The sequence below is a fragment of the Solanum dulcamara genome, chromosome 10 (genome assembly GCF_947179165.1).
Source record: "Solanum dulcamara chromosome 10, daSolDulc1.2, whole genome shotgun sequence".
NCBI classification, from domain to species: domain Eukaryota; kingdom Viridiplantae; phylum Streptophyta; class Magnoliopsida; order Solanales; family Solanaceae; genus Solanum; species Solanum dulcamara.
Window position 1 is genome coordinate 66,028,095 of NC_077246.1, and position 58,145 is coordinate 66,086,239.

Here is a 58,145-nt window from a genome sequence, read left to right on the forward strand (position 1 = left end):
CCTATGAATTATAATTGCCCCAGAATTAGCTGCTATTCATCCCGTGTTTCACATCTCTATGTTTAAGAAGTGTTTGGGAGATCCTTCACTTGTTGTACCGACTGAGACCATTGGGGTGAAAGAGAGTTTGAGTTATGAAGAGATTCCAGTTCAGATTCTTAATCGTCAGGTTCGCAAATTAAGAACTAAGGAAGTGGCATCTGTTAAACTCCTATGGAGAAATCAATTTGTTAAAGAGGCTACATGGGAAGTTGAAGAAGATATGAAGGCTAAATATCCTCATCTATTTGTACCTTCTGATGATGATATTAAAGGTAATATTCCTTACTTCTACCTTTGAGTCGATGCGTATTCTTGAATTTGAGTCATTGACCATTTGAACATCGGAGTTTTGTTGACGTCTTAATGATATTCGTTCTTGATGTCTCCTAGTTTCATCTTAATTCGAGGACGAATAATCCCAAGGGGGGGATATTGTAACACCCCCTAAAATGTTATTGATTCATGGATTCTTTCATTCATGAAGTCCAAATGAATTATCAAAGTTTTCTATTTAATTCAAGCATGAAACTTTATGGGTTTTCATATCATGATTCCAATTGCATAGATTATTAAATATTTGAAGTTTAATCACCTATCTTATGTTAATTTATGTTGGCTCTTAAATGCATTGAATTGTTGATTTATTAAAGTCCTTATATGAAAACATAAAAAGGTTTTAAAGTATTTTTATCATATTATGATCTCTAATGCCTAAAGTATTTTGATCATAATTATATTCTCTAATGACTAAAGTATATTGATCATAATTATGTTCTCTAATGACTAAAGTATTTTGATCATAATTATGTTCTCTAATGACTAAAGTATTTTGATCATAATTATGTTCTCTAATGACTAAAGTATTTTGATTATATTAAGATCTCTCATGCCTAAAGTATTTTGATCATATTATTATCTCTCATGCCTAAAGTATTTTGATCATAATTATTTCTCTCATGACTAAAGTATTTTGATTATATTATGATCTCTCATGCATAAAGTATTTTTATCATATTATGATCTCTCATGCCTAAAGTATTTTGATCATAATTATGTTCTCCCGTGCCTAAAGTATTTTGATTATACAAATTGTGTTCATTTTCTTTAAGCTTTACTCTAAGGTATGCAAAACCTCAATGAGAGTATTCCTACCTATGACACCTCCTAAAACGTTGTATGTGGTATTTTAATTCTCGATGAAAATAATACTCTCTCTGTATTTTAGGCATAACTTTTCATAGGCTAGTTCAAATTAAGTGATTTAAATTTTTGAGTAACCACAACATCATTACCTACAACTTTCATGAGAATATATCTTAAGATGCGGAGCTTAGGTAGATCAAATAAATTAATCTTTGCAAGACATAGTGCTGTGACGGAATGGAGTGTTTATAGAATAAAATTCATATCTCGATGCAGCATGCTCCAAATTGGATATGATTCTTGAACTAACTGAAACTAGACTTCTATATCTACAATTCTTATAAAGACACCAAATTCTAATAAGAAATTTATCTCTTTCAAACGCAGCTTCGAAAACGGATACTCTGTTAAAAGAGATCTCATCTCACCTACCATAGAAAGATGTAGAACCATTTGACATCATCCATGACATCAAAATTCTCCATTGAATTTTCAAGATCATCCTTTATGATTATGTTTATTTATTGTTAGGTCCCTTATCCACACCTATAAATACCACCTTATTTTCTCATTTTATTCATCAAGCTTTCTTAAGCAACTCTCTTCTCTATATACTTCTTTACTCCTTCTCAAATATAGTTTTAGTTTTAGTAGTATAAAAATACTACTTCGGTGATTCTTATACTCTGAGTAGTACACAAAACGCTCCGGCGAGAAGAAAAGGCTAGGGGTCCAAGAGTGTTCCAATTCGGAGTAAAGCTTCGGATTTAAGGTATGTAAGGCTTTCATAGCATCAGATTGAGTTCGTCCATGCGACCAATATTTAAATTTATTATAATTGAGTTATAGTTGAGTTTTATCCAAATCTTGAATTCTAAATGAATTAATTCATTTTCTATTGAGTTAGATATATTTATGCATTAATATTATTATTATTGTTATCTCTCATATTATTGGAATTATTGTTCATGGCTACTTTCCCATTAATCCTAATTGATTTGATGTTCATGAATATTTTTACACATGTTTTGAGTAAAGATGTTGGCTTTTTAATATTTTCATTGATAAAAAGAGTGATATGAATTAATACTATATATGTATTTTATTGAGTTTTAAAAGAGCAAAATAGTTGAGTTTAAATGAATTTGAGTAAATGATGTTTTGAGCAAGATGTTTTGATGAGATGTAAATGATATTGTTTTTGAAGTATAATGATTGATGAAGAGGTAATGAGATGAGTTTGATTATTTAAATTAAAGTCCAATGAGACTAGATGATGAGATTAATATGAGCACATATTTTGGGAGTAGTATTGAGCACCGAGTTGGGTAAGAGTTTAATTGACTCAAACCCTAGAACTACGTAGCCAGCGTAGGATGGAGGCTATGCCTCTTAAGTCCCAAAAAGAGGACTTTGATGAGTGGATCCAAGATGGTGATGTCCTTTACCCTAGCAAGGTATTGGATGGATGTGACAACAACATCGCTTCGTTGTATCATCGCTAGCTCATAAGTGATGGTTGTCGATTAGAGAAACTCCCAACTGAGTAAGCATTGCTTATTATTATTATTATTATTATTATTATTATTATTATTATTATTATTATTATTATTATTATTATTATTATTATTATTATTATTATTAAACTTGCATTACATATTGATGTTGAGTTCTGAGCTGAGTTTTCTTGAGAGGAGTTTCTTGATATCTGTCCATACCTTCCTGCCATTTTATATACTCGTACATTCCACGTACTGACGTCATTCGACCTGCATCGTTTTATGATGCAGATACATGTGTTAGAGATCCTCAATAGGCGCATCGTTGAAGATCATTATTTTTCAGCTATTTGGTGAGTCCTTCTTGTATTCAGAGGAACTCTTTATCCTTTAATTATTGTTGAGTATTATGTTTCTTTTAAGGTAGCCATGGACATGTCATTGTCACCATCTAAGAGTATTAGAGGCTTCATAGACAGAGTTTAATGATGTAATTGGAGTAGTTCTCCTTTGAAACTACTTCTTCTAAAAAATTTCTTCTTTCATTAGATGTTGTTAATGGAGAGCCCATATAAGTATTTTTATTAAGTCTTCCGCTGATGAACGAATAAGTAATGAGACCAAGTAATTCTCTCTGAGGCCAGAGATGGTTTTTGAGTGTCGGCCACGCATAGGGTACCCTCTCGGGGCGTGACAATTATTTCATTGTGTTGTCACTTAATCTTGATGTTGTTGTTTGCCACCTGTTAAGAACTATAGTTGATTTTCTGTTATTACTTTATGCATATTGATTTCTATTTTGAGTCAGCCGATGTTACCTACTCAGTACATATTTTTCTGTATTGACTTCTACTTGTATTTTTTTGTTTTATTTTGTGGAGTGGAGCGAGTGTATCATTGACCTCGACTCGCCCTCAGCTCTAGCCAATCTTCGGTATATCAGATTCTAGGGTGAGCTATCCTTCGAGCTCGTGTTGCATTCTCTTAGTCATAACATGATGTTCTTAGTTTTCGTACATAAATTATTTTATTTATCTATTCTAGTGTTTGATACTCTTAGACTTGATATTTGAGATTAGATGTCCTTGATGTGATGAATTTCAGATTTTGAGGAACATATGTAATAGACTTTTAAAGTAATTTTTGTTATTTCTTACTTTTATAAGTTGAGCTTCCGCATTATTGCCGTATTTTATAAGTTGAATCGCTAATATAAGTTGGGGCTTGTATCATTGGTTCTCCCACTTAGAAGGTTAAGTGTGGGTGTCACTCATGGCCCATTTTGGGTCGTGACATTATTACTATAATTAAGGAATTTCAACTTACACATGTTTACCCATATTGTCTCTTTCAATAGTAATTTTTCTCTCACCACATCATTCTCCACATTCTTCTCCATCTCTCTCCATATTTCAAAGAAAATCATCTTTTATCTAACATTCAATAACAAATGTTCCATCTTTCTCGTTTCTTGAAGTAATATTTTTGTGTGTGCATTTTTTTTCGTTCGCTTTTCACAATATGCCTAAAAAATTAAAACTTGTTCTTACACCTAGAAAGAGTTGTATGTTAGTCGAAGATGAAAGACATGTGAAGATAGAGACACCAAGTTTTGAGATATTAACTCAAACACCGGTGAAGAAGAATAACACTCCAGTGAAAAAGAATCAAATAACATTGAAGAAGAAAGAAACAACAGTGAAGAAAAAAAATTCCACTTCTCCAGTTCAAAGGCAAGACTCAGGAAAACAGTTGTCAGATAGAGGAATATCTTTTTTTCTTTTAAAGATGTTGGATATTTTTTAATTTTGTTTTTGACATTGAACTACCTATATTTTGTTTTATTAGTGGTACTATGCATTATTAACTATGTTTTCGTATATTTTATCATGATTTATGAAATTTAAAATTATAATTTTTTGAGTATAATCTTAACATTTAATCTATATAATCTGAGTAATCAACTTATACCATTAAAATTCAATTACATGCCAACTATATACATAAAATATATTGTATGAGTTTGATATTAAATTTGCATTAATCTTTCATATTAGTTACACATTGAAATTCTTATTTATACACTAATTGAATACAAATTATACACACAAAATATATTGATATGAATACGGTATGCAATTTGTATTTTTATATCCATATTAGTTATGTCGTTATATTTTTTGTGCACAAAATCTTTAGTAGTCAACTCTAGATATCAATTTGTAATAATATTGATTTTTAAAAAATGTATAAAGTTGGTATCAATTAGTAAATTTAGTTTGGTATGTATAGAAAAATTACTGTGTGAAATAAGTATAAATTTGATGTCCCAATAAATTTGCCGTCTATTATATTGTTTTATCAGTGTTTAAAAAGTGTATAAAAATTGATATCAATAAGTAAATATAAGCATTTTACTGTTTATGAAATAGGTATGAAATTTGATGCTCCAATAAATTTGTGAACGATCATATTTTTAGTAAGTGTTTAGAAAGAGATCGGACCAAGCCTTTAGGTTGTTTAAGAAGGTTTGGACTAACGTCATTGCGCTCCTGCCACCTCTTGGCAAAGTAGGTGATAGGCTATGAGTGTTCTCTTATTAGCTCTCGTCGTTTGTTTCGAATTGACTTTCCTTTTAAAAGCTCAAGAAACAAGATGAACTAACACTTTACGATTGTAAATATCAATAACCAATGTTTCTGAATGTTTGTTTTTGTAAAATGTGAGAAAAGACTAGGATTATGTTCTCCATTATTTCATAACGATAGTAAGTCTATGTTGATAGTGATCCATTCCGTTGTTATACAATAAAAAATGACGATTATGATTCATCTAACGTCTATTCGACCTAAATAGATGAATATCACTCTAACGCCTTTTGGTCTATGAGTGTTCGCATATTGACCCTCGTCATTCATTTCATATTGACTTTTTTTGTAAAAGCTCAAGTCATAAGACCAGGGTTAGAAACTTCAAATCTCCATTGATAATTTCTTTTCCTAATCTATACTTTTTTTATTTAACAAACTATGATTTATGGCGAGTTCTAACGTTTGCAACCGCTAAAAAATAATCACTATAAAAGGATTAACAATACATGCATAATTACCATTTTAGAATCACTATTATCTTTGACCTATATTTTCTATATTAGTAAACGAGTCCGTAGACACCCATATTGCTATACTTCTATTTTGGATTAAAAAAAAGTCAACCCCGAGTCCACAAGGGAAAAAGCAAGAATTTTTAAAAAAAATCATGTTACCCATAATGTAAGAAACTTGAATATAAAATTTCATAAAAACGGAGTTCAAATCAACCGTCAAACCAACAAAATACAGTTTCTCAACCTTTAGGTCTGAAATCTCCAATTCTATGCTCAGACGTGGTTTAAACGGTGAAATAATCAACAAATTAAAAAATAAATACCAATCAGGGAGTTAAAATCTTACCCTTGCGACAAAAATCTCGAAAATTGCCTCCCCCATTGACAAAAGATCATACTTTATACACCTAAGGCTAAAAATCTGTATTCCCACATTCATAACCATGAATTTAAGTGTGAAAATAATGGGTATTATTGCAAAATGACTAAATTTGAATTCGAATCACGTACTAGTTGATCATAGGAGAAAAATACATCTAAAATCGCCTCTATTGGAGCTTCCCAAATGTTGAAAATACCCAATAGAACACGATCTGAGATTTTATCTCAGCGATTTTCATTTTCGCGATCATTTTTTTTTGCATCAACGGCATTGCACCTGCGCAAATAGCCTCTCTACCTCCATGAGATAGTGATAAGGTCTGCGTACACTTTACCCTCCTCAGACCCCACTAGTGGTATTTCACTTGATATGTTGTTGTTGTTGTTGTTGGCATTGCACTTGCGGTGCCAATTCCGCAGCTGCGGTTTCACGCATGCAGTCTGATTTCTGCACCTATGGCTTTGCGGATGTGTATCTATTTCTGTAGTCGCACCAGCACCAACAATCCTTCCTGACACTAAAATGAGCATATTTGTCTTATACGAACTCGAAATATGACGACTCTTTATGCAATAATTTTGAAAATTATGATACAGATATAATGGTTCAATCCAAATTTCATTTGGAGCTCATTTGCTTTAGGTAGTACCATTGAAACTCAACAACGTCAAAACACCAAACTCTGAACGAACACCCAAAACTCATTTGAGACCTTCCAGACGCAAATCAATCATAAAACACATTCCACACTAGTTGGAACCATAAAATCACCCATCTAGGGTCATCTTGACCAAATGTTGACTGAAGTCAACTCTTAACTTCTAAATTTCCAAACTTCCCATATAATGACTTGAAACCCATTCGAATACCTCAAGACCCTAACCAATAGTCCAACTAACTCAAAGATGATCCTTCGGGACTAACAAAACTAGTGGAATTCCATTCGAGCTCATCTTCCTCAAATATAGACTTTGTTCAACCATTTCAACTTTTCAAAATGAAAAACTTATCCAAATCTCGTCCAACCACTTTGGGAGCCATGTCGCCCACCCCTGCAAACCACAAATATCGTAATGAACCTATGAAAAGGGGTAAAATAGGCAAAACACGCACAAATCATAAAATGACTATGAGGGTCGTTACAAATACTTTCATTTGATACTTATCTCTATCATAACACACTTGCTAGTCTAATAGTAATGACTATAATTCTGAATTCTATATATTTATGACATTCACTGAGCGTTACTGTTATTTATGTCTCCTCCCAACACATTACTATGTGTTTCTTTCATATTAATCTTGTGGATCGTTTCTTAGCTAGGACTAACTTCTGAATTTGCTGTTACTAAGAGAATGATTCCATGGAGGCTGAATTTGAGGAAGAATTACTTTTGGAAGCCGAAAATGCCTGGGCTTAACGTGAGTGGTCAATTCAGCATGTTCTGTTTTCCTCCCTCAGGCTCTTCTTCAAGCCCCCTAATTCTATGGCTACAAATGGAACTTTTGTTCAAGTACCATATAAGTAAAACTTTTCTTCGTTGCCATCTCCTCCTTTACATTTTTTCCTATTAGGATTTAGTGTCACAATCTTTCTCATTCCTATATTTCCAAAGGGCACGAATAGGAAACCAAAAAATGAAAAGGAGAGAAAGCATAAATCTCCGGTGTGATCTTTTCCTAGCAGATATTTGGTCTCTCCTCACCCGCTCCTTCCCCGTCTTTCTACTCTTCTTTTTAAAGATGTTATCTTGAGTCTCACATGTTTATGCTATTGATCATCTACAGTCTTTTTCTAGGTTGCATCACTGAAAAAGCTCTACAGAAATTTTGAGAGATGTTAAACCTAGGAGAATTTTGATGTGGCTTTCCTTGAAGCAAAAGGATGTACAAATGTACAGTTTCTGATTTGAGAATGAAATTACCTGGCCCCTACTCCCAAAGAACCAAAGTATGAAGCAAGTACAAGTTCTTTTTTTTTTGCCTGGGAAAATAATCCCAAGGGAAGCTTCTTGCTAGTGCTGGCTGTGAAGATGGTCAGATTGGATATGGTACACCCCCACCCCTACAGCAAACGTTTTATTGTGCTTTTCTGCATGCATTCATTATGAAAAGAAGCAAAAATGGAAGGTATGTATTGTCTCTTTTTTACTTTATTCCACTAAACTAGTGATGAAGACATCATGCTATATGCAAGACAACAGTTAAGCAAATAGGAGTTCAAAAGAAGCCAAAAAATCGGAGGCTAAAATTTACTTTTCTTGATTACTCAATAAATCAAAGATGCCAAAAAACCTAATCTCAACTGAAAATCAAGAACATGGTAAAAATTGATAAAATATCGAAGCAAGATATTTCCTAACTGAGAGAATGTAATTCTCATTAGTATACACAAAAATGACTACTTCCTACTCCATGAAATTTTTGTAGGAATACAAGCACAAATAACGAAGCAATCAAGCAAATAACCAACATTACTTGCATATAATATATTTAACACATAATCACATATTTTAATCAAACATAAAGTGGATACTTATTTTTTAAAGTGTTATGGTGATTGTGAATTGAACCTTCAAGCTTGAGCAAAAATCAACCACATGATCACCTACCAATTTCAGGTTCTTTTGTTGTGTTGCTTGAATAGCATCAAATTTGCAAAATTCATTTGGCCAGATATCCCATGAAAAACGTGTAGAAACTTATGTAAAAGTTATAACAAATAATTTACGTGTTAACTTTAGGTCTTCCTCATATTGAAAAAAATTATTAAGGGTTGTTTCTGGGTATAATCGCTAGTTATTGGTTATAACTTGTATTAATTGTCCATCTGAATTTACATGTCAGATCAATGGTAGGGGTAGGCATAAATGACAAAAAATCTTACAAAGTCAAACTAATTCAGTTCTTCGGTTTTGTTTCAATTTTTTTCTTCAAAAGTTTGATTCTTCAATTTAAGGGTTTCGGTTCTACGAAAATAAAAACTAAAAAATATTTTAAATGACTAATACTTATATTTGAGGCCAAAACTTCTAAAGATCCAAGCTCATATCCCTAATTTATTTGGCATTTTTATTCTGAATCAGTCAACCCCATTATTGAAATAAGTCTAATATTCCTAATTTTGAGAATCGAAAATTGGACTTGGGCAATAGTCAATGTCCGTCTGCTGCTAGTGTTGGCTTCTTAGCTAGTTACTATGTGCAATTTTAGATGGTGCAAATATGTTTATTTTGATTCACATTTAAATATTTGAAGCTTTTTAGTGTTGATTTGGTCCTCATTTTATTTTACATTTACACCGAAAAATTATTTTAGAAATGTTGAATTAAATTGAATTGAAGTTCAAAAAGTCGAATCAAAATTTGATAAAAATGGATCGAAGAATCGAACATCCACACCTAATCAATGGAACTGAGTCTAATGATAATGATAATGATATTACTTTGGTTAAATTAATAGTATACTCTCCATTTGAGTTTGTTTTGATTTTAATCTATTTGAATGAATAGTTTGATATCACATGTGTGTTGCATTAGTAGTTCTTTTCTCTTAAATTTTCTTATTCAAAATGCATAAATATTGATAAGTGGTGAAATTACCAGTTGTTCATGATCTCCTTGCTTTAGTTTTTGCATCCTTTATAACTAATTTGAAGGCATGATGGTATCGTATGCATTTTCTTGATTTCAGGTAATTTTAAGGTAAAGGAAGCTTTGAAGCGAAAAGAAGTGGAATCGGACGAAAATAAGACAAAATTGATTTGACAGATGAATAAGGAAAAAAAAGAATAGTTTCTGATACCGCAAATGTGAAACCTACAAAAAAGGAGCAGAGATACAGAAGTTGATATCGCAAAAGCAACCTCTAGACATCGCAAATGTGATACATGTAGGCAAACTCAGCAACCAACATGCAAATGTAGCAAATGTGACCCTACCCTCGTAAATGCGAGGTCAGCGACCCAACTCTGGGAAGAATTATTATTTCGCTCAAATTTCATCTCAACCTTTATAAAAGGCGACCCAATCACTTGAAAAACATACCTAGACCATACAAAAATATATTCTTAATAGATCTTTGGTAGTTATCTATGTTTTTAGGATGTCAACCACCGGAAATGACAAAGAATACAAGTCTTGAAGAAGGGGTTCTACACAATAATAGAGATCAATTGTAAATCTTTCTCTCTTGCTTTGAACATTATTTATCCTTATTGTTGGTGTTGTATTCTAAACTTGGATCTTGTTTGTAAATTTTCTTGTTTTGACTTCAAATATCTATATTTTTAAATCTTCAAACCTTCAGTATTCAATTTATTATAATTTTGTATTATGTATTGTTTTAGTTATTGATGTACCAAACAAAAGTTAGATACAATTGTGAAACAAAATTAATATAATTTTAATACAATTCTAATACAACCGTGATACAATTTTAAGACTTCGTCTTATTCGAGCTTTACTCTAATATTTGTCCTAAAATGAACTTTAAATTTAACCAATCCCTCTCAAATTTGATATGTAAACTCCAAACAATATTTTCAATGATTTGTAAGTACAACCAATCCAAACTAATCACAAATTCGTAAAATCTGAACCATGAATTCAAAGATCAAAACTTTTTAATAACCATCAATGATGAATCATTTACTACTGTCATTTTAGAGATTTGAAATTTTCATTTGCATTTTTGGTCTTTGAAATCACAACGCCCAATTGAAGATTTTTCTACAATTATAAATTTTGATTGTAGAAAGAAACTTAGTTAGTTTGGTTGCAAATTCGTGAATTGTGGGAGAAATTCTTGGAAAAGAAATCATGTAGCACCCAAATATTGAATGTTTGTGAATTTTTAAATGGAAAAATTAGATAAATGTCCATTGAATCAAAATTCTTTATCCAAAATAGCTCAATTATTACTTATTACTCAAGATAGTCATGCGGTCACTATTATTTTATTAGAAGTGCATTTGTTCTTGTCTTATTGATCATTAATGATTGCTTTCCTTCTACTTCCTTTTTTCCTTCCTTCTTCTTCCTTATTTATTTGTTGCTTTCCTTCTTCCTTCCTCCTCCCTCATCCTCCTTTTCTTCTTCTTCTTGCATATTCAAATTTTATTCAAATCTTGACTTTAAAAATTGACGTACAAAAAATGTGAATGATTTCGAGTGATAATATAATAAAAATATTCAAAACAATAAGAGAATTTCATATCCAAATTTTGAAACTGTTTAAAGGAGATTTGAGTTGGTTTGGATTGAAAAATACTTATCTCCAATCTATAAATATTGTATAAATAATGTATATATCTCTCTAATACGTAGTTATATATCATCTATACATGATTATACACTATTTATACAATATTGATAAATTTTATATACTTATGATCATTTTGTTGAAAATAATTTTTGTTGCATGTAAATATTGGTAAGTAGCCTTTTTTAAATTGATAAATATTATAAAATTAAGTTCTAAACAACATAACCATAAATATAAGAAGATAAGATATAAGATAAATGGGGACTTTTTTTCTATTCAAGTATATATCACAATGATAAATAACCCCCGTTTATAGTTAAGAAACCACTCTAAAAGCAAGCATGTTAAATGTCCAACTTAATAAATACATACTTATTCAAATAATTCATATAACAGAAAATATATATATACATGAATGTACGTAGTTTATGTATTAAGTAAATAGACAATCTACTAATTCAATAGATTTATAATATTTTTCCAGAATGTCCGATAATGTGTCTCGTTAAATTTAGTATAAAAATTCAATAGAAAAAAATTTAATGAAGAAAAAAGACTCATAATATGGCTTGAGTGCACGGTTTCAAAACTGATCTGACTAATTTGAATATGAGATCAAATCAATAGTTGGAGTGAGGTTTATATTTTGTATTTTGTAAAAAATAAAGAAATTTTGAATATTATATTTCACATTCCATTTAACTTAATTACAATTTAAAGGCCGTTTGAATTGGCTTATAAGCTACTTACAAGCTGTTTTCAATTTTTTTTGAGTGTTTGACTGGCCAATTTAAAGTCATTTTGTGTTTAAAATAAACCCCTATAAATAGTTGTATTTATTTGAATGAACTTATTATTTTAAGCAGTTTATAAGTTGAAAATAGCTAATAAGTCAAAAAAAAGTTGACCTATCCTAATTTTTTTAAATTTATAAGCACTTTTCAATCATCTATAAGCTGAAAAGTAAATCCAAACACACTATTAAACTAGACTTTTGAGCTTGACTAATTTCAAAACTCTTTTCACACCCATACACCCTTGACTCAATTTTTCTCCGGCAAGTATTTTGCTAGTACAGCTGCAGCATGTCTGTGAAATTTTAATTTCCTTCTCCATGACTGCCCCTCCGCCACATTATTACATAGCAGAGCAGCGTGGCCATGGAAATTGAACAAGCTATTATTGAAGTGGAAATGGAAGATGAACCCATTCCAGCCTCGATTCCCCAGGAGCCACCGAAGATTCGGCGTCTGGAGGAATCTGTGGTTAACAGAATCGCGGCTGGGGAAGTCATCCAACGGCCAGTGTCTGCCGTCAAAGAGCTCATTGAGAACAGCCTGGATGCTGATTCCACCTCTATTTCCGTTGTTGTTAAGGATGGTGGTCTTAAACTTATCCAAGTTTCCGACGATGGCCATGGAATCCGTGTACGCTTCTCAGTTCTCATTCTAAACAACTTTTCCAGTTAAATTTATTTTCTTAAGTTTAATTTAAATATTCCGAAACTGCACATTTAAGTATTATTACTGAAATTGCCAAATATTTTGGGGCAGTGGAAGTACTAATACTCAACCACCGCTATATATATATTTTGACTCCTATGCTTCTCCACTGAAAGATTTTATTTTGATTCCTTTTTTATGTTTTTTTTTTTATAGTACGAAGATTTGCCAATTTTATGCGAGAGGCATACAACATCCAAGCTGAGTAAATTTGAAGATTTGCAGTCCATTAGATCGATGGGATTTAGAGGAGAAGCCTTGGCTAGCATGACATATGTGGGTCATGTCACTGTCACCACCATTACTATGGGCCAGTTGCATGGATACAGGTGATATAATGTGTACAAGAGTAGTTGTTTTTCCATCCTTGAAAATGAAATACCTCACAGGAATATATGTTGTATTGTGTTAGGGAATTACATCATGCATGATAAACATTTTCATTGCGTATGATATGCTTTCCCTTAAATTTTTTTTTGTTTGTATGTAGGTTGTGCTTTTAGTAATTTCATCTTTCTTTCTCAAAGTATTTTTTCCCCGTAATGTTTTCTTTCACAGCAACTTAGTTTGCCTCGGAGTTTTGAGAGTTATTCCCTAGCAGGCTTTTGTTGTTTTCTTTTTAGGTTTCTTCACGTTAGTGACGAATGTAGCTTATTAGCTGCAGGTTACCGAACCCACTATTGTCAACATGGAACATGGATATATATGTGAAAAGCCACTAATTTATATATTCTGGACCCATGAATCAAAAGTACAATAAGTTCTGTGCTAAGAACTTTAAAGATCGAAACCAACAAGCTTATATTCTGAATGTGCCTTTGCTTCATGTTCATTTTTATCTAAATAGTCATTATATGATTTAGAGAAAAAGTAAATTGTTGGTATAACTTTTTTTTTCTTCCTTGGGATCTTCCAGGGCAACATATAGAGATGGTTTGATGGTGGATGAGCCAAAAGCTTGTGCTGCTGTCAAGGGTACCCAGATAATGGTATGATGGCAACGTCTTGTTTCCTAGATTCTATGATCGTGTTTTGCTCTTTATCTTTAAGTCCTCATATATAATTTGATGGACATTGGGATGTGGGAACAATGAAGGCAATAGAACTTTTATTTTTTAAAATGGTATATAAGACCTAGCTCAGAAGCATTCTGGCTTCAAGTTTGATTAAGTCTTTATTTTTCTATGAAAAAGCTTAGTTCCACTAATTGAACTGTCCTTAATTCGGAAGTTCATTAATACTTTCTCTGTTTATGTGTGAAGCTATAATAATTGCTACAAGAACTTTTGCTTGGTTGTTTTTTCCCCAGATTGAGAATTTATTTTATAACATGGCTGCGCGAAGGAAAACCCTTCAGAATTCTGCCGATGACTATCCAAAAATTGTTGACCTTATTAGTAGGTTTGCAATTCATCACACACATGTGAGCTTCTCTTGTAGAAAGGTTAGTTGTTTGACAATGTTATGTTCCTTTATTGTTTTTATTACTTATTCTCTCGTGTTCAAGCACATGTTTAGAAATACATCACTTTAGAATTTCTTTGTACACAGCATGGAGCTGGTAGAGCAGATGTTCACACTCTCACTACTACTTCAAGGCTTGATGCAATTAGATCCGTTTATGGAGTTTCAGTTGCTCGAAATCTGATGAAAATCGAAGTTTCTGATACTGGTCCATTAAATTCAGTTTTTAAGATGGATGGTTTCATCTCCAACTCTAATTATATTGCGAAGAAGATAACAATGGTGCTTTTTATAAATGGTATGTAGTAGTATTGGTTTAAGAATATAACACGTGGTCAAGCTGAGACCAAAGGGTTGTTAATGTTATGTCTGTTGCAGCCTTAATAAACACAGCTTTACTAGTTACTTGAAACTGGGTCAACTATCCGCTACAGATATATTACTGTCATATGTAGGCCCATTAAATTTGCATGTATTCTCCATCCAATCTCAAATCTCGAGTTATTGTGATACTGGACTTGGGCGTTGCACCTTGTGCTTCCTTTAACATCTTTTCAACTTTATGATCTGATGACAACTGCTTCCCTCAACCTTAAAGAAAATTGATCTTTTATGTGTGGGGGGTGGGGGGGGTGGGGGAGGGATTTTCAGTACACATGTAGAGCTTCTAAGAAAATAAAGTTTAGAACTAGGTCATTCCCATATTTATAAACATGACTTAGATGTTTCAGATGCTTTCAACAAGTTTCCTTAATGTACAACTTCGTTACTACCATCAATTAGCTTACTGTCTTGATTTGGCAAATGTTCCTTTTCTTTCTTTTCCAGAAAGACTCGTTGATTGTGGTGCTTTGAAGAGGGCAATTGAAATAGTCTATACTGCAACATTGCCTAAAGCATCAAAACCTTTCATATACATGTCAATCATTTTGCCACCCGAGCATGTTGATGTGAATATACACCCAACAAAGAGAGAGGTATCTATGATTCTCTACTTGAAACTTTCATGAATCTCTAGCCTAACAGGTGGTATTGTTGGCAGAATTAGAACTATTACTTGTAGAAAGGAAAATTGAATATTGTTACTTAAGTGGATCTTCGGACATTTCACCTCCACTCAAAAACCTTCGTTGTATGGCAGCACCTCTAATCACTTTATCAGATACTTGTTGAACACTTAATGCTGCATATGGAAAACATTTCTGCATAGAGCTTGGAAAACCTATGATGGTTTGACCATGAGATTGCTGATTTGTATTTATTGAAACTTGATAGGAGAACTCTCATATTTCAAGTAATCTCTACTTGGTTCATCTATATTCACAAAGAAAATTCCTTCCGGGAAAAATATGTTGTAACCTTCATTTCTAGGGCCAAGGAATTGGTAATATACCTGTGGGGGTCGAGATAAACTTTTTATGTGTATTTCATTTTTTAGTTCCAACTACTCTCTACTTGGTTTCATGCAGTGTTATCAAAAACAAAAAACGCAAAAAAGCTCTAAGGTCCGTTGGAGATTTAAGCACAAAGCGCAAATAAAGCATGAACTTTAATGAAAAAGGCGGAAGGGAGAAAAAAATACAAATATATATGTTTAGTCCAAACAAAAAATTATAAGCATGAATGACAAATATATGAACAAATAACAACAACAACAACAACAACATACCCAGTGACATCCCACAAGTGGAGTCTTAGGAGGGTAGAGTGTACGCAGGCCTTCTCATTACCTCGTAGAGGTAGAGAGACTGTTTCCGAGAGACCCTCAGCTTGAGTATATGAACAAATAAGTTGAAAAAAACACACGATAAAGTGAAATATCAATTGTTTACCGTCGCCTCTTTAGAAGAGGCTCATTGGAAAGGAAAAGTATGTATTAGAACTTTGATGACGACACTGAAGCACACATTAAGCAAGGTGAAGCGCTCAACACGTTTTGAGCTTCGCTTCAAGGCTTTAGCACGCCTTTGATAATACTGGTTTCATGCAGAAAATGCAAAGTCAGAACAGAGTGGGTATCTTTCAGAATTAGAAAGGTTAAAGTGGTCTGGCTAATTTTGTATAATATTGACTTGAGATGAGTTTAGAAGTAACATGGTCAATGAGGATTCATATAGCCGACTCCAACTTGTTCAAGATTAAGACGTAATTGTTGTAGAAAGATTAAACAATAGAAAGGCCAAATGGTCCAGCCAACATGAAAATTCACACAGAAGGTCTAAGAATAACCCTCAGATGAAAACTCACCCGTAGAAGATATGATCATAAGGAAATGACATTGATTTCGTCAGCAAGGGTAAATTGTAAAATAAAATAGAGAAACACACTATAAGGGCCCAATTTTTTGAAAATAAAAACAAAAAGAAGAGAGAAATAGAACCTATGGAAAACTAAAAACACAGAGAAAATTGCCTGACAAAGAATGATGAGATCAGATAGGGTTTGAGTTCAACTCTGGCCAGGTGGAGACAGAGCTCAACTTTTGGTTCCTTTATGAGAACTTGGTTGTCTCAATTTCTTTCTTTGACAAAACCAACTTTGGATCCTTAAAAAATACTACCTTGTATATCTTTGTTCTGTGTTGAAATCACCATCAATGCCTTGTGATTCCTCATTAAATTTTTAAGAATTCTTAGTGTAGCCGAACATTCATGGTATATTGGTGTCCAAGAATTTATTGCATTGGGTTGTTATAAAATGGTACAGATACCAAGCATAAGTTTTCGTATTTCATTTGCAATATGGAAAAAATAAATATTCCATGAATTTACTCCTAGTTAGAAATGCAAAGAACACCACAGTTTCCTTAAGAATACCAAATACGTTGAACATTATATTTGATAAAAATAAGAGACATATTGCGGTTGATTCATTGTACAATATCAAATCTGATATTGTCTTTACATTTTTGTGAAATATTATAGTGGTAGTGTTTGATTTAAGGGTACAAAAGTCGTTTGCCTTTTGATAGGTATTTTTGCAATTCAACTTTGGACTTAGGGTTCTCCCACTTTTATATTTAATAAGAGTAGCAGATAGATGAGTAATAGATAGGGTAGCATTTGTTTTATGAGAAAGGTAACAAAATAGAATCTGCTTTGTAAGAGAAAGAATTGGATGATTGTTTAATGGTTCAATTCTTGAAAAGTTACTAGTGGTTCATATAGAATCATTTATTGATATGCAGGTAAGCCTTTTGAATCAAGAGTTCGTCATAGAGAAGATCCAGTCTGTAGTAGGGTCAAAATTGAGAAGCTCCAATGAGTCGAGAACATTCCATGAACAGGTAAGGACCACCGACCTGACAGTTGCTTAAAGATATGTAAGCATGTCATACTTATACACATAAAAAGCAGCAGTTCTCAACAATATGGCTCCATGTCCTTTTTTGTTTTTGATAAGTCAATTTGACTTATATTTATTATAGGAAAAAGAGCCAAATATACCCTTGAACAGTGGGCCAATTTTACCCTCCGTTATGTTTTTGGCTCAAAAATGCCCCCAACTAACAAAATAGCTCAAAAATACCCTTCTTACTAACGATTGCTAAATATGGAGGGATGTGATTGTTACTAAATATGGACTTCTCAATCCTTGGATTACTAAACAACCACTTCCTCACACATGGTCTGGAGACACATGAGTGCCCATTGGGTTTCTTTTCAATCAAAGACCTCAATAGTAATTGGAGATGGCAGGAAAGTAGGTTCTGGCTTGATACCTGGTCTGGAAAGTCTACACTAATGGATCTGTACCCAAACTTATTCAATCGGGCACAAAATTCTGATGCGATTAGATTATTAGACAATCGAGGTTGGAATATCATATTCAGCTGCAACATCAATACCTAGGAAATGGACAATTTATGTTCACTACTAATTCTCCTTCACAAGACCCCTGCCCTTCTTCCCGGAACGATTCTCGATGGTTAAAGTTTGACACTAAAGGAAGGTTTACTGTCAAATCATGGTACACAGTAGAGGGCTAATGCTGCTGAAAAGTTTCTCTGGAAATGCATTTGGAGAAACATAGCACCACTGAAAGTTGAGTGTTTTATTGGTGGCAAAAGTCTGTCTTACGCATGAGAACCTTCAAAAGAGGGAACTATGTGCGGTAGATGGTGCCTCCGCCTAAAGCAAAACGAAGAATACAATAGCCTATTTCTTCATTGCTCTTTCACCTCACAAATCTGGAGTTTCTTTCCTAACATACTGGGAGTTATTTGGACTATGTTGAAAACTGAGTTACTATAATGCTGGCATTTAAAAAGGTTTAGGAAAGACAAAGAGGAAAACTTCAAACACCATTCCATCAGTAATATGGTAGAGTTTTTGGAGGGAAAGGAATGCAATAATATTTGAAAGCAAATCTGAATGTGTAATTAGCATTAAGTGCAAATGTATGTGTGTATATATCATTTATGTATGTGGCAATTGAAAAATAGATACCATGGTTGACTTTTTAAGTTCATTACGCAATCTGTAATGAACCTCCCTGTATATTGATGAATTACATTTACCAATCCAAAAAAGAAGAGGATGATACTTAGAGATATACTTTGCCGAAATATCAATGTAACAATTAAGAAGAGTTATTGAACTTGTTGTTTTCATTTTGCTTCCTTAATGTTGTCATATCCAAATCCGACTGTGCACACTCTCAGTCCTTTAGGTGCTTTTCCAAACAAACTCCTTCCTTTTGCAGTCCTGAATGCAGATCCATAAGATTAGGATATGAAAATCCCATTGTATTGGTGAAATTTGAATTGTAGCCAAAATGAAGCTGTATGTTTGCCGGCAGAGACAGGTAGGGCCATGTACGAACTCATTCGACGGAAAATTACATTATTTATACATGGTTAAAAATATCTTTTTATGTATACATGGTAGATGTTGAACCTTCTTTAGCTTCTTCGTATGTTTACTTTTAATATTTTAAACTCTGGTGAAAATCTTGGCTCCCATTGAAGTTTGACCTGAACTTTTTTCCCGGACTGTTCACTAGATTTATCATGCTTCCTTGCCAGCCCACTGGTATGCTTTCTCTTGTTCACTATTCCTAATTATCCACCATATTTCAAATGTGAGACAGATTGTGGATTTTTCTTCATCCAGTCCAATGGCCACAATTAAAGATTCCATTAAAGAACTGTCTCCTTCTGGTATGTTGCTTACATTTACTGACTTTCTCTTCCTAGAAATAAGGTATAACTTATCTAGTTCTTTTAGAATCTGATAATTTGCAGATTCTGCCTCTTTAATATCCATTATGTTTCTTGTTTATTAAGGGATAAAGACACAAAAAGTGCCACATAAAATGGTACGAACAGATACTTTGGACCCTTCCGGAAGGTTGCACGCTTACATGCAGATGAAGCCTCCTGGTAATTCAGAAAGTAGTTCTTGCTTGAGCTCTGTGAGGTGGGTCTCATCTTTCCCTGCACATGATTTCTAATTGTTAAATGGTTTTAGATTTCTGTAGTATGACAGGCTGCTCGCCTGTCCTTCAATTTCTGTTAGAATATTGGTATGTAAATATTATGCATCATGCATTTGCACCGAGGGATTATTTAGAAACTCAAAATTGGATTTAAATCTATCGTTAGCTTTTCTTTCTTGTAGTGCTCAGTCAAGGGAGGGACATGTTGTCCAAATCATATTCCCTTAGCCAATTATTCTTCCTACTTTTATATATGTTTAAATATTATATAAATGACACATATTTATAAGGGCGAACCCCTTTGACCCAAGAAAATTCTACAGTGCATTGATGAAGGTGTTTCACTTAACGTTTGCTGAATTGTTGAGGCTCCATGCTCGAAACCTAGAAGACTTGACCTGTGGTTTTTTCCTTAAATAAAAGACCATAGGCAGCTTACCCTTGTTGTAATTTGTAAACAAGATTCTTCTGATAAATAGACTTTATATTGTCCAATGGCCCAAAGTCCAAAATAAGTTATTTTCTTTTGCAGCTGCCAAAGGTGACCACTACTTGCAAAATCATTAAATTGGCCAAAAGAAACTCAAAGTAGATTCATAAGCCACTTGTATATTTCCTGACTGTGCTACTTGGCAAAACACACCTTATTATCCTATTAATGGATAATACTCAAGTTAAATTGTTTTTCTTTTTGAGAAAGTTAACCGGTATTATCAACAGAGAAGTACACCAATAATGAACTCCTGTAGTAATTTACATCAAAAGTATAGGGGGACTGTCAAAAAGAATCTTTATCTATATCTATATATATTAATTGTAGAATGCAGACCTAGAATTGTTAAACATAGCTGTTTGTTAAAGCATCTATGGGTTTACAGTATATGTACATTTAACTAGATATTTTTAACTTGTAATCTTGTTTTGTTTTTAACGAAGAAGTTTAAAATTGGTAAGTAATGCTTTTTAACAAAGTGGTGTGTTTTTGACCAATTGTTTAAAAAGGTAAAAGCGCAACATCAAAACACTGTTGCTTTGAGGTTCCGTTATAAACAAAGAAAAAAAATAACATGAGTAGGGAAAAAACCCATTTTTTGTGTCTGGTGGGACCCTAATGTTGATTGTCTCCACGATCTACAGTTATCTCTGCCAAAACCCTTTGCAGGATATCATTTACATGTCACTTACTACATTAAGGGGTGGGTGTTGTGAAATGGAGTGGTCTAAGGATGGACAGTTCAATTATCTATTGAGAAGGAAGGAAATGGACCTTAAATAAGTGATTTAAGCTACAAATCTTTGATAAAGTGGTCTCCATTGTATGAACAGTAGCTTGGTGATAACACAAGGTTGGGCATCAAATTTTGCAGAATGAAACAGTATTTGAGAAAAAACAGAGAATGGAAGAAGCTAAGCTAAACTAGCTAACTGCGGTATATTTTCATTGATAAAAACCAACATCAAATGAGTTCATTACAATATATATCCCTTTTTAACCCTATATGACTCACCATCATGGCCCTCTAATGGATAAGGCAAGTACAGTAGTATAACATAATTCTTGTAGGGACGAGATAGGGAACCCTAAGTGAATTACTGGGTCTAATGTGTAAGTCAGATAAATTGTTATTTAGAAGATAAAGGACTTAACTGTCACCTCAACAACTGGTCTTATAAAAACTCAACGGCTAGGTACCACTATGCAAGCCCAGTGTACAACTCGACTAAGAACCTGCTCCTTCTTCAGTTGCAGCTTCAATATTGATCTGCATCATTTCCCTTCCCTTAAAACCATCCTTGTCCCCGACGAAGAATGTTGGAAACTTGGTTTCAATACATGATAATTTTCCCAAGTAGCTTGTTTTTAGGCATTTCCTTCCACTCTTGAGAAGCTGAGAAACAATTTTACTCCCCTTTTTAATCCTCCTCTTCTCTAATACAGCTTGGGGATCCACACAGTATGGACTTGCCAGGTCAACCACCAGAGGGTGATTGATATTAACTGGCATATCATGACATAGCTTCAGTTGAGAGACATGAAATGTGGGGTGGGTTGCAACTTGAGGGGGAATGGTAATTTTTATGCCACTGGTTCAACCTTCTGACTTATCTGATTAGGGCCATAGAACTTGGCCGATAACTTAGAGAAACTCTGATTGGATAGCGTTAGTTGCTTGTATGGCTGTTTATTGAGATTACCCAATCTCCTAGTTACAACTGTCTGTCACTCCTGCTCTTGTTGGCTAGAGATTGTATTCTCTGCTGAGTCCTATGTTGATGAAACCTGAGAAGTTGTAATTTGAATTCCCTTGCAATCATACAATGTTCCTTTTTTATCTTTACTTCAAGGCGTTGGAGCTTCTCTTAAAGTTTTCTTCTTTGTGACCTTGCCATTAGTCTTCTAGGAGCTTCAAGGACTGGTCCTTGTTTTCAAGTGTTGATTGGCTTCCTTGGATGCTACCTCTCGAAGTGCTCTCTTGACAGTAGACAACATGAAAAAAGAACATCATGTAAATGATAAATATTTAGGAAGGTCTGCTATTATATAATCATCCTTATTGTTTTGCACTATATGATGGCACCACTGTGGAAGAAGCTGAAGTGGATATTTCTTGTTTACTGCCTTTGCCAAAACTATTTTACGGTAAAGGTTCCTGGATGGAGGTATACATGTTCTAAAACTTGAAGGAGGATTATGTGGTTTGTAGATCTTGTTGGCTTGCTTTGGTTTCCCTGAACTAGAAGTTCCTTGGAAGTTAGCTATATTGAGTATAGTATATAGGCATGCACATTACCATACAAACATGATATTTCAATTAAGTTGTATATACCATAACTACTCAAACATCAGGTTGATAATTTAGTTAAACATGCTACCAACATACTTTTTCATGCAAAGAATAATGTTGCAGGTCTTCCATCAGACAAAGGAGGAATCCTAGTGAAACCGCAGACCTCACTAGCATCCAGGAGCTTGTTAATGAGATTGATAAGGACTGTCACCCTGGTATGTGCTGATGGATTACCAAAATTTTAGTTGATAGGAAAACAAATTAGCCTTTTACTCCTACTAATCTCGAGCTATTAATCTTTTAGGTCTATTGGATATTGTTAGGCATTGCACATATACTGGGATGGCGGATGAGATTTTTGCTTTGCTTCAACACAATACACACCTTTATCTTGTTAATGTGATTAACTTGAGGTAATCTACCACTTTATCTTTTTGATAGGATGTCAGTATTCTAAGGAAGATTTAAATTTTTTTTGTTGCATCTCTATGAAGGTTCATCGGTGATATTGATATCATCAACATAAACCACTACATAAATACACAAATTTGGAGTAGAATGTCGATAAAACATAGAGCGATCAACTTTGCTATGAGTCATGCCAAATTCTTGAATTATTGTGCTGAACTTTCCAAACCAGGCTCAAGGAGACAATTTTAGATAGAGTGATCGGCACAATCGACATACAAGGCTATTAGACTCCCTCGAGCAACAAAGTGGTTGCCGTATAAACTTCATCCTCAAGGTCACCGTGGAGAAACCAAAACAACAACAAACCCAGTTTAGTCTCATAGTGGGGTCTGGGAAGGTTGAGATGTACACAGACCTTAACGCTACCCTTGTGGGTTAGAACTTCTACTCGAAAAAACATTCTTAATGTCCAAATGATAAAGAGGCTAATGGCGGACAACAACATTGAATTGAAAAAGATAGACAAATGTTATTTTAGTCACGGGAGAGAAAATACAACTGTAAGCAAGCCCAAATATCTGAGTATAACCCCTTGGCAACTAGGCGAGCCTTAAGCTGGTCAACATGGCCTTCAGACCAATTTTGAGCTCATAAACCCAACAACAATCAACAGTTGATTTACCTGAAGAAAGAGGACCAAGCTCTTAAGTATCCCTCGCATGTGAAGCAAACATCTCATCTATTATAGCTTGTCGCCATCCTGGATTAGAAAGTGCTTCACTGTAGACTTAGGGATGGACATAGAGGACAAAAATCATATAAAGGCATAATGGGTGATGATAGACGATGATAACTTTAAAAAAGTGTATGGGGGTCAGTAGTACAACTGGATAATAGACCTCTTTTTATGTGCAATCAAGTTGACTAGGAGGAGACAACTTTGCAGTAGGTGGAGGGTCCAATGCAGGACATGAATCATCTTAGCATGATGCTCGACATGGATGGCGATGATAGGTTAGGTGTGATGGCATTGTGGCTGGAAATTTAGAAGTGACCATCGTTCCTCAAAGTCGATATAGGTAAGACCTTAGAAATATTAGGATGATGAGAAGAAAATGTAAAGTAAGGTCGAGACTAAAAAAATGTGACATCGACTGACATAAGGTACTGATGAAGATCAGGTGATTAGCAACGATACCCCTCGAATCAGAGAATAACCAAGAAAGACACATTTGAGAGCACAAGAGATTAATTTTTTTTTACCGGGCTAAGTTATGAAAAAAAATGTGATTCCAAAGATATGATGAAGAAAAGAGTATAGAGGTTACTTAGCAAACAATATTGAATAAGAAATTTGATTTTGAATCGAAGATGAGAGCACCTGAATAATTAAATAACAAGACGTGAGAACTATATCGCCCAAAAATGCAATGGAACATGGGATTGAATGAGAAGAGTGAGTGCACTAAGGGATCGTTTGATAGGGTGTTTAAGAATAGTACCGAATATGGTGTCTAGTTATGTTGACATTATGTCTACTCCACTGTATGGTTTATGTATTAAAAATAAGATGCATTGCATAATTTCTAAAAAAATCATTTGTTTACAATAGTACCCTCCACAATTTTTAGTTTGGTATCCTTTAAGGGACTTCAAAGGCAGTTCTGTTTTTAACCATGCTTATTCATTTACTAGTGACGATATCCCGTGTTGTGTACGTGCCTAATAATATTAATTTTTATAGCAATTGGTTATACCTTTTTACGATATGTGGAATAATATTCATATTTGAATGTACTATTATTTTAAAAGTAGCTATTAGTTGTTTTCCCAATTTGTACCATAACTTCAAATTAAATTTCAAATTTTCATGGCGAAACACTGATTTTCAAGCATTGTTTTTGTCTTTTTCCTGTCAACAAAAAGAACGCACAATTGTTCCAACTAAATTTCCTTTGTCCTTTGGATTTTTGGTTAAACCTTACCTCTGAAAATAGAAAAAAGATGTCAAATACTCCCTCTGTTCACTTTTGTTTGGCAACTATACTAAAAATATTTTTTTATTTTTACTTCTCACCTTTAGCATATCAACAACAACAACAACAACAAGCCTAGTATAATCCCACCATGTGGGGTCTGGGGAGGGTAGATTGTACGCAGACCTAACCCCCACCTTGAAAGGTAGGGCGGCTGTTTCCGAAAGACCCTCAGCTTAAGAGAGAAGAACAATCGAGGAAAAACAAGGAAACAAGACATAGGTCAGATAGAACCAAGCATATCGAAAACAATATAAAAATATGAATAATGAGAGCGAGAAAGTCAGGGTAGGACAGATCGGAAAGAAAGATCAAGAGATTGAAAAACGTCTCGTAATGTATTTAACCATAAAATAAATTATGCTCCTGTGGAAGTATCTACTCGCTACGGAACCTCGGGTGTAAAAGTGTGGATTTCATATAGTAAAAAAAGGGGGGACGTACTGTATTCGAAACAAGCGAAATATAGTAAATATCATAAAGACAAATGTAGTGGGGGTTGTAAACCGGACAATATACAACTTTGTTTTGAAAGATATGACACTAAAAGTTGTAGAGCTGGTCGTCTTTCATATCGAGGCATTGAAATAGCGCATTCTGTTATACACATTAATTACTTATTCTTCAAATCATTTTCTAATACCTAAGATTATATGTCAATTAATATGAATATTGTGACAAAATATTCATATTAATCATTAATTTAAAAAGTGTACAAAATTTAAAGTGGACAAATAAAAATGAGTACAAAATATAGATGGCGGAATAAGTTAATTTCATTTATAATTTATAAAGAAAAAAACTAAAGTTAATAAGTAATGAAAATTAGTAAGAAAATTAAAGTTAATAAGTAAGAAAATATAGCGTTAATTTCATTTAGAATTTATTAAGAAAATTAAAGTTAATAAGTAATAAAACCTAAAGTAAGACCCACATTTACATTTTCATTCAACAAGCAAGCAGCACAAGCGGGCATGTTGACCATTGGCTGCTTGCTTGTTCCCACTTACATATATATTCATTTATTTATAACCTTGATATTGTTAATGTCATGGTTTGCTATGTATAAGAATAGTATTGAATAGGGTGCATAACTGACACCTGTATTAGTTATACCTAAGTTGAAAACACTACCAAACAAGAAATTAAATGATACCAAAGCTAATACCAGCATTATCTCCTCTAATACATCCTACCAAACAAACCTTACCGCATTCTGCCGAGGGGTATGCAGACAAGATGTCTGACGAATGATTCTATGGTGAGTCAAAATTGCTGAAACGAGGAGGATAAGTATGCTAAGGCATTATCACTATGAAAAGTATGAATAGAAACACCAAATTGATTTTATATATCAGCTCAAAACTCCTTGCACATAGAAAATAACATAGAACGATCTTTCATTAAGCAATTCCAAGTAGTTCTGGAATAACCGTCATTGAAACTAACAAAATAATGAAATCCTAAGGTTGAACCGACTCTACTAGGACCCCAAATATCATAATGAACTAATGGAAAAATACTTTACATGACTCTCAACATTACATGGAAAGGTAGAGCGAGTGTGTTTCCCAGGTTAACATGACTCACAATCTAATATGGATGGCCTCTACAAACCAGGCACCATCTTCTGTAGCTTGAATAAACTCAGATGTCCCAAACTTCTGTGAATTACGTCTAGAGGATCTATAATGGGACACGTTGGGAAGGAATTAGGAGAGGTAAGGTAGTAGAGGCCTTGTGATTCATGCCCTGCACCAATTGTTTGTCCCGTATTGCGGTTCCACATAACAAAAGAATCATCAAGAGATATTATGGCATAATTTAGGGCATGAGTCAAACAACTGACATATGCAAGATTAAAAAGATAACTTGGACATAAAGAACAAAGTTTAAAGTGATAGAGGAAAGGGGATTATTTTACCCTTCATTAAAAAGGGCTGAGGTGCTCTCTGTCAACCTCGAATGGATGTGTTCTCTCTTAGTGCATTTTAGCGAGGCTTGCTAATGTGTGCGGTGTGCTTAGCCTGAAAATATGTGGTAGATCTGAAATCACAGGAGGAATATTGGAAGAACTCACATATTGGATTTTCATGGGCTACACACCGTACATTAAGAGTATGGAACTGTATGTTGCTAATGCCTGGAGGTTCGTCGCGAAACCCCAAATCTTAGCTCATGTTGAGGGCTACTTCATATTCCGATTCGAATTCCAGGAAGAGTATGACAGGGTCTTGATGGGTGGACCTTACACGTATCATAACAAGTAACAATTCCTCTATGGATAACACTACCTGACTTGCCGGTAGGGTACTGGTCGAGTGAAGCATTGAGCAAGATCGTGAGTGCCGTAGGGAAGCCTATGTGCACGGTAGGGCTGCCATGGAATGCATCTCCTATGCTCGAATACTGGTTGAGGTCGATGTATCTCAACCACTGATGAATACTATTGATACTGAAGCCCCATCTGGGTGCTTCCAACAAAGTATACACTATGAATAGAGGCCCACGTTTTGCCAGCATTGTATGCGTTTTGGCCATCTGGAAGGAGACTGCTGGGCAAAGAAAGAACAGATGGAAAAGGAACCTGCATTACAGGAAGCTCCTAGAAGGAGAAGACACAATAGAGGTCGAAGAGGGCAAACCAGAGGTGCAAAACAGAATTGGGTTGCAAGAACTGAAGAGGAAACTAATGCCACTGAGGACACTACCCACATGGTTGATACAAAAGAGGATGCTGGGGGGAAGGGCAAGGACCTGAGTCCTCACAAGAGTGCAGGTCCTTCTAAGAGGGGGGTCGAGACAGGGGAGAGGAGCAATGTTCAAACTAGCAACCATTTTGAATGTTTACAGGGTAATTCACAGCTCAATATTGATGGCCAAGCTGGGGATCCAGAAGTGGCCCAAATCCCCCATGATTATATCAACCTGGAACATAAGGGGCTTGAACCAGCCCCAAAAGAAAAAAGAGTTGAGACTCGTTTTGCAGAAGCATAAGGTGGATGCCTTTGGATGCACTGAAACTAGAGTAAAGGAAAATAAATCAAGTAACATTCTAAGGAAGGTGGCTCAGGGATGGCACACTTGGTGCAATTACCCCATGGCTCCTAATGGGAGGATCCGGCTTTTTGGAGGACCAGTGTTCAGCTGCAGATCCTCCAAACTAGTGAACAGTTCATACACTGTAGAGTTGAGAATGCCTCAATGTTCTTTTGCTGCCTATGTTACTATCGTATATGCAAGGAATGAAGCTCTGAACAGAGGATCACTGTGGGCTGATTTGATATTGCTAGGATGGAAAATCCTTGTCTATTGTGTGGTGACTTCAACACCATCCTCTCTTAAGAGGACAGAATTTGTTCCATTGTCACAGTTGCAGAAACACAGGAGTTCCAGGAGTGTGTGGATGACCTCCAAGTGACTCCATTGAAAGCTAAGGGTTTGCGCATCACTTTTTGTAACAGACAGGACCAGGATTCTAGAGTTTAATCCAAAATTAAGTGGTCATTTGAAATTTGCAGTGGCTACAGACTTATGGACAGGTTGATGCTGAGTTCCTCAACCCTGGGGTTTCTGATCATTCCCCCATTGTCATGGAGTATAGACCAAATGTGGTCCTTAGACCAACACCTTCCAAACTCTACATTACAGTAATGACTCATCCTGAATTTCATGGGATTCTTCAGACTGTTTGGGCAAAGCAGATTAAGGGCACTTTAGCTTCCAATGTGGCAGACAGTTAGGCCTCATTTTTTTTCATTAAGATTAAGACGTCTGAAGCTGAATACACATCTGAATGATTAAGATGTTGTCTCTAGGTTTGAACACTGAATGTTTAAGACGGTTTGTTTTTCAACATCTGAATGTGCATAATATAGTTATATTTAAACCTCACAAATATATAATTTAAATAAGAAAGTAATTAACAATTGATCTTTTCTCAAAGCATATTTAAAAAGAGGAGGTTGTTGGCTTTTGTAACTACAGGCTTTTGTCTGACTGAGTTCTCTTTCCTGGACATTTCTCATCAAAGCTTTGATACCACGTGAGTAATAAAAGCATGGGAAAAATGTTATTGAACCGTGTAAACTTCATTATTACACTGAGCCCTATCTATAGACTATACATTACAATCCTTTTTCATGTAGGACATTATATACAATCCTATCCTCACAATACTTAACAATAAAAGAAGTCCAAGTATTCTGAAAGATTGAAGGAAACTGATAGAAGCCTGGGCAAGGGATGGAAAACCAGCTTAACTAGGCGAATGTTATGGGTTCGAACCTTGCCACAACAAAAATACCTGGTATTAAGTGGATAAGGGTAGAAATCCTGACCTATTATCCACCGAGTTTCGAATCTTGTGCCACTAGCTCTCGAAGATTTCTCAGTTATTAAAAAGAAAAGAAATAACAAAAAAGAAACACATGCTTACAGATAAACAGGGAAGATTCTCAGTTGGTTCAGCTTACAGAAACTCACAGAGGACACACATTCGACCAAGCTACTGGCCATGGAAAATGATATGGAAAGTTAAGGTGCCCTTCAAGGTGGCCTGTTTTACTTGTCTTTTAGCAAAACATGTTGTTCTCACTCATGATAACCGTATGCAGAGGGGCCTCCAGCTGTGCTCCAGATGCTTTTTTTGTGAATGTTAGGCATAGACAATAAATCATCTCTTTTTACACTGTAAGGAGACATTGAACCTTTGGAAGATTTTCATTAATACAAGGGACATCAGTTGGCATCAGTTGGTCTACACCTAAAGGAAGTTTTGGCATGTTGGAATAGGGATGGAAATCAGTCAGGGTACAGGGAGAGATGGAAGATTGTTCCGTCTTGCATTTGGTGGACTATTTGGATGGAAAGGAATCAGAGATATTTTGAAAACAAGAGCTACTCTATGGAGAAGATGAAGCTGAATTGTTTGGCTCTTTTCTATTTTTGGTTTAAACATGAATACCCTCATGAAGATGAGGATATCCCTAGTATTTTAGATTACTTATGAGTTCATTGGAGGACAGCAACACTTTGTATTTTTGATTGTAAGTATTGCTGGAATACTTCCTGAGTATTCCTTTGTTTATAATACAAGTTACCTTTTCTCAAAAAAACCCTGCTAGAGCACTTGACAATGAAGATTCCAATATCTCTACAGCTTGCATCTCTCGCTTTACTTTCTGCCTTTTCTGATGCTGTGTAATTTTTCCATGGCTCTTTTAATTCCTTAAATTTTCCTTCAATAGATAACTCGTTTAACTATGTATTTGATGATCTTACCTACTTTTGGTGCTACAAAAGTAAAGAGCTTATGTATCAGCAAGTTTTACGTCGGTTTGCCCATTTCAATGCAATTCAACTGAGTGAACCAGCATCATTACCTGAGTTAGTAATGCTTGCTCTGAAAGAAGAGGGTACAGATCCAGAAGGCGATGAAAGCAATGAGCTAAGAAGAAAGATTGCTGAGGTAATTTCATCTTAAGTCAACTGTAACTGCGCTACAGTAATTTAATTCTATTTCTTGTCCATGTCTGCTCCTGGACACTGAAAGATATTGTTCCTTTTTGTCTATTCAATTCAGGTAATTCTGTCACCTATCATCATTATACCCTTCCTAATCAGCATTGGCATTTTCTATGTATGACTTCAGATGAATACAGAACTGCTCAAGCAAAAGGCTGGAATGCTAGAAGAGTATTTTAGTATTCATATCGATTCAAATGGCAATATGTCTAGACTTCCTGTTATACTGGATCAGTACACACCTGACATCGACCGCATCCCAGAATTTATGCTTTGTTTGGGAAATGATGTGAGTTCCTTGCTATTTCTTTGTGTTCATTCCTATTCCATGTAACAAAGATCTTCTCAATTCTATAATGTTCTTGCCCATGACTGTGGACCTGTGGGTGTTGCACAATGAAGTTGATCGACCACATATGAAGCAGCTTGATCTGCTTAGTATATTGGAAGTTATGAGCCTGTAAACTCATCTACATTGCCAAGTATCATCCTAAATTAATTTATGGAGCCCTTTAACATTGATTACTTTGGTACTCGATTTCCAATGTACATTATTTTTCTTCTTTCAATGAGTAGTCTCAATTTACGTTCTGACTTTTGTGCTTTCCAAGGTTTATTATATAGTAGCTACAATTTCCAGCCTCGGTTTTCCCTGTTTTTTCTTGCCCTCTTTTACTTGCCTTTCTCAAAGGAATTTATGCTACATTAGTTTTGTATGGCTTGCCTCTGAATGAATCTATCGTGTTTCAGAAATGAATCAACTTGGATTTCCATTGGCTGGCGAAATATATTTGTTAGAATAGTAATAGGCATATACAATCCTACTTAGAATAGGAATAGGATTAGTATATAGTATCCTACTTGGTAAGAGATTGTATGACTGTCTATAAATAGGGTCTTTGTGTAATAATCAGAGCATTGGTGAGAAACTAAACTTAGTCAGACATGTCACCGCGTGTCAATTTCCGGCGACTGGCAAGACTGATTTGTGTCATCATCTATTTCCATCAGTGGTGTGAAAACCAACACCACCACTGGTTCCCTCACTCTCCGGCACCAAAAGCCCAATCAGACCCATCGAAAAACACCACCTCATGCTCCCTCATGCGCCGATAAAAGGTGCAACTTTTTTGGAGAGATCTAACCACGCATCGGCGCGTGAGCTCCGTTCCAGCTACTTTTTGGCAGTTTTTCTTTTCCCAGTAGGATCACCGCTTCATTTCGAGGCTGGCCATATAGTTATTTCCTGATTCCGACAATTTTTTGGCAATCAAATCTAATTTTCCGTTGACCATTGTCTTTGTTTTTTCCAGATTCCGGCGATATTTGTTTTTGATATTGGCAACATATTTATTGATCTTTGGCTACAAATTCTAATTTCACAATGTCTTTTGGGGTTGATATTTTGGCTAAAAAATATAGGACTTGGAAGTCCAAGCCCTATAATCACTTCAAAACCATTAATGGAAAGCTCAAACTATTTAGCTTGTGCTTCCTCGGTTGAGTTGTGGTGCAAGGGTCAAGGTGTCCAAGACCACTTAACGAACAATGCTTGTGTAGTAGATGAAAGGCAAAGGCTAGTGAGGAAGATGCAAAAGCCAAAGCACAATGGGAGAAGGTTAATGCACAATTATGTAGTGTCCAATGGTGATCTATTGATTCCAAGTTGATGCCCTTGTTTCGCCTTTTCTAGACATGTTATTTGGTTTGGCAAATGGCGCGTGCTTTATTCACTAATGACATATCTCGATTCTATAATGTGGTATCTCAAATGACCAATTTAAAGAAACAAAAATCCGATATGTCTACTTACTTGGGACAGGTACGTGCAGTCATGGAGTAATTTGAAACATTGATGCCAGTAGCTACAAACGTGTAAAAACAACAACACAAGTAGATGTTTTTAGTTCTTGCACTTGCTAAACTTCCTACCGACCATGATTCAGTGTGATCAGATTTTAGCTAGTCCTGCAGTTCCTACAATCGATGAATTATTCTCTCATCTACTTTGTCCTGCTGCACCTCCCAATGACAAAGTAGTTTCAGCACCAACCATTGACTCCTCTGTTCTCGCATCTCAAACCATAGAAAAATGAACATATCAATCTATGGAAAATCGACGAAGAGGTTGTTTTGGGAAATCTCGATCCAAGTGTAGTTATTGTCATAAGCTTGGACACACTCGTGACATGTTATATTTTGCATGGTCCACCAACCAGTTATGATCTTATTGCTTGAAAGGAATATGTTGAGTTATTTCGTTATCGTGCAAATAAGTAGCCCATCTCCACCAGTAGCTTTTGTTGCTCATCCTGATCGACCATCCGATAATGCTCATATTGCTCAGACATAATATGATGAGTTCCTTCCATATAAGCAAACGTCTCCACAAATAGCTTCGGTTGCTCAACCTGATGTTTCTGTTGCGGGTAATTCTTTTGCATGTATTTCACAGTCTAGTACTCTTGAATCATGGGTCATGGACTCCAACGCTTCTGATCATATTTCTCGTAACAAATCACTTTTGTTTGATATTGTTTATTCACAATCTCTTCCTATTATTACTTTAGCCAATGAGATATAAACAAAACCTAAATGGGTTAGAAAAACCAAACTCCTATCTTCTGTCACTCTAGACTCTAGACTCTGTTCTTTATGTCCTTGGTTCTCCTTTTAATTTGGCATATGTTAGTTGTTTGGGGCTTGCCCTACATTGTAGCAAAACATTTTTGATGATTTTTTTCTCATATAGGACCGTAGTATGGGATAGATGATTGACACAGGACATGAGTCACAAGGCTTTACTATCTTATCTCTTCATATTCCTTCACAGCATGCTCTTTACAGATCCTCCAGACCTAATTCACAAACCCTTGGGACATCCGAGTTTATCCAAGATATAGAAGATGGTGCCTAGTTTGTCTAGTTTAACTTGGGAAACGGACCTGTGCTACATTTTCATGTAGTATTGAGGGTCGTTCAGAGTGTATTTTTTCATTAGTTCATTATGATATTTGGGGTCCTAGTAGCGTTAGTTCAATCTTACGATTTTGTTAGTTTCATTAATGATTATTCAAGATGCACTTGAGTTTATCTCAATGAAAGATCATTTTGAGTTATTTTCTATATTCAAAAGTTTTTTTGCTGAAATACAAAATCAGTTTGGTGTTTGTATTCGTACTTTTCGTAGTGACAATGCCTTAGAATACTTATCTTTCCAGTTTCAGGAGTTTATGACTCACCAAGGAATTATTCACTAGACATCTTGTATGTACACCCCTCAGCAGGATAGCATAGCAGAAAGGAAGAAACATTGAGACTGCTCGCATTCTTCTCATTGAATCCCATGTTCCGTTGCGTTTTTGGGGAGATGCAGTCCTTGCATCTTGTTATTTAATTAATAAAATGCCCTCATCTTCTATTCAGAATCAGGTTCCACATTCCATAATGTTTCCTCAGTCACATCTCTATTCTATCCCGCCTCGTGTCTTTCCGAGCACATGCTTTGTTAATAACATAGCCCCAGAAAAAGATAAATTAGCCCCTCGTGCTATCAAATGTGTCTTTCTTGGTTACTCTTGACTTTAAAAAGGGTAGTGTTGGTATTTGCCTGATCTTTGTCGATACCTTATGTCCGCCGATGTCTCATTCTTTGAATCTCAACCAAACTATACATCTTTTGATCATCTTGACTCTGCGAGGTCTCACCCATACCTCAGGTCTTACCTGTACCAACTTTTGAGAAATCTACGGTTTCTTTTACATCTTCAGTTGTAGTGCCACCACTCCTGACTTATCGTCGTCGTCTGCATCCAGCACTAATCCCGGATGATTCATGTCATGTGCTGGACCCTGCTCTTACTGCCAACTTGCCTCCTCCTAGCCAATCGATTGCACTTCAGAAAGGTATACGATCCACTCGTCATGCTAACCCACATTATACTTTCTTGAGTTATCATCGTCTATCATCACCCCATTATGCATTTGTATCAACTGTCCTCTATTTCTATTCCTAAGACTACAAGTGACGCACTTTCTCATTCTTGATGGAGGTAGGCTATGATTGATGTGATGCCTGCTTTACATAACAGTGGTACTTGGGAGCTTGTCTCCCTTCCAGCAACTAAATCTGCTGTTGGTTGTCGTTGGGTTTATGCAGTCAAAATTGGTCCAGACGACCAGGTTGATTGCTTTAAGGCTTGCCTTGTTGCCAAAGGGTATACTCAAATATTTGGGCTAGATTATATTGACGCTTTCACTCCCATAGCTAAAGTACCATTTGTCCGTCTTTTTCTATCTATGGTTGCCGTTTGTCATTGGCCTTCTCATCAGTTAGACATTGAGAATACTTTTCTACATGGTGATCTTGAGAAAGAAGTCTGTATGGAGCAACCACCTATGACTCAATCTAATTCTACATGGAACTGAAGTTCAAGATATGAAAATATTACCATAAATTGAACACATTGTATTAACTTTGAATTAAGAGAAAGAATCCCAACGCATGAAGAAGATTCAAACCAAGTCAAACTAGGATTAGATTGATGGAAATATTTGAATCAATTCCTATTTGGATTGGAATGCTACAAGGCAGCTATTTACTTCTATAACATCACAACACAAAGCTTTGGAATTTGACCACATCTAAAGAGAGAGGCATCACCGCGTCAGTGTGAAAGAGTCAGCACAAAGAGTCTTGAAGAAGTAATTGTTGCTACAATGAAAGAACCTGCTCATATCAAGTTTTATCTATGTTGTTCTTGAGTTGTAATAGTTAGTTTATTGGATTGGTACCAAAACAAGATCTTGATTACTTTCTTAGTTGATTGTAGTAAGTGTTGTTTTGTGTTTGTAAGGGACTTCATTGATAGGTTGAGTCATTGAAGAGAAGAGTTAAGGGCGTAGAGGTTGGGATTGTTCCATGGTTATGGTTTTTGCCTCTCTTGAGCAAAGAGTTTTTCTTGCTAAAATTCTTGTGTTGATTTACTTCATTCTTCAATTTACATTCTTGCATCATTGCTCAAAGAACCTGTTTCTTTGAGTACATAGGACAACCAAACTAACAGAGTTGTTTGGACATAGTTTTTCCTTTTTTGCATTTTTTTCCGAACATTTTTGGGTTATACATTGGACTGACTTTTTGGTTAGTTTTTCGGATTGGAGTTTTTCAAATTTGAAAACCTGGATTTGACTAGTTTTTCAAGTGAAAATTGTTTACCATTTTTCAACTTCAAAAATTCTTTTGTCCAAATTTCAACCAAATCTATGTCCATACGCCTAGTAAGAAAGTGCTCTGTAGGTATAAATAAGAAAATCCCCTGGGCAAAAACAAAAAGAGGGGTATCTTTCTATATGGAAATCTATTTCTGTAGTGACTTGATCAAATCTGACATTGTTTTATCCTTTACATCCTGTAAGTTGCACCAAAAAGCCAACAAACCAAATACATTTGTACTTTTAACATTTGTACAAAGATAACTTTCCCTTCAAAACACCTAGCATTTCTTTCAGTCCACAAAACCCTACAGATACAAGCTGACACTGTAACCCTCAAACTTCTTTCTGGTTTACTGATCCCAGTTTTGTCCCAAAGAGTCAACATGTCTTTCAAACTGAAAGGCTTGATAAAAGAGAAGTTGAAAATATTGAAAAACAGATTCCATAGTTGCTTCCACTGTGTAATGCAAAAAGAGATGGCTGCTGAATTCTTCCTCCTCCTTCTCTCACTACCAAGTCCCTCTTAACCAGATGAAAGGCTATTTTTCTTTATTACCAATCCATAGGAAGTATATGGAGGTATTAGGATTTGATGAATTTTAATCTAAGCATGTGATATTACAGTTGCCTTATTGGGGGATATATATTGCCTATTATTGTGGCTCTTATGGTTTCTATGTAGTTTGTGTGGATAATCAGAGTTGCTTTATGTGAATTGGCGGTAAAATTTGTTTTTTCACTGAACAAATTTATATTTTCATGAAATTTGAGGGCCATTGTTGACATCCCAAAGCTACAAATGTTGGTAGATAGGTCAAGACTAAATTGTTACTCCTTCTGTCCCATCTTGCTCAACTGTGTCGTTTTACTTCTGTTAATTTGTAGGTTGACTGGGAGGATGAGAAAATTTGTTTTCAGACAATTGCTGCTGCCCTAGGAAGTTTTTATGCCATGCATCCACCATTATTGCCTAATCCCTCAGGTGATGGCTTGAAATTCTACAGAAAGAGAGTGCTTTCAAGTGGTGGAGAAGGAACTTCTGTAGAAAACATAGGTAAGCAACTATTCTGAAAAACAAATTCCATTATGACTGGCATGTACTTATTGCAGGGTAGCAAGGGTTCCTGTTGGTCCTAGTGAAGGAGCTGCACTCCTAGTCTGCGTCATTGACAGCCAGATCCTACTGCAATTTGGCACTTTAAGAAATCATTATACTTTAGGATCGCTGGGCCCTTCTGTAAATTAACAGCTCTTTGTTTTACCTTGTTGAGATTGCCATATTCAGCATTGCCAGTGAGAGAATTAGGGATACCAATTAGGCATAAGCAGCGATAGCTGTGCTTTAAACTTCGCAACTTTCATTTTTTAAGATAGCAATTAGCTTTAATCAGCTAAATGCTATGAAACAGCTTGTATTGCAATCCAAAAGTAGAAGCCACAGGAAGATGGACCAACTTAACCAAGGATTAAAAAAAAAAGAAAGACCAACTTATAACATGCTAGCTATGTTGGGATAATATTGGAGATAGATATTCTTGTGACCTGGGCACTGTCACGATCCAAAATCGGGTAAGTGCACCGATAGGTCAGCCAACCCAAAGTAATAAAACGAAATATGAAGTAGGAACACTTGGAATAAACATTTAAGAATCAAGATAATTCATAAAACGATATTTTTCATAAAACTCATAAAATATGCGGAAAAATAGATACGACTCATCCCAAAACTTTGTGTCACTAGTACAAGCCTCTAGCGTATCACAGTTCGATAATAACTACTACATTGTCTTGAAATACAAAAGGCATGGACAAAATAAGCGGATGGGAGAGATCTAGGAAATGCGGATCAACTAAGCAGCTACCTCGGGATAGCATGCCACTTCGTTTCATACATGATTTTGGGAATGCTTGCCACTTAGTTCCGTACATAATATTAGGCAGGCGTGCCACTCCGTTCCATACATGATATTGGACAGGCATGCAACTCCGATTCATATGAAATGCAATGCATTATGTGCAGGCATGCAACTCTGATCCCAAATCAACAAATACACATTTCAAGGCAGTGTAATCATAGAGTAATGCAATCCTACAATCTTTGCCTTTTCAATGTCTTGACCCATATAAACACCTCATATCAACCCAAAATACAGTTAGGATTGCAACTATCATAAGATATTACCATAATCCGACTCTGAATCCGTTAAGGAGAGTAAATTTGTCATGGTCCGAATACGGGTCTGATGATACTCGTCTCAACCCACCGAGACAAGTCAGCCCAAAACTCAATTTAAGTGGAAATAAGCAAAAACAATATAATAGATAGATAAACACGAAAATTTGCAGAAGTCTTAGTCATTTACAATACCTCAAAGGATTGATTGTCACATATACAAACCTCTATTACAGTGAAATGAAATAAATACAAGTTTCAAAAATGTGTTTGTCTCTCAAATGGAACAAGCATGTAAAAGAAACGAGAGAGATCGCCGGCGTCAACAACTACCTCTCATGTAACTCCAAAAGCCGCGGATGAAGGAAGGAGAAATCTGAATCACTGTCTGAGCTCAGAACCTACACAGGTGTAAATAGCAAGGGGTGAGTACCAAACAACACGGTACTTAACAAGTAATACAGTAAACACATATAAAGCTAAATAGAACAGGTACTCCTGACACCCTATCCGAACCTCCATAATACAATCTGCAAGCAGAGCAGCCCAATCTAACTATTTCTATATGCAGATATAGCTCATGTAACACATAAGTCAGGTATGTTTCCACAACTCAATAGATAATGTCAATATCACACATATTTCAGTCTCAACAGCTCACATAAGAAGGGCAAATACTCAGATAGTCAAGTCGCGTTGAATGCCTAATGTGATGGTAAAATAACAACCACGACGTGTGGCACATCCCGCTTATGCAAAAATATAACAACCACAACGCGTGGCATGTCCCTCGATACAATAATATAACCACGGCGCGTGGCACATCCCCCGATGTAATAGTATAACAACCACAGGGCGTGACACGTCCTTTGAATCCTTTTTGTTTTCCTCTTTCATTATGCTGAAACCATTTCACATCGGCGAATTCATCAATTAGGATCTCAATGGTTTACATCAAGGCGAATTCATCAATTAGGATCTCAATGGTATACATCAACCCAAATGCAAATGAGAATATTCATACAATCAATGGGAAGGAATGAAGTCCAATATCATATGCAATTCATGTCGTAGATATCACAATGTAAGCTTCACAACGAGACAACTAAGTCAGATAGATCAAATAGCTCGATTCATTAGATAAATTTTCCTTTTACATATCTTCGAATGCTCAATTTCAAGTATTTTTCTGATTTGTGATCATCCCAATACCAAATTTAATCAAATCAAATAGCACGTAACAAGAATACGCATTCTACAAAGCTTACTAAGGTTTAGAGTTTCAGTTGCCTAGATATCGCACCCGACTACTCCGAAACTTGGATCTTTACCTTCCGTCGATGCTCCGAATCGTAAGAATCTAATCAAATATGAATCCCTAATCAAATTACAGAGCTAAGGACACCAAAATCATAGTTTTTGAAATCCGGGTCGAACCGACCCAAAAACCCGATCCGAAAATGAAGGCAAAGTCTGGAAATTTCTACATGAAAATGTTCCTTGGAGTATTAGGAATCTATTGTCGAAAACCATTTTGAAAATGGGGTTGAAATCACAAGGGAAAAACAAGATTTTTTTTTTAAAATCATGTTACCCATAATGTAAGAAACTTGAATATAAAATTTCATAGAAACGGAGCTCAAATCAACCGTCAAACCAACAAAATACAATTTCTTAATCTTTAGGTCCGAAATCTCCAGTTCTATGCTCAGACGTGGTTTAAACGGTGAAATAATCAACAAATCAGAAAATAAATACCAATCAGGGAGTATCATTTTAAAAAATACCAATCAGGGAGTTAAAAATCTTACCCTCGCGACAAAAATCTTGAAGATTGCCTTCCCCATTGACAAAAGATCATACTTTATACACCTAAGGCTAAAAATCAATATTCCCACATTCATAACCATGAATTTAAGTGTGACAATAATGGGTATTATTGCAAAATGACTAAATTTGAATTCGAATCACGTGCTAGTTGATCATAGGAGAAAAATACATCGAAAATTGCCTTTATTGGAGCTCCCCAAATGTTGAAAATACCAAATAGAACACGATCTGAGATTTTATCTCAGCGATTTCCGTTTTCGCGATCATTTTTTTTGCATTGCACCTACGCAAACAACCTCTCTACCTCCATGAGGTAGTGGTAAGGTCTGCGTACACTTTACCCTCCTCAGACCCCACTAGTGGAATTTCACTGGGTATGTTGTTGTTGTTGTTGGCATTGCACTTGCGGTGCCAGTTCCGCAGTTGCGGTTTCACGCATACAGTCTGATTTCTGTAGCTATGGCTTTGTGGATGTGTATCTATTTCTGTGGTCGCACCAGCGCCAACAATCCTTCCCAACACTAAAATGAGCATATTTGTCTTATACGAACTCGAAATATGACGACTCTTTATGCAATAATTTCGAAAATTACGATACAGATATAAAGGTTCAATCCAAATTCCATTTGGAGCTCATTTGCTTTAGGTAGTACCATTGAAACTCAACAACGTCGAAACACCAAACTCTGAACGAACACCCAATACTCATTTGAGACCTTCCAGACGCAAACCAATTGTGCAAATCAATCATAAAACACGATCCAGACTAGTTGGAACCATAAAATCACCCATCTAGGGTCATCTTGACCAAATGTTGACTGAAGTCAACTCTTAACTTCTAAATTTCCAAACTTCCCATATAATGACTTGAAACCCATCCGAATACCTCAGGACCCGAAACAATAGTCCAACTAACTCAAAGATGATCCTTCGGGACTAACGGAACTGGTGGAATTCCATTCGAGCTCATCTTCCTCAAATATTGACTTTGTCCAACCATTTCAACTTTTCAAAATGAATAACTTATCCAAATCTCGTCCAACCACTTTGGGAGCCATGTCGCCCATCCCTGCAAACCACAAATATTGTACTGAACCTACGAAAAGGGGTAAAATAGGCAAAACACGCAAAAATCATAAAATGACTATGAGGGTGGTTACAAATACTTTCATTTGATACTTATCTCTATCATAACACACTTGCTAGTCTAACAGTAATGACTATAATTCTGAATTCTATATATTTATGACATTCACTGAGTGTTACTGTTATTTATGTCTCCTCCCAACACATTACTATGTGTTTCTTTCATATTAATCTTGTGGATCGTTTCTTAGCTAGGACTAACTTCTGAATTTGCTGTTACTAAGAGAATGATACCATGGAGGCTGAATTTGAGGAAGCATTACTTTTGGAGGCCGAAAATGTCTGGGCTCAACGTGAATGGTCAATTCAGCATGTTCTGTTTCCCTCCCTCAGGCTCTTCTTCAAGCCCCCTAATTCTATGGCTACAAATGGAACTTTTGTTCAGGTACCATATAAGTAAAACTTTTCTTCGTTGCCATCTCTTGCTTTACATATTTTCCTATTATGATTTAGTGTCACAATCTTTCTCATTCCTATATTTCCAAAGGGCACGAATAGGAAACCAAAAAATGAAAAGGAGAGAAAGCATAAATCTCTAGTGTGGTTTTTTCCTAGCAGATATTTGATCTCTCCTCACCCGCTCCTTCCCCGTCTTTCTACTCTTCTTTTTAAAGATGTTATCTTGAGTCGCACATGTTTATGCTATTGATCATCTACTGTCTTTTTCTAGGTTGCATCACTGGAAAAGCTCTACAGAATTTTTGAGAGATGTTAAACCTAGGAGAATTTTGATGTGGCTTTCCTTGAAGCAAAAGGATGTACAAATGTACAGTTTCTGATTTGAGAATGAAATTCCCTGGCCCCTACCCCCAAAGAACCAAAGTATGAAACAGGTACAAGTTCTGTTTTTTTTGTTTTTGCCTGGGAAAACAATCCCAAGGGAAGCTTCTTGCTAGTGCTGGCTGTGAAGATGGTCAGATTGGATATGGTACACCCCCACCCCTACATCAAACGTTTTATTTGTGCTTTTCTGCATGCATTCATTATGAAAAGAAGCAAAAATGGAAGGTATGCATTGTCTCTGTTTTGCTTTATTCCACTAAACTAGTGATGAAGACATCATGCTATACGCAAGACAGCAGTTGAGCAAATAGGAGTTCAAAAGAAGCCAAAAAATCGGAGGCTAAAATTTACTTTTCTTGATTACTCAATAAACCAAAGATGCCAAAAAACCTAATCTCAACTGAAAATCAAGAACATGGTAAAAACTGATAAAATATCGAAGCAAGATGTTTCCTGACTGAGAGAATGTAATTCTCATTAGTATACACAAAAATGAAAAGAATGACTACTTCCTACTCCATGAAATTTTTGTTGGAATACAAGCACAAATAACGAAGCAATCAAGCAAATAACCAGAGCAGCGTGGCCATGCTAGTACAGCTGCAGCATGTCTGTGAAATTTTAATCTCCTTCTCCATGACTGCCCCTCCGCCACATTATTACATAGCAGAGCAGCGTGGCCATGGAAATTGAACAAGCTATTATTGAAGTGGAAATGGAAGATGAACCCATTCCAGCCTCGATTCCCCAGGAGCCACCGAAGATTCGGCGTCTGGAGGAATCTGTGGTTAACAGAATCGCGGCTGGGGAAGTCATCCAACGGCCAGTGTCTGCCGTCAAAGAGCTCATTGAGAACAGCCTGGATGCTGATTCCACCTCTATTTCCGTTGTTGTTAAGGATGGTGGTCTTAAACTTATCCAAGTTTCCGACGATGGCCATGGAATCCGTGTACGCTTCTCAGTTCTCATTCTAAACAACTTTTCCAGTTAAATTTATTTTCTTAAGTTTAATTTAAATATTCCGAAACTGCACATTTAAGTATTATTACTGAAATTGCCAAATATTTTGGGGCAGTGGAAGTACTAATACTCAACCACCGCTATATATATATTTTGACTCCTATGCTTCTCCACTGAAAGATTTTATTTTGATTCCTTTTTTATGTTTTTTTTTTATAGTACGAAGATTTGCCAATTTTATGCGAGAGGCATACAACATCCAAGCTGAGTAAATTTGAAGATTTGCAGTCCATTAGATCGATGGGATTTAGAGGAGAAGCCTTGGCTAGCATGACATATGTGGGTCATGTCACTGTCACCACCATTACTATGGGCCAGTTGCATGGATACAGGTGATATAATGTGTACAAGAGTAGTTGTTTTTCCATCCTTGAAAATGAAATACCTCACAGGAATATATGTTGTATTGTGTTAGGGAATTACATCATGCATGATAAACATTTTCATTGCGTATGATATGCTTTCCCTTAAATTTTTTTTTGTTTGTATGTAGGTTGTGCTTTTAGTAATTTCATCTTTCTTTCTCAAAGTATTTTTTCCCCGTAATGTTTTCTTTCACAGCAACTTAGTTTGCCTCGGAGTTTTGAGAGTTATTCCCTAGCAGGCTTTTGTTGTTTTCTTTTTAGGTTTCTTCACGTTAGTGACGAATGTAGCTTATTAGCTGCAGGTTACCGAACCCACTATTGTCAACATGGAACATGGATATATATGTGAAAAGCCACTAATTTATATATTCTGGACCCATGAATCAAAAGTACAATAAGTTCTGTGCTAAGAACTTTAAAGATCGAAACCAACAAGCTTATATTCTGAATGTGCCTTTGCTTCATGTTCATTTTTATCTAAATAGTCATTATATGATTTAGAGAAAAAGTAAATTGTTGGTATAACTTTTTTTTTCTTCCTTGGGATCTTCCAGGGCAACATATAGAGATGGTTTGATGGTGGATGAGCCAAAAGCTTGTGCTGCTGTCAAGGGTACCCAGATAATGGTATGATGGCAACGTCTTGTTTCCTAGATTCTATGATCGTGTTTTGCTCTTTATCTTTAAGTCCTCATATATAATTTGATGGACATTGGGATGTGGGAACAATGAAGGCAATAGAACTTTTATTTTTTAAAATGGTATATAAGACCTAGCTCAGAAGCATTCTGGCTTCAAGTTTGATTAAGTCTTTATTTTTCTATGAAAAAGCTTAGTTCCACTAATTGAACTGTCCTTAATTCGGAAGTTCATTAATACTTTCTCTGTTTATGTGTGAAGCTATAATAATTGCTACAAGAACTTTTGCTTGGTTGTTTTTTCCCCAGATTGAGAATTTATTTTATAACATGGCTGCGCGAAGGAAAACCCTTCAGAATTCTGCCGATGACTATCCAAAAATTGTTGACCTTATTAGTAGGTTTGCAATTCATCACACACATGTGAGCTTCTCTTGTAGAAAGGTTAGTTGTTTGACAATGTTATGTTCCTTTATTGTTTTTATTACTTATTCTCTCGTGTTCAAGCACATGTTTAGAAATACATCACTTTAGAATTTCTTTGTACACAGCATGGAGCTGGTAGAGCAGATGTTCACACTCTCACTACTACTTCAAGGCTTGATGCAATTAGATCCGTTTATGGAGTTTCAGTTGCTCGAAATCTGATGAAAATCGAAGTTTCTGATACTGGTCCATTAAATTCAGTTTTTAAGCAAGGTGAAGCACTCAACACGTTTTGAGCTTCGCTTCAAGGCTTTAGCATGCCTTTGATAATACTGGTTTCATGCAGAAAATGCAAAGTCAGAACAGAGTGGGTATCTTTCAAAATTAGAAAGGTTAAAGTGGTCTGGCTAATTTTGTATAATATTGACTTGAGATAAGTTTAGAAGTAACACGGTCAATGAGGATTCATATAGCCGACTCCAACTTGTTCAAGATTGAGACATAATTGTGGTAGAAAGATTAAACAATAGAAAGGCCAAATGGTCCAGCCAACATGAAAATTCACACAGAAGGTCTAAGAATAACCCTCAGATGAAAACTCACCCGTAGAACGGTAGAAGATATGATCATAAGGAAATGACATTGATTTCGTCAGCAAGGGTAAATTGTAAAATAAAATAGAGAAACACACTATAAGGGCCCAATTTTTTGAAAATAAAAACAAAAAGAAGAGAGAAACAGAACCTATGGAAAACTAAAAACACAGCGAAAATTGCCTGACAAAGAATGATGAGATCAGATAGGGTTTGAGTTCAACTCTGGCCAGGTGGAGTCAACTTGCCAGGTAGAATTCCAATCAACACATTTTTTAACTTTAACTTTAATGACTAATCGTGAATCCACTATCCTAAAATAGCCGACAAGGGCCCCTATGGTGGTACATGGTTAATGCAATATGAGACTTTATTTATGGACCCCTTCGGTCGAGCCTCCATCTACATGCTACATTCGGTGCTAGGTCAAGTCCCGTGGAATAACATTTAAACATCAATATAGCATAAGCATTATATAACTTTAACATTAAAACATCAATCGGTGGATAGCTCGTTAAATCCTTTCATTTGATTCAATGCGAGAATTATCCTTTCACATTGAAACCTTACTTTGGCTAAGAAGCCCTTCATCAATCAATCATTTCATAAAAACTCCCATTCATAATCATTTCTTCAAAACATTCATTGGAGTCCACTTCATTTCAACTTTACTTCATCATAAGAAACTAGGTGGGTTCATTTGGTAAAAACCTTTCAATGCCTTTAAAGAATTCTTGCATGCATGAGAGTAAGGGAAATGCATAAAATACACATTCTTAAAGCAACCCACCATATATGTCTTAAAACTCTTTTCAAGCCTTCATATAGGCACTTTAATAACATCATAACTTCATGAAATCAAGAGTCAATATCCATCAATATATGTAAAGAAACTTCAAATAAATCATAATCTATGAATTTAAAGTTATCATGTAAAAGCCCATAAGATTTCATCATCTTGAATTGAAATACTAGGTTGAGAAAATATTTGGGCTCCATGGGTGGAAGGACTCATGGATGAAAACCCACATACCTTGATTGAATTCACTAGGAATTGAAAAAGAACCTTGATCAAATTGGAAACCCTAGCCTGAATTTTGAGAGAAACCTTGAGGGACCTTGTGAGTTCTTGCCTTGGAAATTTTGAGAGAATGAATTGAATAGGAGGGGGTCTTGAAGAGAAGAGTGTTTACAAACTTTAAACTTGTCCATAAAAGTGTCTAGATTCATTGACCCAAATTTTGGAAAAGACACAATTGTCCTTTTAAATATGGAAATTGGCCCTACGGATACCCTTATAAGGGTCGTCGACGTAACGACGAGTCGTCCAAATGACTTGTCCTGCAGGCCTAAGAAAAGAGCCTAAAACATAGTCTCTGAAGTTTATGAACGACCATAAAACATAGTCCAAATGACCCGTTTTGCAGGTTTGAAAACTTGAAAATACACTAGCCTCTGAAGTATTAGGACTGGTGATTCTTACGACCCGTCATTGCTTCTACGAGCCATCCTGTCAAGTCATCATCCTGGTCTTAGGGAAACATTGAACAAAGCCCCTGAACTCTGGTTGACGAGGGATTTCTATGACCCGTCTCCTTGGGGACGACTCGTCTTGGAAGATCGTAGAACCTCTCTTGAGGAAACTTCAACTTTTGTTCGAAGGGTCACTCTACGACCCAACCTTACAAGCCGTGGGAATCTCTATGAGCCGTAGAGGTACTCACTCAAACTGATGGGTTCAAAATTTTGAGACTTTTCTCCTTAGTTCCAACTTTTCGACTTACGAGGCCTTACATACAAGCAACTCATAGGAAACATCTAGCATCCCCGCTACATAAAACCTATTCCCAACAACACTCATGCAATGCACTCAAGCTCTAACCAACTCACGAGGATTACTTCATGACACTGTCCTATCCATAACTTAATTAAATCAATGAAAATAGTCATAGACCAGTCAATGTAGTAACCAAACAACACAATCACAGTGCCCTCACTACAAAGAAGTCTCTCATCAGTGTATATAAGAAAAACAGAGAGTGAAACAAGATTACTCGCACTCTCAAAAGAAGCTCAACAATGCACACGTAAAGGCCATAGGCCTACCCTTATTTTCAACACTTCAACTCTTGAATAATCTTTTTAGGATCACAATAGGATTTTTTAGGCTTGTAACATAGGCTAGGGATCAGGTAAGGTACATTTAAGGTAAAATTGACTACTTTGCCCTTTCAAATGGTACTTTGACTTAGCTACTTGTATTCAACCCCCAAAACTCTTGTTGTTCCCTTATTCCCTCATTCTTTCTTCTCGATTATGGTTTCCGCTTTTGTTCAATCTTTTTCTTTCTTTATGACTCACTTTTGCACTTATTTTCTTTTTCATTTACAACTAGAACCTATGCTTTTATTTTGTTCCCTTTCCACCATTCTTTTCATACCCTAACTTTTCTCCTTTCCTTATGGTAGCCACCCTCAACTTAGACTTTTGGCCTAAGTTGAAGTACATAATCACCTAGGAGGGACTAGAGCTAAGATAAAGGTTCATAAAACTGATTCTCCTTATATAGACACTCTCAACTTAGACTTTTGGCCTGAGTTTAGGTACACATTGTCCTTGGAGGGACCAGGAAAATAGAGATTCACAGACAATAAGGGAAGGAGAATTTTGGTTAATCAAAGAAAAGGTTCACTAAAGCTCAAACTTTTGGTTCAAAGGTTACAATTTCATTTGGTTGGTTAAATTTAGGCTAAACGACTCATTATCAACTAAGGCCTATAATCCTATCCTAATCCAGCTATCCAGTTGTTTTAATGAGACTAACCAGACAAGTTCTAGCTTATAAATGCATCAATCAAACTATATAAATTTATCTCACATACACATGGCACTGATCTTATGCTCTTTAGCCCTAATCAACATAGTCATAACTAGGAAATCACCATGTACAATGTTACAAAGATCCTAGCAAATCAGTTATCACATTTGAGATGCAATCACACAATCATTCACAAATTTTTGAATGGGGGGCATTTTTTTCTTTACTTTGACGGGCATACTACAAACTCCTATAGACACTTGTATTCATACAAAAAACCTAAACATGCCAGTTCTACTAGATAATAAACCTTCAAAGAAAAGAAACATGGCAAGAAAAATTCCAAAGGGTTTCAGGATGCCCCACTTTCCATTAAAATTTGTGCATTATCCCCAATGCACTCAAAAACACCAAAACTGAAAACAAGGGAAGTGATCACCTGCGATGCCCTAGGCATCAGTAGTAGGTTATATGACTACTCGAACTTCATCAAGTATCCACATGGGTTGCCTCCCATGAAACGCCTGATTTATTGTCATGATACGACCTAATGTACTTGATTACTCAGACTTCAGCAAGTTTCCACGTGGGTTGCCTCCCATGAAGCGCCTAATTTAACGTCGCGGCCCGAAGTAAGTTACTTGATCACTCCTTGATTAGGGTTTGCACTAACTTAAGCCTTGTAGTAACCAAAAACAAAAATAAACAGTAAAACTAGGAAATGGTTCTATTTTGATAATATTCAATTATACCTCTCTAAAGAGATATAGACGATTGTTAGCAGTATATTTTACCCAACTAAGAGTCGGGGTCGAACCCACAAGGAATAGGTTGAAATAAATCTATTAGCTATCACTATTCAATCGTAGTTACTACTTCTCGAAAATAAACTTGCATAATGTAAAAGTGGGGGGTTTGGTTGTGTTTCGGAAACAAGATAATAATGCAGTGACAAATAAACAAGATCGAAGTTGAAAACTATATAAAGACTAGACTAGGATTGTGTTCCCTATGACTTGTAAGTTAATAGACTAATCGTATTAATGATATCGTTCATTGTATTGCATGCAAAATCTAGCGAGTTTGGTAACATCTAATTCACCTCCTGATCCTTCTCAGACGTATCTCATTCATCTCCTCTCGGTCTCAGAATGTATATTTTACTAACCCTCGCCCTTGATCTCAGAATACTATCTCCTTCCTGTCTCAAGTAACTTAGACAAAGTTTATCCCTTCTTTCGAAGCCAGACTCTTCGAATTACTGTTATAATAGTCTTTTCCTAATCACTACCTCCCTACCGTTCAAGAAATGAATACGGGAATGTTATTATAATTCGTGCACTCACTAAGGAAGTATTTTTATTAAGGAAATCACAATACATGCAAAAACAATTCACAAATATCAATCCTACGTTTGCCTATTCTAGTTAAATCGTCATGGTTCCCACAACCCTATTTGTGGGATTAGCCTTGCATAATTATGGTGAATAACTCAATAAAATATGAACAAATCATGTATTGGAAGGCTTACAAATAACAATGAATCAAACTCACAATAAAAGAAGAAGATTTAGATTTAAATCACAAAACTAGAACTCAAAGAATCTAAGTTGTGTGTCCAGTAGCTTTTGATCAATGAATCCAACTCTAAATTATAGTTTTTAGTCGTGTATTCTAGCATTCAAACAATAGGAAAAATGTGTAAAAAGTTTAAGAAAGGTGTAGCCTAAAAATATAACACAAGAGGGTAATTATAGAAACCTAAAATTAATCCTAAACGAACTTGGAAATCAACTTTGTTTTGGACATTGATGGTGCTGGATGGGAGCAACAACGGCTAGTGGTGGACTTCCTTGGTCATTTCCTTAGCATTTTATGTCTGACCATCCCACCATGGGTAGTGGTGAGGACCACGGCTCATGGTGAGGCCATTGGTGGTCTCCTTGGCCATGCTGCTCCTTGCTTTGGCTCTTGGTGCTTGCCTTGTCCTTGACCATTCTTCCCTTGGAATTTTGATGACTGGAAACACCCCCACGGTGCCCATCATGGCCAGTGGTGAGGACCACAACACGTGGTGAGGCTTCTTTGGTGTGAGCCTTAGCCAATTTCTTCGCAACCTTCTTGGGAGCCTTTTTCACGAATGAAGGAGCTTCTTCATGACTAGTATTGCACACCACGGTCTGTGGTGGATGTATTGGTGTGCATACTTGGTCAAAACATGGTTCTTCCACCTCCACATGTCCAGTACAATGTCCGTTAAGGTCCGGTGAAGTTCATTCATTAAGTTCTCCTTTCACGTTATCGCGAAACCTTCCCAAACTCAGGTCAACCTAGAACTTCTTACATATTTTGCTTTCCTTTTGACCTCACCTCAACACCAAGATACCAACATTCTTCAAGTCAATCAAATTTCCATATGAACCATGCCAAATAACATCAACCCAAGCATGCTTCAATTTTCCTGAAAACAAACTAAAAACACATATCAAACTAACAAAATGCGCTTGAAAACTTACAACAACTCCTTGTTTTGGGCATCGTAAATGCCGTATTTTGGAGACACATCAACTCCCTCTATGACCTATCTCTACGAGTCTAGAAATCTATACGAGTCATAGGATGAGTCGTAATATTGTGTCCAGTCAATTCTTTTAAAGATTTCTCTTTAGTTTCAATTTTTTGACTTTCGAAGTCTTACAATATCTCCCCCTTGAGAATATTTATCCTCAAATGAGATTAAATTATCATAGGAAGAACATGAAAAGGGGACTCGCAACCCAACATGAATATAATGACACTTTAAAATGAATAGAACATGAAAATCTCAACTCAACATAAAACATGGCTTTAAAAATCAAATTTCATGAGCATGCATGCATATGAATGACATAGGAAGAACTGAATATGTAAAAGTTCAATTAGCTTGAATAAGAACAACTTACTACATTAGGCTTTAGTATAGGAAAAGAGGTACGGCTATCATTTCATCATATCCACCTCTGATTCCTAAGTAGCACTATCTACGTGTTGAATCCTCCATAATACTTAGACGGACACAACTTCTTTGTTTCTTAGCTTCTTAACTTGTCGGTCTAAGATCTCCACTGGAATCTCCTCAAAAGTCAAATTCTCTTCAATGCTTACATCTTCCAATGGTACAATGAAATTTGGATCACCCACAAACTTCCTCAACGTAAACACATGAAACACCGGGTGAACCATATCTAACTCAAATAGCAAATCTAACTCATAAGCCACTTTACCAACACGTCTCAATATCTTATAAGGTCCAACGTACCTTGGACTCAATTTCCCTTTCTTGCCAAAATGCATTACACCTTTCATGGTTGAAATCTTAAAATAGACCTAATCATCTACTTCAAACTTAAGGTCTCTTTTACTAACATCTGAATAAGACTTTTGATGACTTTGAGCCATCTTAATTCTCTCCCTTAAGAATTAGACCTTTTCCATGGCATCTATTACCAAATTTGGATCAATTAAGGCCATCTCACTTACTTCAAAGCATCCCATCGGGGAGCTACATCTCCTCCCATACAATGCTTCGAAAGGCGTCATTTGGATGCTAGAGTGATAACTATTATTGTAGGCAAACTCAATCAATGGCAAATTCTCATCCCAACTCCCTTTAAAAATTAATAACAGATGCCCTCAATATATCCTCTAGAGGATGGAAAGAGGTACGTAACTTAACCTTTGTACCAAGACCGCTTTGAAATGACTTCCAAAAGTGCAAAGTGAATTACCTCGAACTGATATAATGGACAAGGGAACACCATAAAGTCTTACCAATTCACAAACATACAACTTAGTATAATCTTTGACACCATAAGAAGTCTTAATCGGTAGAAAATGAGCCGACTTAGTCATCCGATCTACAACAACCCAAATGGAATCATATCGCTTCTTATTAAGAGGTAAGCTCGTTACAAAGTCCATATTCACATCTTCCAACTTCCAAGTAGGAATTTCAATATCTTGGGCTAGACCTCCCGGTATTTGATGCTCAACTTTAACTTGTTGGCAATTTGGACACTTAGCTACAAATTTTGCTATGTCCCTTTTCATACCATTCCACCAATAAACTTCACTCAAATCATGATACATCTTGGTGCGCCTGTTGATGATCTCTAGATCCTGTCTCTGCATCATGAAATGATGCAGGTCCAAATGGAAGTCAGTACATGGAATGTATGAGTATGTAATATGACTGAATGAAACATGCATCAAGGTAGAATAACATCAACTCAAGTAAATCAATCAAGACTAAGAAACTCAATTAAGATGTCATAAGTCTAAAGCAAGAATAAAGTTTAGATAAAGACCAATCATGTACAATTCAATCAATTCATAATACTATCAAGACCTATATGGGAGTTTCTCTTATTTGAAAATAATCACTTATGAGCCAGTGATCGTACAACAAGCTCATTGTTGTTGCCATAATCACCCAATACTTTGCCAGGGTAAAGGAAATCATCTAATCAATCAATCAAATCCTACCTTTTCAGGACAAATAAAGGAAAGCATCCGACTTTAACGGTTCAATCCTCTGCTATGCTGGCTACGTTATTATAGGATTTTACTCTCACCCAATTCGGTGTTCGATACTCCTCCCAAGACTCAATGTTCATTAGACAATCAATTTCAATCAACCAATCAACAAGTCTCATATGGACTCTTATTAGTTCATCAGTTATATCCAACAATCTTCCAATCATTCCCAATCATTTATTTAAGAGTAGTTGGGACAATCATTATGACAACATTTAGTTGAGACCATTCAATTGGGTTCAATTATGAAAATATAAAGGACTATCAAGTTCCATCAGGACTATCATTATGCTCACATCCTAATCACAATCAAGCATTCACAAGTTCAAGGCTCTAGACTCAATCCTTAGGCATATCCATCTAATATTAGTCAAAATATTATTAGGGTTTATGAAATAACTAGTTTAAATCATTTGTTCAAGAAACAAGTTCGTAGAAAACATCAATTTTGCAATATTATGTAAAATATGTTAAATTTAAGGAATTTCTCAAGAAACACAATCATGGGATTCCATTCATTCACAACTTAGAAGTCATTGGATCACCTAACTCTATAAAATCTCATATCAAGACCCGATCGGTAACGAAGGTTTCAACTCAACTTTGTACTAAGGGATTCTTGTGACCTTAATTCATCTCAAATCTATTATCACGCTAAGGAATTGACCGTAATACTTATTTGCAAAGTTAGAATCACTTAGTATAATCTCATACGTATAAGAAAGATGATCCGAGTCTTAGCTTAGAAAATTTCACGGTGTTACAGATTATGTAGTTACACTAATGAATAGGTAGGGAGCTAATAGATTTGTCAAATAGCTCTACAATCTTCTTTTTTTTTGTGGCATATTCAAATTCCAACTTGTCATTAAATAGTAAATATAACTTTTTAGGCTTTTAATTTGTAGACATTAGGTTACTCAAAGTAACAATAAATCAAATTTATGATCCAATATCACATGCCAATCTTTGTACCACAAACTGAAAAACTATAATGGAGGGGAAATAATTTTAAGGTCCTACGGAATTTAATTAGGACTCTGAAAACGAAAGGGGTCAAATTTATTTCAATATCAACCACCCAAATTAACAATCATTCTAATAATGTTGATAAATGAATATTCCATTATGTATATCTAGTTGTTTATTTCTACTTTTATAAAATTTACATTCTATGAATTCAAAAAGCTCGTAGTTGGACTTTGAGATAGGCCCGTCGGTCCGTCTTAGGTGTGATCTCGTTCCTTCTGTTGGTGGTGCTTTGTTTTAACTAAATAGTTAGATTCTTTTTGTTTGTACCAGTTCTGAATTAGCTATTCGACACCGGAAAAGGCCCCCGAAGGAACCGTTCTCGGATGCACCAGTGTCATGGTGCCCGGGTGCATGGCGCCTGTATACCACAACAAAAGACCACCATGGTAGGTCACTTATAGATGTCTAGCATTTGACATCGGCCCCTCACGCCTCGTCTACAGAGTGCGTGGAGGGACATGTGCTTCTTTTAAGATGAAGAACATAGCGAAATGTGATCGACTCGGGGCGTGGAATAGCCTGGATTGGGGGGGGGGCAGATGCCAGCGCATAGGCGATCTCGACGACGCCTAGGCTAGGCGCACATGCGACACACACACATGTGTGTGTGTTAAAAAATACTCGGTGAGATTAACCTAATGTGTGCATATTGCATCTACCACTGATATACGGGGTATATCCAAGATTTGAATGTTATGAGTTCAATGTTATATTTAAGATTTTTTATATTGAACCCATTATATTTTTAAAATTAGGAATTCAACCCTACTACTTTTTGTTGTAATAATTTTTTACATATAAATTTATGCTGCACATATAAAAATGTTGAATTCAATCGAACCCTGCTGGTGATTAAACGCTATATCTGCCACAAATTAAAGTCTATATATACTTGAACTTAACGATCTATATGCTTTAATATAGAGCATATTTTGCCTTCAGGAACAGAATATTCTGTTTTCTAACAGTGAATTGTTATTAAGGAATAGTGTGTTGGTTATGTGAATGAATATTTCATTCTTTGGGCATCTCAGATTTTGGAATTTGAACATCATGTTAATGCAAGGACCACAGATTTATATAGTATAAGCCCAATATACATAAAAGAAGATATGATCAGTTAGTGGTGGTATTCGAGATGTGAAAATAATCTTTTGCAGAAATGTAGGATAAGTTTAATTATAATATGTATTTATGGTCTGATCCTTTATCGAATCATGCACATAACAGAAGCTTAGTTTACCAGACTGCGAATGAATGTATTCCTTCCTTTATATTGTTGGGGGGAGGAAGCACCACAACTAAAGTTTGATATGATGAAATAATTAAAATAAATTGGACACGAGAATTTTACGTGGAAACCCCTCTAAATGATAGAAGGAAAAAACCACGGGGTAGAAGGATCTCACTATAAAAATATGGAGTACACAGCTCTCAAATACAAGGAGAAAACAACAATTAACACTTCTCTCTTGTAAAAGGAACAACTACTAAAGAGGACACTCAAGACTAAAATATTTATCTTGATGTATAACTCTCTTTGTATTCTTACTCTCTCTTTCTGGGATGAGATAAATGAGGGCAAGAGGTCTTCTATTTATAGAAAACTAGAAACGCGTAAAATCCGCGTATTGAACCTCCCTTTTTGACTACGCTTTCAAAACGCGTTTTGTTCCTTTTTTGACTACGCGTTCAAAACGCATTTTGTTCCTTTTTTGACTACGCGTTCAAAACGCGTTTTGTTGACTACGCGTTAAAAACACGTTTTGACTATCTTGCATTCTCCCACTTGAAGATTTAATTGAGAATCAATTAAGTCTTCACACCATCCTTTCTACCCAATTACTGCAATGTTACGTTTCTGCTAGGCCAATAGAAGATCGACACCATATGAACATGTTACTGTTGATCGACTTCGTAAACATATCTGCCAGGTTGTCATTAGTGTGAATTTTCTGAATATCTACACTGCCTTCTTCCACCTTCTCACGAACAAAGTGATACTGAACTGATATGTGCTTTGTCCTTGAATGAAATGCCGGATTCTTTGCAAGATGCAAAGCGCTCTAACTGTCACAAAATAGAGCAATCTTCTCTTGTTTGTGCCCGAGCTCCTCCAGTAACATTTGTATCCATATTGCTTCCTTGCTAGCTTGTGTAGCTGCTACATATTCTGCTTTCGTCGTAGATGTTGCCACGATAGATTGCAGTTTTGAAACCCATCTTACAGCTCCTACAGCAAGAGTAAACACATAACCTGTGGTGGACTTACGTTTATCAAGATCACCTACATAATCTGAATCAACATATCCTTTAACAGTAAAGTCTGATCCTCCATAACACATTGTAATATCTGAGGTACCCTTGATGTATCTCAGGATCCTCTTAACAGTATTCCAATGCTCTCTACTAGGATTAGCCATGTATCGATTAACCACTCCCACTGCTTGTGCAATGTCAGGTCTTGTACATACCATGACGAACATTAAACTTCCCACTGCTGATGCATAAGGTACTCGAGACATCTCCATCCTCTCTGCTTCATTGCTAGGACACATACTTGAGGATAACTTGAAATTAATAGGAAGTGGGGTAGAAATTGACTTACAGTCTTGCATCTTGAAGCGTCTCAAGATTTTCTTCAAGTAGTTCTTTTGAGAAAGCCAAATCTTCCTATTATTTCTGTCTCGGTGAATTTGCATCCCTAGAATCTTGTTTGCTGGTCCCAAGTCCTTCATTTCAAACTCCCTAGCCAACTGTGCCTTTAAATTTGTGAGACGATCTTTGTTGGGGACTGCTACCAACATGCCATCAACATACAACAACAAAATAACAAAATCTTCATCACCAAATCTCCTGTAATAAACACAAGGATCTGAACTATGTCTGTTGTATCCAAGGCTTATAATGAAGGAATCAAATCTCTTATACCAACATCTCGGCGCCTTTTTGAGACCGTATAGAGATTTGTTCAACCTGCAAACCAAGTTCTCTTTTCCCTGTTCTTCAAAACCTTCTGGTTGGAGCATATAAATTTCTTCTTCAAGTTCTCCATAAAGAAATGCAGTTTTGACATCTAACTGCTCCAAGTACAAGTCAAATATAGCACACATCGCCAGGACCACTCGAATTGTTGTGAGTCGAACCACCGGAGAAAATATCTCATTGAAGTCTATACCTTCTTTCTGAGCGAATCCTTTCACCACCAATCTTGCACGATACTTCTCCACTTGATCATTACCATTGCGTTTGATCTTGTAGACCCATTTGTTTCCAATGGCCTTTCTTCCTTGTGGTAATTGAACAAGATCCCATGTTTTATTTTTATGAAGAGCTTCAATTTCTTCTTGCATTGCTGCCACCCACAGAGATGATTCTTGGCCTTTCATAGCTTCTTGAAAGGTTGAAGGCTCTCCATCTTTTGTTAATAGACAGTATGCAATATTACTCTCCATAGAATAATCTGAGTGCCAAGTTGGTTCTCTTCTCTCCCTAATTGACCGTCGAACTTCTGTAGTTTCGATCTCAGCTTGCTCTTGTTCTTCGTGCTCTGGTGCTGCTTCAGAAGAAACTGAAACTTCTTCTATTTCTTCAACTTCAACTGTAGTAGTCTCTGATTTTTCTTTTGAAGTGCTACCTTCTTTTGCTTGTATCTTGTTTTCAACAAATACAACATCCCTGCTGATTACCACCTTGCGGGCTGTGGGATCCCACAAGCGATACCCCTTGACTCCATCAACATACCCTAAGAAAATGCATTCCCTGGATTTTGGATCCAACTTTGATTTTTCTTGGGTGTTGTACATAACATAAGCAGGATTTCCGAATATATGTAAGCGAGAATAATCAGCTGGTTTTCCTGTCCACATCTTCATTGGCGTTTTCATATCAATTGCGGTTGATGGTGACCGATTGATCACATAACAGGCGATTTTGACTGCTTCTGCCCAGAATGATTTTTCCAACCCTGCAGTTGCCAACATAGCTCTTGTCCGTTCCAATAAGGTTTCGTTCATCTGCTCTGCTACTCCATTTTGTTGTGGAGTATATGCCACCGTGAACTACGTTTAATACCTTCTTGTTTACAGAAGTTATTAAATTCATCACCAGTGTATTCTCCTCCATTATCTGTCCTCAAACACTTGATCTTTTTCTCAGATTCAAGTTCCACCCACGCTTTGAATTCTTTGAAAAATGAAAAAACATCTGCCTTCCTCTTGATTGGATACACCCAACTTCTCCTGGAGTAATTGTCGATAAATGACACGAAATATTTCGCTCCTCCTAGAGACTCCACCGGTGCTTGCCAGACATCAGAGTGAACCAGATCTAGTATTTCCTTGATTTTAGCAAAGGAACTGCTAAACTTCAGTCTATTTTGCTTACCGGTAACACAATGCTCACAAAAGGGTAGTGAAACCTTTTTGAGCCTTGGAAGAAGTTTTTGCTCAGCAAGAATCTTCAAACCTCATTCTGACATATGGCCAAGTTTACGATGCCACATCATCGTTGATTCTTCAAATGAACTTGCTGACGTGGTTGATGCTTCTCCTTCTTGGTGTGTTTCACCTTTAAGCACATATAGATTTGCAGCAAGTTTTTCTGCTTTCATCACTACAAGCGCTCCTTTGGATATTCTCATGACTCCGCCATGAGTCTTATACGAACATCCATTATCATCTAGTTGTCCTAAAGACAATAGATTTTTCTTCAAGTCTTTTACATGTCGTACCTCCTGGATGGTGCGAACCGTGCCATCATACATCTTTATTTTGATGGACCCAATACCAATAACATCCAAAGCATGATCGTTTCCCATGAACACAGACCCTCTTGAGATAGGATTATATTGATGGAACCATTCTCTCCTGGAAGTCATGTGCCATGTTGCTCCTGTGTTCATGATCCAAACATCAGCGAAAAGT

The 58,145-nt window shown here is 35.9% G+C and overlaps 2 protein-coding genes across 2 annotated transcripts; both read left to right on the plus strand.

Annotated features, from left to right (window-relative positions):
• The first annotated feature begins 12,421 nt into the window (after positions 1 to 12,421).
• LOC129870265 (DNA mismatch repair protein MLH1-like) lies at positions 12,422 to 41,862 on the plus strand. Its single transcript, XM_055944984.1, has 16 exons — positions 12,422 to 12,864; positions 13,096 to 13,268; positions 13,856 to 13,928; positions 14,249 to 14,383; positions 14,491 to 14,701; positions 15,232 to 15,380; positions 17,591 to 17,689; positions 19,495 to 19,564; positions 19,691 to 19,823; positions 22,752 to 22,846; positions 22,936 to 23,044; positions 30,383 to 30,548; positions 30,732 to 30,893; positions 36,707 to 36,875; positions 41,195 to 41,355; positions 41,641 to 41,862. The coding sequence occupies exons 1-16, from the start codon at positions 12,598 to 12,600 to the stop codon at positions 41,683 to 41,685; spliced, it is 2,217 nt and encodes a 738-aa protein (XP_055800959.1). The 5' UTR covers positions 12,422 to 12,597; the 3' UTR covers positions 41,686 to 41,862.
• Positions 41,863 to 42,128: 266 nt separating this feature from the next.
• Positions 42,129 to 44,733, plus strand: LOC129870266 (DNA mismatch repair protein MLH1-like). The gene is made up of 5 exons (XM_055944985.1): positions 42,129 to 42,702; positions 42,933 to 43,105; positions 43,693 to 43,765; positions 44,086 to 44,220; positions 44,328 to 44,733. The coding sequence occupies exons 1-5, from the start codon at positions 42,436 to 42,438 to the stop codon at positions 44,496 to 44,498; spliced, it is 819 nt and encodes a 272-aa protein (XP_055800960.1). The 5' UTR covers positions 42,129 to 42,435; the 3' UTR covers positions 44,499 to 44,733.
• The last annotated feature ends 13,412 nt before the right edge of the window (positions 44,734 to 58,145 follow it).

What these genes read in the sequence shown, in the direction of transcription:
- LOC129870265 (XM_055944984.1), top strand. Translation starts at nt 12,598, where the DNA reads ATGGAAATTGAACAAGCTATTATTGAAGTGGAAATGGAAGATGAACCC. An exon ending in GGCCAGTTGCATGGATACAG is followed by an intron (nt 13,269 to 13,855) that starts GTGATATAATGT and finishes GGGATCTTCCAG; the next exon opens with GGCAACATATAGAGATGGTT. An exon ending in GTTAATGTGATTAACTTGAG is followed by an intron (nt 23,045 to 30,382) that starts GTAATCTACCAC and finishes GTGCTACAAAAG; the next exon opens with TAAAGAGCTTATGTATCAGC.
- LOC129870266 (XM_055944985.1), top strand. Translation starts at nt 42,436, where the DNA reads ATGGAAATTGAACAAGCTATTATTGAAGTGGAAATGGAAGATGAACCC. An exon ending in ACGATGGCCATGGAATCCGT is followed by an intron (nt 42,703 to 42,932) that starts GTACGCTTCTCA and finishes TTTTTTTTATAG; the next exon opens with TACGAAGATTTGCCAATTTT. An exon ending in GGCCAGTTGCATGGATACAG is followed by an intron (nt 43,106 to 43,692) that starts GTGATATAATGT and finishes GGGATCTTCCAG; the next exon opens with GGCAACATATAGAGATGGTT.